The 72,089-nt window shown below is 39.1% G+C and overlaps 2 protein-coding genes and 1 long non-coding RNA gene across 4 annotated transcripts; all 3 read left to right on the forward strand.

Moving 5' to 3' along the window:
• Positions 1-11,488: 11,488 nt before the first annotated feature.
• On the forward strand, positions 11,489-13,464 carry SMIM30 (small integral membrane protein 30). Its single transcript, XM_068189950.1, has one exon. It carries the CDS (start codon positions 11,565-11,567, stop codon positions 11,748-11,750), a length of 186 nt encoding a protein of 61 aa, XP_068046051.1. The 5' UTR covers positions 11,489-11,564; the 3' UTR covers positions 11,751-13,464.
• A 14,567-nt stretch (positions 13,465-28,031) lies between these two features.
• On the forward strand, positions 28,032-28,324 carry LOC137474969 (uncharacterized). The gene is made up of 2 exons (XR_010999593.1): positions 28,032-28,250; positions 28,282-28,324. It is a non-coding gene; the product is annotated as an uncharacterized lncRNA (long non-coding RNA).
• A 3,886-nt stretch (positions 28,325-32,210) lies between these two features.
• GPR85 (G protein-coupled receptor 85) lies at positions 32,211-35,915 on the forward strand. Of its 2 annotated transcripts, none has more exons than XM_068189951.1 (2): positions 32,211-32,349; positions 33,998-35,915. In XM_068189951.1, exon 2 carries the CDS (start codon positions 34,173-34,175, stop codon positions 35,283-35,285), a length of 1,113 nt encoding a protein of 370 aa, XP_068046052.1. In that variant the 5' UTR covers positions 32,211-32,349; positions 33,998-34,172; the 3' UTR covers positions 35,286-35,915. The 2 variants fall into 2 exon arrangements, with proteins under 2 accessions (XP_068046052.1, XP_068046053.1); XM_068189952.1 differs by lacking the exon at positions 32,211-32,349 and adding an exon at positions 32,771-32,862.
• The last annotated feature ends 36,174 nt before the right edge of the window (positions 35,916-72,089 follow it).

Here is a 72,089-nt window from a genome sequence, read left to right on the forward strand (position 1 = left end):
TGTTAAAATACCAGTCCATGTTCCTATCATCTCCCTCTTTGATTCACATAACCTTCTTTATGGCCTTCCCATGATTTGCATAGATCTTTTCTGATGCATTGAAAATAATAAAATAAGCATGAAACAAAAGGACACTATTCGTTAAGGAAAGCAATGTTTAAACCAATCTGCATACAGCTATTGTGTTCCAAAACACACAGCCTAATGGATATAGGCTTTCTCATTTCCTGCAATCAAGGCTAAATAAGAGGCTACATTACTACAAGCTAGGAAGAGAAAGTGTGACTTATTATCTCAAATTGGACTGCAAATCTTAAAAGAGTCAGAATAAATTTTGAATCTCTCAGTGCTTGACACTTCCAGAAGATGTCAGACACTGAAAAAATAAGACCCCAGAGACTACGAATATAAGCAATTAACATCACTTATTAAATACTTTCAAGATATTCTGCAATAAGAACAAATAGGCAATGGGTTTATAATTTAGGCAAAAGCATTAGAATGCAGATGCTCAGACAAAATTGGTTTCAAATTCAGTAATCTCCTGTCATCCCTTTTTTTAGGAGTTTACTCTCTACATCCTCAGGAAGAATTACATAACAGAACCCATTTTCAAATGGTCTTTATCAGAGATGTCTTTTCTACATATTTGCATGCAATCACAAAGTTTGTCTGAAAGGCCTCTGTTTGCAGGTATGCAATGGTACATAACACTGAGGCATAAAGCTCAGGCCCTATTCACTGAAAACGCAACCTTAACACCTAGAAAAGTATTATCAAAAAGCAGGATACTAGTTGAAGGGATTTAGTGCCTTCTCTATTTGCTGGGATACACATTTAGGGCTTGATCTGCCAAGGTCCTAAGTGTACTGCTCCTGACATTGTGAGTAATCAAGCATATGAGTAAATTTAAACAGCTGACTCATTTCTTTGACTCTCTGTGCTCCATGTACATGCATTGGGTGGTGTGTGACTGCTGAAGTGCTTCATGGGATGTCAGCCAAAATGTGCAGACTCTCATACTGCTCAGACTAAGGGAGAAATTAAACATCCTAAATACTTCAAGAGAATACCTGTGTTTATGCAGAAACATACATATACACATACACATACATATGTTTATATACATATAAACACAGTTTCCTGTATGTATTTCATACATTTATGTTTTCATGGTATTGCGTATTTTATCTAAGAAGAGTCAAAGTTTGAGCCGCATCCTGCTGATACTGATGAGCTTACAGCCACAGATAAAATCTTTGCAGACCATATTTCTAGACAGTTCTGAAGAGAAGTAACACATCCTTAATGCATAAACTGTAATTTTCCCTAGTACTGCTCTAGAGTTACACAAAACAGCAAATATCCCTCTAAGTGAAGTAGCCTTGATCCCATTTGAATTTGAGCATTAGTAAAATCAAATGTTTTGCAATTAAGGATGCTACAAATAAATTCTGAAATAGTGACAGAAGTATACAGCTGTATTACCTATATCTTTATAACTTCCATCACATCTTTGTGATCTTTGAAGCTTCACTGGAACACAAGGCCAATCAGCACAGAAAAGATTGAACTCTGTCATTGCAAAAGACATTTCCTCAGACATTCATGAGCAGTGTGGTTCTGGCAGGAAATTTCATGCATTCTGAGAGAGATGGTGCATTTTCACAAAAGGATTTTCCTTTTCTGTTTCCACATAAATCTGTGGAAGTTGCCACCAACTACAGAGGGAACAGAAGTGGGAAAAAAAGCAGGGACAGGATCCTTTCCTGACTTTGCTATTGAACTTCTTTAAGAATTCCAGAAATTAATTTCATCTTTCCATGTCTTGATTATCTCAGATGTAAACTGGGGATAATTGTCCCTGCTGTTCTTCATAACACACCACAAAATCTATGCAGGAAAACTAATATTTAAACAACACACAAACTGTACTAAATCTGTGGAAAAAAAAATATTTGATTACTTTGGCTAGTGAGTTTGGATTTAATGCCCTAATACTAATCTGGCTATTATTGCTGTTCATATATATATTATTACAAACATACACATCTATATAGCTTCTATATTTCATGTGTCTTGTGTTTTTACCACCATGGTCACTGAAGTAATTAAGGTGATATATGTCAGCTTTAATTATATGTATTTAGAACTGTATTTCTCAGTTTACACAATCCCCAGTGATATTTCTTATGGCATGAATTTTCAGACTGATAATAGAAGCTAAATAAATTTCCCTTAAAAGCTTGTGTAACATGTGAAATACAAAGGCATTAAGCAGTTATATTTTTCTGAATCACGGTGTTTTTTGTAAGAACTGCTGTGTATTTAGTTCAACAATGAAACTCAAACTGTTTTACTAATGAAAAAGGAGCAGGCTATTGAAAGCCTGCTCATTCAATGTGCACCTCATGAATGATGACACTTCCCTTTCAACTGGCATTGAAATAATCCAGACTTACTTTGCATTCTACAATGCATTTAAAGGACCTCCTATGATAAAGATATAGGAAATACATTCCACAAAGAAAATATAACTTCTTGGCTTGCAACAGCAAAACTTCAGCATTTACCAAACAATTTCATGTAGCTTCTAGGATAAATTACTTTTGGTGAAATTATTTCTAGGTTTTCCCATGGGCTTACCACTGCCATTGGACTGCTGCACATGCATCAGAAAATTTATGAAATTTTGGTTACATTGGGAAGAATAATTACTTGTTTTTCAGATACAGGTGGGTTCATTGGCATACTGAAGGCAATGAGAAACTCCAATATCAGACAATAAGACAATACTTTAGATAGAGAATTCACAAAACCTTAAATAAAAACATCCAGGGGAACACCCGTATTTTAATTAATTCTCAATAGAGTGATCTGCACCTATGACTTCTTTCTTTAAAGAGTAGTTATAGTTTCATACTACATGTCTCAGATATTTTTATTCTTTCCCATTTTCCTTCTTCAGGCTTTGTTAATTTTTAATTCTGTGTATAAAATTAATTACTTCTTGCCTTGGATATAATTCCATAAAAATCTGTGTATCAGGACTGTTCACTCTTCATGCATAACAGTTGAGCAGCCTGGTCCCTGACCAGGTTCTTGACAATGGACCATAACAAAAGGGTTCTGAAAGATTTGAGTCAGTCTTAAAAGATTGTTTAGAAAAAGTGCTGAGCTGATGACCAGAAATAGCGAGTTGCATTTTTAAAGACCCACTGCAAGAACTACACAAAAGAATGTTACAACTAGAGACCCAGAACGGTTGTGTCGTGTTATTTAAATTGTACTGTTCTGTTAAGTGGCTTAATCCTGTACCCCTATGTAAGTGCTCCTGCCCTCCCTTGCCTCCTCCTATCCCAATGTCAATCCTTTCCTTCCTCCACCCCTTGTCCCTAGAACATGCTGAGTCATTCCCTTAACCCCACCCCGGGTTCTGTCTGTCACTCGATAACCCTTCCCTTCCATCCAGAAAGTTCCATCAGGGGCATTGAGTAGTAGGTCAGATACCAGGGGTCCCCTCCTACCAATTTTCTTATTGGTGCCCATCCATGCCCATCTCCCTGGTTTCCACTCCCCACTGTCACCCCATTGGTCCATGGAAAGACCATCCCTTTGTTTACACCCCCTATTAAATACTGTTGCACGATGTAGTTCAGGGTTTCTGCAGCCTGTTCATCCCTGGGTCAGGAGGCTCCTCAGAGTCCCCTAATAAATCTGGATAGAGAACCCCTAGAGAAGTCGACTCCTTCTTCTGTTACCACCGCTCAAGTCTTGCCTACGGCTACGGGCAGACCCAAAGGCACCCTCCTAACCCCCTGGGGAACGGGAAGGCTTGCTGTGTCTAGGCAAGCCAGGCAAACGCCAAGCAATCGGTGGGGGAAGACACCGTGGCACTAGAACCACAGAGTATTTAATGTGTGGTAACTTTAAGTAGTCATCAAAGGGTGTATAAATTCCTCCCAAACCTCTCTACTCCTCAGACCAGTGTAGAATTTATAGGGCATAGCAACATTGTAAGGACATTGGTTTTGCCAACAGCATCCTCAGCTGTGTTAGGAAAAGCATTGCCAGCAGTTAAAGGGAGATCATTCTGCCACTCAGCACTTTGAGACACAGCGGGGGCTTAAAGAAGAGAGAGCCAGTCTCTTTTCAGTGATGTCCAGAGACAGGATAAGAGACAATGGGTTCAAACTGAAATAAAGAAAATTCCATTTAAACATATGATAAAACTTCTTTACCATGACAGCAGATGAAACACCAACAGGTTGCCCAGAGAGGGTGTAGAGTATCCATCCCTGGAGCTATTCAAAACCAGGTGGTAGGACTAAGTGATCTCCAGAGATGCCTTTCACAGTCAGCAGTTCTGTGATTCTCCTTCCCTAGGTAAGGAACTTTGGCATGTAGCACAGCTCCTCCTTCTGCGTTTTGTCCCTTCATCTGACATAGATACACCACCTTCAGCATAACCGCAATTTCTTGTTTTTCCAAACTACCTTCTAATTTCAGCAAACATTTCTTGGGGCACCAATCTTGAATAAAACATATTTTAGGCATGCAAATATGAGGGACAACTTGTATAATATCATATTTTTTCACTTATAACTAACATGCTTAGATTTAGATGGCTCAAACTCCATAAGGTAAACTTTATTTCTAATAATACCCAAAGATTGGGAAAAAAAAAACAACACTGTTCATATTTTCTTCTAAACAGGTATCCAAATGTCAATTAGATCTATATTTGAAACATATGATTACACAAGTTTATGACGTTAAAATCAATTTTAATTTTCAAGAAAATTCTCCTACTTGTAACAACCATATGCACAGAAGTCAAGAAAACATCTGACAGCATAGCTTGGAAAAAAAAAAGCTGCACCATAGAAAAAAATGTTTAGATGACAGCTGCTATTCACCCTTTAACGCTTATTCAACATCTCTTATGTTAAATAGTATTTTCTTTTATTTACCATTCAATACGAACAAAGTTGTCATCACCAGGCCCTCTGAAATTGAACAGTTTCTGCTGTATACATTTTCCTGGCTAATACTGTAAAATACATTTTTCTCAAAAAGAAACAGGCAAACAATACAAAATACTCAAACTACTTGTGGAAGCACTCTTGAAGAATGTGAGAACATCTCAATAGCTTACATGAGTATAAACACTGAAATCAGGAAGACTAGATTCATATTTTACTTTGTCAAGGCTGGAGGTAGTTTGGATGCATCATTCCAGTTGACGTCTACCTCTACTTTTGTTATGCTTCTACAAAAACCCAAGAAACTTGCTTCTTATAATCCACAAAAAGCATGACAGTGTTCACAATAATCACAGGGAATCCCCAGATTTGCCACTATTGATAAGTAGCTCTCACATTCCCCTGTGGAGTTCAGTGGGGAAGTCAATCAATGGGTGTTTAACTCTGGCTGGCATCCTCTGCGCTCTCTCCTGCAGTCTGGCTGCTCCTGCCTCCTGCCAGCACCAACTCCAGAGCTTTTTTTGTTGCAGGGCTGGCAGCTGTCTGCATGTCTCTCTGCTCCAGCCAAGCGCTGCAAAGAGACATCTCTCAAGTGCTGGCAAGAGAGCTCAAAGGGATTCCAGCAGGCAGAGGAGATCCCCTGCCAGGCTAAAGGACTGAGGGAAAAGGAATTGCTGGGCTATTTAATCCTTTTTTTTCATGTCTATATAAAGGACAGCAGGAAGTACGTGACCCCAAAGGAAAGAATTTTCTATCAAAAAATAGCACCATTCTTTCTGTAAGCCTTTCTGTGCTCTCAGAAAGAAGTAACTTTTGCTTCTTGAAGGGATCAGAAGGAGTCTGCCAGGGTGACAAAAGAAAAGGAGAAGTTAACCTCCTGACAGTGATAATAGGTTAAGCCAGTATGAAGGAAGCTTATACTGCAAAGATCTTCTAGGACTGAGAAGAAAATTGTCTTTGGTTCAACAAAAGAGGAAATGCAACACCAGAGGATTAAGAAGAGAAGGAACACAGTAAAAATGAGAATCCAGAGAGACGCCCCTTTACAGCAGCATTTTGAATAAACAAAGCTGCAGGGGTCACAGCGAGAGACAGGACATGACTAAGTCATACAGGCAGAGAGAACTGTTAGTAGGCCTGTGCTACAAGCAGTAAGACTTCAACACAATCGAGTGGAAATAAAAAGAGAGGGAACATGAAAACATGAGTCATGGATGATATTCAAGACTATTTGTCAATAGAAGCATCCAGGGCACAATATCTAGACAGTCAAAAACTGAAAAAAACACAGATGGAAGCCTAGCACATTCCCAGCAGCACAAGAAAGAGGAGCCAGCACTAAAGATTCAAAAAGCAAAAGTGAAGAAGAAATGGGAAAGGGCGATTTTTTTGGAAGTGCACTGGGCTTTTTTTAAGTGTTTACTGGATTTGGGAAGAAGAATGAAACTTTCTAAAGCAGTCCATCAGTCAGAGCCAATGATGAAACACAGGCCTTTATGTCTAAGTTGTTAAGTGGAGATATGCATGTGATATCTGGCTGATGGAGGCAGGATTGAGCCATACTGAAGGAGATGTAGGATGAGAGCAGTTTTGAACAGCATGTTTGGAGAGGATAGAGATGACAGGAATAAAACAGATGAAGTGATAGGTACAGGAAGGGAATCCAATGGGTGTTTTTATGACAGGGATGATTTCAACTACCTACCTTTATTTGAGAGGAAACTTAAGGACTTTGAGAAATAGAAAGGAAAAAAGGCAGGATGCAGTAGACACATGGGATAGGAGGGGAAGGGATAACAAGAGAGGAAGAGAAACAATGAAATCAACAGTTGTGTGACAGCAGACCAAGAAGAAAATATGGAAAAGGTCAATGATACAAGTAATTAATTCTGTATTTTAACTTTGGAGTTTTTTTCTGTAGAAAAAAAATGCGGTAGTTGCAGTAGAGCCTGTTTTTTCAAAGGAGAAAGACACAGTGAAGTCCAAATGAAGAAAGTAATGTTTTCTGTAGGAGAAAAACTGGATGTAGATCTATGACTGAAGTAAAAAGATGAGGACATAGTGATAGTCAGCTAAAATGTCAGATTAAGTATCATCAGAGAAAAGTAGCTCAAGGGTGAACATGTGCATGCAGAAGTGATAATCACTGCCCCATAGTCAGCATCTTATCTATAACCAGTTAGCCTTTTTCATAACAGCAGTGCAACTGATGTCCAAAAATTATTCAGAAAGCTTCTTAGACATGCTCATTTCAGCCAGGGTAGAGTTAATTTTCTTCACTGGCTAGTATGGGGCTGTGTTTTGGATTTGTGCTGTACACAGTGCTGATAATGCAGGAATGTTTTTGTTGTTTCTGAGCAGGGCTTACAGAGAGCCAAGGCCTCCTCTGCTTTTCCTACTGCCACACTGGCAAGGGGGCTCAGGGTCCATGGGACTTTGGGAGGTGACACAGCCAGAGCAGTTGACCCCAACTGACTGAGGGGACATTCCAGACCATTTGACATCATGTATGTAAAGTGGGGGGAAGAAAGAGGAAGGAGGTGACATATTGGAGTGATGGCATTTGTCTTCCCAAATGTAGTGGGTTGAGCTTGGCTGGGTGCCAGAGCCCCCCAAGCCACTCTATCACTCACTCTAGCAGCTTCTCACAGAAGTCACCCCTGTAGCCCCTCTGCTAACAAAGCTTGGCCATGCAAACGCAATGCACCAGGTAGCTGTTATGTGTGAAAGGGTCCTTCTCTCCTGGGATGGCTGAAAACCTGCCTGCCCATGGGAAGCAGTGAATTAACTCCTTGTTTTGCTTTGTCTGTGAGCGCAGCTTTTGCTTTCCCTATTAAACTGTCTTTATCTCAACCCATGAGTTTTCTAGCTTTTACCCTTCTGATTCTCTCTCCCAAGCCTGCTGTTGGAGCAGGGAGCCAGCGGCCACGTGGGGCTAGGTTGCTGGCTGGGGTGAAAGTATGACATCAGATCAGTGTGGTCATGCAATAAACAAACAGCTCTCAAAAAACTAGATGAACCAAGAAAGAGGAAGAAAAAAACAACCCAAAAACCCCACAACTACCCCCCCTCAGGGTGTAGCTGATTATAACTTTTTCCACTCCAGAAAGTACATTTTATTTTCAATTTCCAGTCTCACAATATACCTACCTCCTTCCTTGTGCTCAAAATTTACAAAGCTTTAGCTTGTCAGCTCTGGGAATTCTCTGACTTTTCTCTGAATATTAGTTACATAATAGCTTGAGCTAAGCAATCAAAGCAGTGATAGGTCAAAAGGAAGATTTGCCTCAGGTGATGCAGGAAGTTGATGGCAGAGCTTGAAGCTGAATACACATTTCTCTGCTATTCCGACAGCACAAAAACCAATAGAGCCTCCTTGACTGTTTGGATTTTGTTGTCTTCTTTCCAAAGAAGCACTGTTTCTGAAGCCAAAGCCACAAAATCCAATGGCATTGAAAGAGCTAATAAGCCAAAGAAGTATCCCCAAATGGCACTGTTTTCTAGCTCTCAATGGCACTTCCATGATGTTACTAATAAATTATATATCTTACAATCAATATTTTCTACATGCATACTGTACTTTGTGTCACTTCAGCTGTCTGTGAATGTGTACAGTTCTTGAGATACTAAGAGGAGCGTGTTAAGCCTTGGATTTTACACTCCTCATCTTCAAAATAGTTAGTTCCAAAAATGCCACAGCTTTTTGGTACTGACATTTCTAGTTACAAAAGACAGACTTGAAAGTCATTGTTCAATCCCTTTGTTTTGTCGGACTAAAAGACAGCTACTGGAAATTTTAGGTGGTAAGAGGTGGCAACAACAAATACAGCACTGAATTTTAGAGGGATGAATTCAACTTTTTTTGACATTGCAGAACAGTGTAACATTTACTTGTCAACAGTGCAGAATGCAGTAAATAGACTAAGCAAGGAACTAAGAGGGCCGGGACTCCAAGGCCCACTCTTCTGAGGTGACAGCAGTGATTGAGATGACACATCCTACACTTCAAATTGCATTCTTCAGGTTCTTTAGGGGTTATGATTTATCTGTGACTGATTAGGGAATGGGCTAGGCATCATGGCATTACTCTTCTCCATGCCATGATATTCTCAGAAATGTCCAGATTTTTCTCCTGTGAGTTTATCTGGTATCAGCTCATTGAGAAAATGCCTTCAGAACTGAACATGAAGAATCAAGCATTTAAGATCTGAAAAACTGTGAAATAGGCATTTAATTAATAAAAAGGATGGTTATGAGTTATACTGATATTCATTATTATTTGCATTATCAGAGTCTAGGCAATGCTGCTTATAAAGATGATGCTTTCATGGTACTTGTAATAAAGGAGCAAAAAGATGTTTCTATCCCTGGAAATTTATCGTTTATGACAATTGATAGCTGATGGATCCTGACTGACAGAGAAAAGAAAGGCATTAATAAAAGAATTATGATTAGCACAAGAGTAACATCCCATCTCAGCTGTGTGAAGTTCCTATAGCCATGAGGAATGACTGCTCAAAAGCAATTACAGTGAAATTTTATAAGCCAGAGGCAAAGCTGTATGTATGTTGAATGCCCATTTCTCTTTAAAGAAGCTCATCAGAAACTGCTTTGCTAAAGAAAAATGTTTATTAAAGTTGCTTTTCATACAGAAGTCATGGGGAACACTGTGAGGACATGGGTCTGTCATGAGTTAAGGCTCGTCATAATGAATTACAAATTATATTCTGATTTTGACATTAAATTAGCACAGTTTCTTTGGATTATTTCTCTGAGCGCTCCAAAGAGACATATTACGAACTTATAATAATTGCTCACTGGTCTTTTATCAAAACTTAGGCACACACCTTTGCCACTGAAAAATTAGACTGGGCTCTGCTTAGGAACTACCTGGTGCAACAAAATAGCCTAATATGCAATTTCTATAAGCAGCCTTAACCAAAGCATAAATAAGATAAAAATTGTGACGAGTTAAGATCTTGGGGACTGCTCTCAATTTCCTGTCAACACTTCCTTTAGGTTTTGTTTGTTTGTTTGTTTGTTTTTTGCAAGGCCACAGGCTGCTCTCCTCCATATAAAACTGCTTTAACTGCTTTCCTCAGGGTAGGAATTGGTTATGATGGCACATATTAGTACACATGTTAGTTCCCACAAGGGCCTAGATCTGAAATGATGCAAACTCATGGTGACTTCTTCTACTCGTTTATTTCTAGAAGAAAGGTCAGACGACCAGCCCAAATCGGTGTTTCTACACTTTCACTCCAACGGAGCCGCAGTGAGGGCACGTGGCCGCTGCTCTCACGGCTGACATTCTCACGGTCCCGTTCATCGGACCTCGGGCACCCCGGGGCTCCGGCTGGGAGCCGCTCCGGGGAGCAGTCGGCACCCCCGGCCGGGGCTCCCGGGAGGCGCCCGGCCCCGCCGCATCTCTCTAGGCCCAGGCCGGCCTGGCGAGCACCGCTCCCGGGGCCACCGGCGGCGCCTGCACCCCCGAGCCGCCCCAGGGAATCACGGTGGGCGCGGCGGGGAGAAGCGAGCGGGCTCCACAGCGGGAGTGGAACGGAGCCGAGCGGAGATGGCCCGGCCGGGTCCCGCCCGCCCCCGGCCGCGCCACCGCCTCTTCCTGTCATGGCCGCGGCCGGGCAGCGGGAGCGCGGCGGGGCGGCGCGGGCCAGCGCCTTCGGCTGCTGAGCGCCCCGCGGGCGGCGCGGAGCGGAACGGGCCCAGCCCGGAGCCGGAGGCAGGAGGTGACTGAGGGGCATCGTGCGGGCAGGGCCTGCCGGGGGCTGCCCCAAGGAGCGGCAGCCCCGCGGCGGCGGGACGGGAAGTGCGGGCGCTCGGGGCTGGCGGGGTCCGGTACCGGCAGCCGCTTATTTGGGTGTCCCGGCGCGGGTTTTCGTCGTGTGCACCCCGGGAACGAGCCATCCCCGTGGGAAGAACTATTGCGGACAGGGCTGGTCCCGGCGTGCTCCTTGGCAGCACCTTTCTAAGTTGTAGGAACCACGACAGGCGTTTGTCCCGCAGCGAGGGTGAGCACGGTAGCACTGCCCGGGAGGGTAAATTCACGCCCTCCCCAGTGTACCGCAGTCTGTCCATGCTCTCGCATCCCGAGGATGCCCAGTGCTGGGAAGTGTGGGTGAGTGATGTGCAGCACCCATCAGGCCCTAAACACCTGGTGAAACAGGTGCCCGCGTAAACATCAGGCCCGCGTAGCAAGGCACCAGATAAGCAGGCTCTGGTGGCTGCAGGCAGGAGAGCCTGTTCTGACTTTACCTCACGGTAAGTCTTCAAAAGATTAGTTTCCACGGAGTTACGTAACAAAATAGCAAATCCACCGTGGCTGTCTCATGATAACAAGTCGTTTGCTTTTGTGACTGGGAAGATAAAACCTAAATTTCATGAGCCCCACAGAGATACCTGTAATGCATCAATCAATTGGCTTTTGGCAAGACAAATCCAGGGGAGGAGGAAGGAAAATCATGTAACGTTCCTTTTGTTTTCCTTGTAGATACCAGTGAAGTACCTGCTGTCCACCACTTTCTTCATTTAACTTCCCCTTGGGGTCAGCTGCTTGTCAGCATGCCTTCAACCAAGAGCACCTCAAAACTTTTCCTGGTCCTCGTGTCACTGCTGCTGGTGCTGCCAGTTGTTGAAGCCCTGGACACAGGAGATACCATTGCCTTCCTCCTAGGCCTCGCTGTCAGTGTTGTCGGATTCTGCGCCTGCCTTGGCTTGTACGCAAGGAGAAGGAATGGGCAGCAGTGACTTCAAGAAAATGCTCAGATGAAGTGAATTTCCGAGCACAGCTTGGGGCTGGGTGTAAGACTGAGCTTTGGTTCTGGATAACTTCTAAAAAATATGTAGCAGATATTTTTGCAAACCCCTCTTACTGTTCAGTACAACAGAGTCAAGACTGTACAAGAATGTGCTAATAAAAGGGATTTGTACAATCTGTCCTCATTACAAAAAGATAATTTTATATTGTTTGTGATTAAATATTGCCTTAGAGAAGGGTAAAAACTTTTTGAATGGGGAAGTAAAACTATAAAGTGGCTCACAGTAAAAGTTTATAAATTTAGCATGTGAGGGAGGCCATCAGCAAGTTCCATAATTTTGGTTTCAATGTTTAATCAGGAGGAACCAGCTATTAATCTTCCAGTCAAGATAACAAGAGTTTTGAAATTAGTCTTAACTAGCTAGCTAGTGGGCAGAATGCTCTAACTTGTGTGCTTGCGCTCACGTTCTCTGTAATGACAGTTAGCACCTAACAGCTCACTTCTGCTGTCACATGGATGAAACTTAGGAAAACTAAGGAAACATTAAAGGCTTTTTTTTTCTTTTAGAATATTTTTAGACTATTTTTTTTTAGAATATGCCACTCCTGTAGCAAATTATTACCAAGTAGGTACACCTAAGAATGAGATCACCATTTTTACTTAACATATATTTCACAGAAAAGTACATGTAAGGCTATGTAAATCAGATTATGGATATGGGCTTTGTCTCTTGTTTATTTTTTGTACTCAGCTTTTTTCTAGGCACACCAGGTTTAAAGCTTAGTTCATTTGGTGTTTGCACTTTTTTCTCCAAAACTGGAGACTTAGTTATTAGAACTATCAGAAGACCATTGTGCACATGTTTATTTTACAATGTAGAAAGGACTTGCTAAAATCCTGGGTTTAGTCAATTAGTCCATTGTTCTTGCGTATTCCTTGTGACAAACCTGTGTTGCTAGCTAAACATTTAGGCTTCTCTAACTGATGCATGTGACTTCCACAGAAGATTAGGACCAAAACCAAAGTAAAAAATCCTGGTGCAAAATGGGAGATGTAAATAGTCTTATTCTATTCATGTTCAGTCAGATTGTGTGGTATATGGTTGAAAGACAGTAGTATATCTAGGACCTGTTTCTTTTAAGTATCAAAGGTAAAATGGCTCAGCCAAGAATGTCTGCCACAAGTCTCTCTGACTTGTTAGGGTGTTCTAGCTTGAGCCAAGGAGCACAATCTGTAACAGCAGCAGAATAAGGAGCATAGGAAGATGAGCTCTCCGCAGCTCAAAGAATTTCCTTCTGATCTTGTGCTGTGGACACTGCCACACTCTGCTAGAAATCTTTGCTTTTATCTTTCAGAGTTATGTGTTTTGATACTATTCTTCCACTTCCTCTGTGCCTCTGTTCAGTAGAGCACAAAGCAATGGCTATGGGCAGGTCTTATGTAAGTAATTGGGTGGGCAGAACATGTTCTCCAGATCCTGATTTCTGCATGCCATTTTTGGAAGAAAGGGACAGAATGCACAATTACTATGTAGAAATGAAATTTACAGCCCTAAGAGGAGCTTCAGACAGAAGTATCACTTTTGAAAGCTGCCTAGCAGCAGTAGATGATCCTGTTCGTGATAATTCAACTAGATGGGTGCAAGCACAGATTGAAGTGTGATCTGTGATGTTCCAGCTTAGCTAAACAAAAAAAAGCAAAAAGCAAACTAAACAAAAATACCCAATAAAACCCCCCACAAAATTGCCACTCAATTTACTTTATAGCTATGTTTTAAAATGTTGCCAATTTTTCAGTAAAATATTAAGTATTGTTCTTTCAATAGAATACATTTTAACACAAGCAGATTTTACAGACTCCTTTATCTATACCTTAAAAAAGATTCCTGGCAATAGTTTCGCATACTTGGGCAACAGTTTCACTGCAGGAGAACAAAATTCTAACAGAGTTAATTATCTTCAGGCAATAGGGATAGGAGAAATTGCATTATTTTCCCAAAGCTGTATGTACTTCATGGAAAGGGGTTTGCACAGCATAATGGCTTTGTTTCCTGGGTTCTGATAGAAGCTTTATTGTTAAAGACTTGCATTTGTCAATTACTTGAGTGTAAAATCAGATACCCCTGTTATTCCTCTGTCTTAATAAACTTCAACATATGATTTGTCAACAGCTTGATGGAGTAATTCTTATGAAAAGGAAAATTGAGATGACACAGGTGACTGAAGCTGTTGGAATTTCTTCTGTTGACTATTATTTTCTTACCTACTTTTGCTTATGTTAGATAACTTTATTAACTAATGTATCATAAGGTAGAATTTCAGTTAACATTTGTGCAGTGATTGTACTTCTCATGGTCCTATTATTTGTTTATCCCATTTCAGTAACTGTTACTTTAAAGCACTTCAGGGCACTTACCTTACTTTGATACAGTCAGCTTGTAGTTGCAAAGAATCCTGTTTGTCTGGTAGAAGGAAAACTTGAGGTATTTCTTTTTCCTTTTGACTATGAATTTTCAGCATATCTTACGTAGTTGCCTTTATAACAGAAAAGCTATTTATGTCGGTTTTGTAGCTGGAGACACAAGGATATAAAAGACCATTTTCTGTTGGTTTGGGGTTTTTTTTGTTTTTCTTTTAATGAAGCATTATGTTCTATTGCTTTAGTTATTTGAAGGTTTTTAAGAGCTAGTTTTATCCCAGCATTTTGTGAAAACGGGGTTCTAGCTCTTTACGGATTTCAACTACTGCATAAATCTGTAAGCTAGTACTAGTAGTAGCTATTTTCAGAGCAGAAAATAGAAGCAGCCTGACTATGTCCACCTCTTAACAAACACAACCTACCCTCTGATAAAAAAAACCTGCAGGACAAGAAAGAGTAGCTTTTGACTGCTATGATTTCCATATGTTTTAACAATAGTGTAGCTATAAAAACAGCCATCCTAAAACATTTAACAGTCCATGTACAGTCTCTTTGTGAATGGACAGATGGCCTTCACTTCTCCTGACGTACCTCCAAGTGCTTCACACTAGCTAGGCCTTACCATTCTGTTGTGTACAGCAGTACCTGGGGCTAGAATACAAAGGTTTCACTCAGTTCCTAATGCACTTGCTTCTCTAGGTGTGTGAGCACTGGTAAACCACTATCTTCTACTCAGATAAATCCTGCTGCTGCTGGTGATGCTGCTTTAAAACTGTTGTACAGGCCTGGCAGTTATATGACATCTTCCATTTGAGGACCTTTATATGTTTACAGGTATTAATGCTTGCATCCCAATTGTATCCTTGGAGCAAAGTAGGAGGAGAATCACTGTCTTACGATGGAGTCGCAGGAAGCAGTTGGTATCTCCAGGATACTCACTGAGTTTTCTGGAGTGTGTTGTGCTTGTGGTTTTCAGCCACTACGCCTTTCCATGGAAGCTGTCCCTGGACTAGCCCAGACTCTTGTGAACTGACTAGACAAAGTAAAACATGGTCAGAAGCCCTGGTTCTTCTCTGCATAATGTTCTTTACATAAGCTATGTGAGAAGGGGAGTTCACTATTTATAACAAGATAAACATGGCTAAATGGATGAACCAATTTACACAAAATGGTTAATTATTATGTGGCTACAGAAGTAACCTTTCTATTCATTTCTACACTTGATGAAAGGTTTGGCAGATATCAACTGGTGTAATGATAAGATTGTTAGGAGTGATGAAAAGGAGACCTTGTGTCTGGTTGTCCTCCCAATTTACACTTGAACAAATAGTAAATGATCTGAAGTCAACAGGAAGTATGTGTTGTTCATCAGATAAAGAAAGTGAGACTACTAATTCAGAACCAAATGCAGCAAAACATATTGGGCAAGATCTGATGTGACTACTGATGCATGGGACCCAAATTACTTAATTCCTGCTGAAATCAATGTTCAGAACTTTCAAGTGACAAGTTTTTAATACAGTAGACACTGACTATATTGCTAAATGTTCAATTCTTAAAGAACATAATCAGTTTTTAAATTACAAAATTTTCAGCTCACATGAATACACAGTAACACCAAATATTACATTTGGAAAACAAGTTTTCCAGCAAGCAGCCTGAATTTACATACGAGGTATGATATGGTAAATGACATAAAAGTACATCATTCTTTGAACTAAAATTAAAAGAACAATAAAATTATATAGGCATTCAAAACATTTCCAAACCTTGTACTGTTTCCTCAGCTCAGTTTCTCTGTAATGGAACTTGAAAATGTGTGGGAAGCTCTGTCACATTAAGGTACAGATATACTAGACATTTAGCAGAGTCTTTTGTTTCTGGATCATTCACCTGATCAGATCAAAACAGATTTTCATGAGAAAAATAAAATAAAACATCCCTTTAGTGTGCATAGAAAAGAGACCCATAGAATCATAGAATCATAGAATCATAGAGTGTTAAGGGGTTGGAATGGCCCTTAAAGACCATCTAGTTCCAACCCTCCCTGCCATATGGGCAGGGACACCTCTCACTAAACCAGGTTGCTCAAGGCCTTATCCAGCCTGGCCTTGAACACTGCCAGGGTTGGAGCATCCACATCCTCCCTGGGCAACCTGTTTCAGCATCTCACTACCATCACAGTTAAAATTTCTTCCTAATATCCAACCTAAATTTCCCCTCTTTCAATTTGTACCCATTACTCACTGTCCTGTCACTACAATTCTTGGTGAAATGTCCATCTCTGGCTTCCCTTTAGGCTCCCCTCAGATATTGGAAGGTTGCTATGTGGTATCTGTGCAACCTTCTCTTCTCCAGACTGGACAGCCCCAACTTTTTCAGCCTTTCTTTTAGGGGTAATGCTTCAGTCATTAGTTTCATGGCCAAGAGTTGGCCATTGAATTGGTCCAAGAGTTCCATGCCCTTCTTCTGTTTGGAGCACCAGGACTGTACCCAGTGGTCCAGGTGGAGTCTCACAAGAGCAGAGTAGAACAGGAGAATCACCTCCTTCGACCTGCTGGCCACATTCCTCTTGATACAGTCCAGAACACAGCTGGTTTTATGGGCTGCAAGTGCACACTGTTGGCTCATGTTGAGTTTTTCATCAACCATTACCTCCAAGTCTTTCTCTGTGGGGCTGCTCTCAATCACCTGTCCACTCAGCCTGTAGATGTGTCTGGGATTGCCTTAACCCAGGTATAGGACCTTGCACTTGGCCTTGTTGAACTTCATGAGATGAGATTCACATGGGACTACTACTCTAGCCTGTCAAGGTCCCTCTGGAAGGCGTCCCTTTCCTCTGGTGGGCCATCTGCATGACACGGCTTGGTGTCATCAGCAGATTTGCTGAAGGTGCATTACACAACATAAGTGAAGACCTGAAAGCAGAGTGCCCTCCATCAGACCTAGGAGCTGCAAACATCAGAGGCAGGCAAGAGAGAATTGTGTCCACAAGCACACTGATGCAGAAAACTAGATGTTGCTGCTGGGTTGGGTTAAAGTTCGTGTTCTGCTTCAGTCTTCCTGTATTGGCCTGGTTCCTCCTCACTAGTCATTGTCTTAGAAATTTCAACTGGAACCAACAGTACTGGCTTCTTTCTCAGCTGCCATTCATTCAAGGCAGTAAAATTTTACTTACATCTTCATACTGCTACACTCTACTTGGCAAGTATCAAAGCATGAAAATTACCTTCTTTTCCTGAATGGAGCTAAAACACTGCAGAGCAACACAGTTCTGTAAAACTTAGAAGAGAAGGGTCTGTCTTTTTCTTCTGTTTTTCCATTCTTCTGTTTGTGCAGCTGATTGCACACACTGTGATAGTGCTAATAATAAATAACTCCATGTCATTCACTACAATCTCACAGAAAAGCAACCATCCTAAAACATGGCCAATTTTAATCTCAGCAGAATTAAAGTGAAGAAAATGGTCACTTTATCAAAATCTATTCACTTTCCATTTCCTGAGTTACCTGTGAAATAAGAATGTCTTTAATTCTAGAAGTTTTCAAGGACATTTTCTGCCAACATATTTCTGAACTGATATGGTACATGCTCAATATCTGCACTTATTTCTCAGTCTTTAACCTGACATGATTTTTCATGAGTCCCATGCTAGCAGTTTTAAATTTTATTTTTTATCTTATCAAATGACCTGGAAGATCAGCAGAAGCCATATTGACTCATTTTTCCTCAACAGCACATATTTATTTCAGCATCTGTGTGAAAAGCAAGGAACATTTAAGCTTTTCAAAACTGTGATCTTTGCAGAAATGCCATTTGTGATCAAATTCCAAAAGTCTATCCAGTATTTGCAGACAGTATATAATCTATGAAGTGGTATATATCTACTGAAAAAAAGAAGCCCTTTTTCATAAAAAGTAATTATAAAAAAAATAAAATTAAGGATGTTGATTGTCTATGTGGAGCAGTAGCCAATAAGAAACCACTATTTAGCACTAAATGTCACACAGCCATGTCATTCATCCTATCATATTTGCAAAATACAATACAGTATTGCAGAAAAAAACCCCATAAATCACAAAAATATATTTTATATTAAAAATCAACAAAAAGTACTTTTCAGAGAACAAATACATATTATTTGTAATAATTATGTCTCTAGTGTGAATCTCAATGAAGTCAGCTCAAAAAATTTTATTGTCTTAAACTGAAATCAAACTCTTCTAAAGGGATGACCATACTGCCTTCTGAATCCCATAAAACTTTGCCACAACCATCCCTCATGCCAGGGATGGCAGCAGGCTGTCCTGATGCACAGGATGCTGGCTAACCTCAAATCCTGCCTAGGAAGCAGCAGACAGCTGTGTCTCCCTGGGTGCCAAATGCATGCCCAGGCCACTGCTACCCTCTTGCTGCATAGATTCATCTCCTACTTAGAAAAAAGCCAAATAGGTGATGAGGTATTTGTTTAAACATTCAGGAATAGCTGTGTGGCTGATATATCTTTAACCTTCCATGCGAGATTTCACATTCCAAAATTTAATATTGTTGGCACACCTAATTTTTAAAAACCCAGTATATAATCTTTTAAAATACAGCATCCATGTGAGCTGAGGTGAGTACATCTAGGAGAAGTAGAAAAGCAGAGGACACGGTCAGATGAAAGGATATTCTAAATTGTCCATCAAAAAAAAGGGAAAACAGAAATCATCTTTGGGAAGAGTCTGAGCCAAGAAATATACAAGGTGACCTCCAGAGGTCCTTTCCAACCTAATTTACTGTATGATTCTATGAAATCCTAGTTGTAAATGGGATGCATAAATAGAAGCTCAATTCATTTGTATCTTCATTGTAAACAAGGATATATTTGTGGTGAACAAATCTAATCACAGTGTGAGCCCATAGGGAACCTGACTGGAAAAGCTGTGAGGCTGTTCAGTCATCATGTAAGACCACAGAGAAACCAGATGTACCAGGATTCTCCCACTGTGTCTAGTGAAACTCAATCCCTGAGGCATTAAAAGGTTATGGAAAAAAGGGAGCGAATGCAACACATGTACACTAATCCTCTTTTCGGAGTGGGATTTTTAGAGATGGGTTTATGGGGCTAGTACTGTACTCCAAATGGAATTCAGCTGCTTCAGAGTAAAGCCCCAAATGTGAATTATGTCAACTCCTGCCCAAGTCAACATTTTGAAAATATTAAGATTTGACTGTCAGAATAAAAGACCTTGTTGCACATGGAGTTCCCATTGGCATGAGTGGGAGTTTAGGACAAGGTCAAATACAAAATACAGGTTTGGATGCAGCAGATACATTGACAGGTTGGAGGGTCCCTGCATTTGACTAGTAGTGTACCTTGCACCAGGTGGTGCTTATTTGGAACTGCAGCCATGTTAGTCTTCATCTACATCTCTTTCCTTAGAAAAGTATTAGCTGAATTATTTATTGTGATAACTGAATGCCAAATTTTCATGTGGTTTAAAAACAGCCTGAAGTTGCTTAAATCAGTGCCGTCATCCTGATTTAAATTCATTTTGAACAGAAAACACAAGAGGCTTCATTCTGACCTTGCACCAGCCCTTATACTTCTGTGTAATGCAGTAGAATTATTCTTGATTTCCATTTATGTGAAAATCTAATTGGTTCTTAAAATAGATTCTGTCTTTTTTTCTCTCAGTCTGCTACCAGTAAATTATTTGACCTACATCATCATAAATATTAGAAAAAAATTATTCTCCCCACTCTTATTCCACAAATACACTTTAGAACTTGTGTATTCAACTTAGACTCTACTTTTTTGCCCCCCTAAGATTTATCAAGAAAGGCAAAAGAAAATCCACAAGTCAGCCTGCTCTCAGGGACACCATATTAATATAAAGTGCCTCTTTGCACACTTTCAATGTATGTGTGCCATACATGACTGATGTACATCTGCTTACCTTGCTGCCTTGTTGTTCTTATTATTTCAGTAATAAAAGCAATCTTTGTGGCAAACTGTTCCTTAGGAACTCCTTTCACCTAGTCTACATGAGGTTCTATGTATTAAATAAGAACTTCATAGATTTTCTTTTCCTGTCCAAAAGTAACACTGAAATCCCAGTAAAAAGGATTACATGCTCTCAATTTCAGAAGGGCCAGCAGGGAAATTATTAGAGCTATAGATAGAAATGTAAAGGACTAGAAATCTGAAATTTCATGAGTTTTGCCAGAGGTTTCTCTGCTTAACTCCCAATAGATTTAATGGGAATTAAGAATTAAAATCCCTTCTACTTCCAAAGGGATACTGACCTTCCAGTAGTGAATGTAAAGCATGTGATCACTTTATGTACACTACCAAACTAATCTGGAATTGACTGTACATGATAATTGACAGTGTGCTGCCTTAGTATATTCTAATGTCAACTGTTGTAACTCAGGACAATGAAAGTTGCCTAATTCAGTGTAAAATACAGGCTTTGGGAAATAAATGTCCTAGAAACAGGGCAGAGGCACTGACAGACATACCTTAAATGTACTCTTTCATGCAGTAGTAGCTAAGCAATTTGGTCAGTAAGAATTCTACGTCCTCTAACAGCACTGGGTTTTTGTTTTTTCATTATCTGGTGTTGCAGCCCTACCTTCCTTTTGTCCTGTGCTTCAAAAGTTGCAACCTGGTCTCACAAGAAATATATTCTAAATAAATAAACCTTATGAGTGAAAAAAATGTGTTTTTCATTTTTTAAACAGTTAATCACTGTCACCTGTTTACAGGAACTATTTCTGATCTTATTTCAAAGGCAGAGAAAGATGTAGCTTTTATGAAACTGGGACATTTGTAAAGAGTGTTATAAGTATATATGTTTCTTTAAACTTACTACCAAAGTAATAGAAACCCATAAACTACACTGGTTCCAAAAGTTCCTTCTAGGATACTAACACTGAACAGACCGGAACAAATCTTTCACCGTCCCCTGGTAGAGAGGCTTAAGTAATCCTTTCTCAAAACTGCTATATAATGCACTTTTTTTCACATCACAGCATACCTAAGGCTTAAACCATAATGCTGAGTCAAAGTCTGCTAGACTTGTATCTCTTTCTTCATTTTAGCACTTGGAAGTTCAGTGTTAAAGTCTCAACATATTCTTAGTACAAGCAATTATTCATCCTCTTACTCTTCTTGTATTTTTCAATTTCAGAAGCCCCCAGGCATGAATTACCATGTAGGCTTTTTACATTAAAAAGAAGCATTTTGCTTTCTGCTTTGAAAATGTATCTGTTCACTAGAAACCATACTTGAATATCCATACCCCCAATTTACAGATTTTTAAGTAAAAGTTAAAGAGTATAAGGGTTGAAAACCTACCTCACCTTAATATGGTTTTGGTTTAAGTATGTTCATAATTGTATTTCAAGACTGCCAAGTATACCAGAAGCCTGAAAGTTTCATAATTAAAGCCTTTACTTTTGCTCTCTCCAACTTCTCACTGAATCCACCGAAGGTTATCCCAACTGCATTTACTGTCTAACTAGATTTGCCTAAATTGGTCAAAAATTAATTTGAATATAGCCTTGTAATTCCACTAATTTTATGTTTTCAACTGTCTCTCTCTGGCTTTGACAACAGAAAATAACTTCTTACATTCTTGCTACAAGTTTTTCTTCTGATTTCTTACGTCTTACGCCAGAATGGCCATTAAGTTACCTTCCCTTTTTTAACTTTTCCTTCTCTTCCCAAGATGTGATCCATGTTTTGGTAACTAACCTATATGGGAATATAAATCATTCAGAGCAATAGCCAGCTCTTTATGTCTGAAGGTCTTCCATCTGATTTCAGCTTGCCAGCACTTCATTATGTTCCATGGTTGGCCTTGTGGCAATGTCCTTTGAAAATTCAGTACACTAAAAAGGCTAAGAAAAAAGAAAGAACTTTCTTTTCATCAATATAGAGCATGCAGGTTGAAATGGATATATCTTGAGGACCCATAATTTCAAAGAGAATTCATAAGTTTTACATAAATTCTTCAAATTGCCACAGTTTTGTTATGCATGCATATCTATGAAGAGATATTATACATAATAGAGAGATACAGTATATCAACTAAATGTTCTTTTAGCTTTTGAAGCATTACATTAATACCAAATTTACGATGCAGCACAGAATTACACAACAGGTATGTTTTACTTGGTTACTGCTGGTACTGTACTCTGAGGAGCTAGTGTGCTGACTCATTAAAAGAGTACTTTTTTGTCTACATACATATCTCAGATTAGGAAAAACAGATTATTTGGATCTCTTTTTTCCGCATTTTGTTTTAATAATGTAGAACAAATAAATATAGAGAGACTTAATAAAATTATGCAGTGAGGAACTGTAAGAGCTTGAGAGGTAGTTTAATTATCTAAAACATGACTTAAGCAGAACCCTTCACAAAAGGACTCCGAAATCCCTCACTGCAGCAACAGAAAGACTTACCAGTGCTAACTTTTCGATTTACATTTGACATTTGCCCTTTAGACTTGAGGTTGCAAGCTTTCCTTTCACGCGCAGAACTGACTAAGAGTGTGCAGTGTAGAATCCCAGTGGTCCACATGTGACACAGAGCATAACCTAAATGTCTTGTTCCCAGCAATGTCCCTACAAGAGTCTGATCTGAGTGCTGTGTTCAGGTAAGGTGCATCTGCAGTAGTGCTGAGTCCAGTGAATGCCCCAATGCTGCAGGAAATCCAGATTTTTTCCACCTAGTACTTACTGACATTGCACAAAAGAGAAGTTCTGGAATTCAAACCCAGTTTCCCACCTCCAAAAAAAAAAAAATCCCTGAAGTACTAGATAGTACAGTCCTGGAAAGCATGGTCTCCTGTTTATCCTGGACTCTCCAGCTAAAAATGCAAGAGCAATGGGAGAGGGAGAGTGGGATATGGGCAGAAGAGACTGACTTCCATGTTTGCTGCTTAGGATTCCTGCCCCTTAAGGCAAGATTTGGGTCCTAGTCTCGGCTCCATAGCCTGACATTATGTAATCCATGAGAAGACAAAGCAAAACCAGCACTAAACTATCTATGTAGCTGTGACCAGATCCCATGCATTTCTCCTGCCAGCAGACTGTCTTATCTAGTACAGTGCAACATCCTGATTCTGCTCAATGTTTCACTCTTTTTTTTAAATACCACACCCAAACATTGCCTGACCACATGCAAATACTAGTCCAATTTAGCAAAAGATACTACCATTTGCTACAATTAGGCTGGACTAGTTTTGCAGGTGACATTTCAAATAAAACATTAATTCTTTCATACCTCCATGAAACAGGCAATGCAGTAGTAAATTAATATTTACAGTTTTAGAGTTACATCAGAGATGCATTCATGCAGTTCCTCCTACCATGCCCTCAGTGCTGTTTTGATAGTATCTGCAGAATTCAAGCTGTTGTGTTTCTTAAAAAGATGACCTTACCTTTATTGACAGACTCTTCCCTGCATCCTCACAAGTATAAAAAATTAAAATTATTTCTCCTTATTCTACATATAAATGAGAATATTTCATGCTTAATATCCAACAAACTTACAAAATGGAACCATGGCATGAGGTTCTAGATATCAAATTATTTGCTGTGAACAGTTAACAGCTGATCTTAACAACATGATCTGACATGAATATCCAAAACTATTTCCACTTTCTAGATCCTAAGACCTAAAGCTTGGTAGTACAACATATATTCATGGCAACTGCTTGCAAAACCAATGTTCACCCTCCACCTCAGACATTACAGATTTGACTCTTCATTGTCTCAATCTTGTGCATTCAAAGCAATTTTCATTATGCAGTATAATGAAAACTTTTTAAAACAATTTATATTTTCTTTACAGAGCTTTACATCAATCCAGAGTCATTACACAATACTATATAATACACATATATATACCTGTATATATCATATCTATACATAAATATATCAAATGTATATGCTGTATGTGTTATCTTAAAACTTGAACAATAGATTTGTAGGAAGGCTAATGCCTGATATGAACTGCTCATATCAGCAAAAAATAAATATTTCTTACATTGACACTGTTAATTTTTGTCTCTAAGCACGGCCTAAAAGACAGCTTTGAAAGATGCCAGTGACAGTTATCCTATTTTATCCTATTATTTTTAAATCCCCCCTCAGTATATTGCTAGAAATAGAAAATTCTTTTGTCAAATAGTCTCTCTAATCCTACAACATACTGTCCATGGTTCACCTCTAACCTACCTTAAAGATAGCAAAAAATAGAAGTATTTATATATCTCAGCTCTACAAAAATGATTGATTTGACATATATCCTTATGCACTGATAATAGTCATGCAAATAATTCCACAAGCACGGGAAGAAATAGTGCAGTAACTGCAGCAGAGGCAAGAGGAGCTCAGCAGTATACACTGCACAGAATCACTGTATACTGAAGCCTCAGTTACAGACCAGGGTCCCTAGGGAGGTGTGGCCAGTCTGAAACTGGAGGCCAGCCAAGGGAAAAAGGTAAACTCTAGGACAAGCAGCCAACACCTACATTCACAAAATTTATAGGTACCTCACCTGCCTCTGAGACCTTTCTGCTCATGTATCAGACTTCACTAAAATCAGCCTTCAGGTTTAAAAAAGAAGGAAGGGAAGAAATATAAGTAAATTCACTTAGGCATTATATAGCTTTATGACAGAATGTATATGAAAAATAATGAACCATAATCACTCCTTTCATTAAGCCCCAACTACATGCTAATAATCTCTAGTGAACCAACAGCACTAGAAGGGATGGGAGAAAAACCTGCTAACCCAGCAGTCCCTCCAGCCAAAGAATATTCTGTATATATCCATATATGCTGGAAAACTATGAAAGAGCTTGGGATAGACTAGGTTTACATAACAGGTAAAGTATTGTGCATCTCACATGACTCTCTCTTTGCTTTATATAGGATGCATAAAAATATTGGACGCAGCTCAGCTGGAAGAATTCATCTTTCCCCTGTCTCTCAAATATTTTCAAGTTTGTCTTTCAAGGCAAGCATTCTGTTCTGTAATGTCACTAACCCCATTCATTTTGCTCCAGAGTGTTCCACTGGTGCCTATAATGGTGATAGGAAAAATGTATTCCTGAATGCTGTGATTGGCACTGTTAATGACCATGACGCTGCAGAGCTGCTCTGTGCTTCAGCAGGGTTAGCTGATTTCAAGACCTGAATTTCCATTTAGCAAGGTAAACCAGAAGTATTGTATGGCTGTGGGAAAGCATTTTACTGAAAATCAAATGTTAAAATCACATAGACAAAAAGACTATAAAACATAATACCTGAGAAGAGGTGAGGTGCACAAAAAACACAAACCACTTTGTTTAGGAAAGAAAATCTACAAAACTTTCTAAAGCTAAAAGACAACGCTTCTGAAATCACTGTAACACTGTAGTAAATTAAAAGAGCTTTCCGTGTTAGTGGTCCTGAGGTGCTGGCTTGCATTGACAGGAAACCTTTTCTTGTATGGCATGCTTCTACTTCTACCCAAAGGTCACTGATACAGCATCATATGGTAAGATAGGGGAACAGTCACTGAAGAGGCCAAGGTTGCTTAGCCATGCATCAGAAACAAAACATCATTAGCATGGGTCAGTGCTCCCAATTCAACTTCTAAATTCTGGGATACTTTCTACCTGTTTCTCGCCAGATTTTTTTCATATTATTTATCAGATAAGCCTCACGTAAAAATCATGCTTTTCACCCATGGTGATTTAGTCATGAATTCCTAATGTGTTCAGCTGCTTTCAAATATTTTGGTTGTTGAATTGTACCACTGTGATGCATTCGCATTACCGTATGTCATGCAGAGAAAAACAAATAGTGAATGGAATGTATTTACAGTGGTTGAAAGACATATTTTATTGTAGATTTTACTAAAAGATCTACAATTAATTGGATTAATTAAACAGCAGATGAAAATACATTAAGTAAATGAATCATTATTTCTGTAAGACCATGCCGTGTGTCTATGCATATGCTTCAACAAATCCCATCTACAAGATATGTAAGGAGTGGTTTTTTTGGGGTTTTTTTTGGGTTTTTTTTGTATAGAGAAATAAGACAGTATTCTCCCTCCTATTCCACATTCAATTACCAAAACACCAACAGGTTTTCTGGCATAGAAAGAGAGTGGAGAGACTGGATATAGCAGGAACTTTACTAAGTTTGGTTCACATTCTCTTGATGTTCTGGCAAGAGGTCCTTTCTCCTACCTAAGTGTGCAGGTAAAAATAGTGTTCCTGAGGTCTGCAGCTGAGGGTCCTGCTGTAGACACTGTTACTGAGGCATCTTTACAGTGCTGCCCATATTAACTAAAAACTGTTGACGGAATAAGAATTTCAATGCTCCCCACTAGCAAAACTGCAAGTTCAGAATAATTCACATTAAAAGACTTGTTATTCAGACACATAAGATAGTGCTTACCCTCCAGTATGAAAAAAATCTAACCAAACAACCCAAAACTTGAACTAAACAAATTGCATAAAGATTACATTTTGAATATTACATTATTTATATATTTGCATGGAGAGATCCAAGATGAAAGTATTAGAAAAATACTCTTGAGTATTCTCAACCGTTCAAAAATACTATCTCAACAAATGTATCATCTTGAAACTACTTCTTCAGCTAGTATAAAGTTCCTTTTTTTCCTTCTATGGAGCTCCATCATCGTTCTGTATCACTGTGGATGTGACTGCTTTATCTTTTTTAAGTCACTTGTTATTACTTATCCTTGGCCACGAAAACAAGCATTTCAGTAATTATTCAGCACAGTACAATATATACATGCTGCACAAACAACAGAGATAATAGATGAACCTCTCTTTGACTCACTAACTCTCTCTTTTCTTTCCTCTAATCATATATGTAAAACCACCATTTCTGAAGTCCAGCATTTTAAAAATGCACCTTATCTTTCTGCAGGCACAAGTAATTAGCAGTGCAATTTAACATTGTTAATTTCCCATGGCCACCGTTAAGTTCATTTGCATTTTTAGCTACCTGATAGGCAAGTGAAGTCAAGTAATTCCACGTCCATACTACCTAGATTGCACAATAACTGAATTTAACACAGCAACACTGATGTAGCAATTTATCTACAAAACCTATATGCAGTCTTTCAAATGCAGTCCTAGTGAACAAACTGGTAAAAGGTATTTAGAAGCCTAAGGATACAGGTAAGTATCTAAAGGGATTTTTAGAAGCGTATAGGTGCCTCACTCCCATTAGAGTCACGCAGAGCAGTTTCCCTCTGCAGGGCAAAGCACTTTTCAGATATTTGGCAGATAAGTGTATTTGTATTTAAACATTCATTTATTCCTATGTAAAAGTGCAGCATAGATCTACTTTTAAGAACCAAAACTAATTTTCAAAGGCAAGTATGAAATATTTTTTATAATAATGAATTAAATATTTTTGAGAAATATTTATAAAACATCAGAGGGTCTGGCTAAACGTCAACATTAGAAAATAAAATTATTATCCATAAGAATTGTTACAGTCACATGAATGCAATTTTGTTTTAGGTGAAAACAAGCATCATTGAGGCAAAGACCACTAAAGAGATTTGCAGTGTGGGGTGAAATTTATGTTTGTGTTGAGAGCCAACCCAAGAGCCAGACACTGCCAAAAATGTCTTTACTCTGAAAATGCTTTACTAAGGATAAGAACCAAATATATTGCAGGTGACATTCTCTATTGTGCAGGGGTCCTACACAGGTCTCTGTATTATATAAGTTCTACTTAAATACTGCTCCAAAGTTGCACAAATCTACTGCACAGGCAAGAAAGTTCCCTTGAAAAAAATTCTTGAGCCTTTTGAAAAGGATGCACTTTAGTAGCATCTATCACAGTTTTTCAAGCAAAACATAAATCTTGCGCTGGCCTCTGCACAGGGGTGGACCCACCTTGTAGATTATCTCTTGTGTATTGTAGAAATATTGGAAAATCCTATAGTGCTTAAATTTACATTATGCAGAATGGGTTGACATTGCATATATAGAAATTTCAAGACAGTCAGTAAACACATTAATTACTGAAATGTTCAAGACAAAAGGGACTTGAGTACTTTAGATTTTAGCTATTGATAGCTTCTGGCCCCATGCTGAAATCCTCATTCCACTGAAATAATTGAGAGACATTACTGACCTTAGTGAGGACACTATCTCAACCCATCTTTTCAACTATAATCATTAGCCTTTCTTCCAATGCAATCTCTACCTCAGACTACATTAGTGAGATTTCTCAGTGTCAGACTTCTCAAAACCCTTTCCCATTCTGAGGAAAAGGTTCAAAACAATGGGAATCACCTGGTTCCCAACTGTGAATTTCAGGGCACATATCCTCAAAAGAAACAGATGGCAACTACCCCAAATGCTGCTTACACACCAGCAAATTCCTCTGCAATAGTATTTAACTATGCCCCATCTCTGCACTCAAGTTCCTGGCTCCTTGGCCATGTGCACCCAAGCATCGCCTCACAGGAGAGAACTGCCCAGACCTGCAGATGATATCAAAGACTGAGAATATCAAAGTAGGATTATCCAAAACTATGATCTTGATCTGGGAATGGACTTAGTGGATCCAATTCACTAAACAGTGTTCCTTGATCATTCCTGAATAGTACCTAATTTGGAAAAAAACCTAAAGACTTGGAATACAGAATCCTCAGTCACCACCAACAAAGCTTAGTATTTTACCAGTTATTTTCTTGGCCATAATACTTAAATAACTCAAACAGGAGAAAATTAAAGAGCTCTGTGCCATAACTCTCAAGAACTTCATAGCAGAGTTGTCCAAACCTGGAGATGGTTCTCATCTTTGATCTAAATCAGAAATTGTTTTGCCTCTTTAATTTTCTAGTGAAAGTTCTAGTCAGACTGCTGCTAACTCTAATAAGGTGCATGAACCCTCTTGTGCTTGTACTTCACTTACACTCTCTTTTTCTACCCTTCCTTCATGGGGCACAGCAGTACATAAGTATGAAAAGAAAAAATGTCAAGGAAAGATATTTATTTCCCTATGAGTAATCACTTCTTCTGATATGCTTGTCTGGGACCACAGGCTCTCTGTGTTTTGAAGCCTCCTTTGTGTTGTCCTTCGTGTTACCCCCCCTTATATCATGTGGTGGACAATTTATTCAAAATTCAGGATACTTACTTGTGCCAAAACCCCAATAAATTCTTCTTGGCTACCCCTAATCCACTCACTATGCATCTTGGGCTGCCTCACACTTTTTTTTTCTGAACCTTTCATATCTCTAGTCCAGCTGATTTGAAGAGCTAGTTAGCACAGACCTCATCACCTGTCCTTATATATCTCTTCTCCCTGCCTTCCAATTGTTCTTGCTTTCTGGAGCCATCTTTGTCTGACATTTGCCTTCACCTTCCAGATTCTCAGCCCCATGACTCTTGGATTTTTTTCCCCTACATGGAGGACGTGACCTGCTACCTATGCAACAGTTTAACACAGCATCGTGTCACTCCACTGTCTTGCTTTGCAACAAAAGTTTCTCTTGACTGACTCTACCCTTACAATAAACAGAATGGAGTTCAAGCCATATGATGGACTTTAGATTTGTGACTCCGAATGAGATAATCTGCTCCCTAAAGCACCTCTTTCTCAGTGATTTCTCTTATAGGAACCTAACTTTGTTATGTGGCACTTCAATCTAGATGTCTAAATTTTGTTGAACAAAATTAACACACTTGTTCTCAGGTTACACCTGTGATGACAAATGGATTTATGCTGAGCTGGTGGTTGAACACTGAATGAGTTCTGAAGTTCACAGATTACTTCTAAGTGGTTTGTTACAGGTCTAAAAGGAGAGCAAATTTTAAAATATTATATAGCAATATAATTTTCTAACATCTCTAAAAGAAAGCCAAGACAAAAAAAAGTTAAAACCTGCGACACTGAATCTATCTTGGACAAGGATAATTGTATTGTATTGTTTACTCCTAATAAAAAATCATCATTCTTACACATACCAGAGTGTAAGAATAGGCCCTGATTATGACCATAACTATAGTCATTCAGCATTATAAATCTTCCAGATCTTGCATTGCAAATATTTCATTTCCATGCATGGCATTTGGAGAACTCTGTGCTGTATTAGAGAGACCATTAAAGCTACTGCCTTACTCTTCACATTTTAAGAATGACTTCAAAGGTCATTGTTCATGTCACTGTGGATACATATATTTAACAACAAAGAGAGGAGGGGGGTCTGCACAGCTCAGGTGATTGTGACATGAGAAGTGCAACTTGAAGTAGTAACTTTAACAACCACCCAATTTTTAAAAGTGGAGCTAACCCCTTCCGACCCAAAGATGAGTACAATCATGTCCTCCTAATTATGTTTGCAGAAAAGAATAAAATATTGTGTGGTACCTGAGTTTTGTGTCAGTTTTCTGCCTAAGAATAAATTTTATGTGAAACAAGTCACATGGTTGAAATAGTGTGATGTTGGTTTTAGACACATGTATTTTCCAGTGGCGGCAGACCTCTAGGCTTGGTCAGGCTGCTACTGAAGCTAATTTTGTGGTTTGGCAACCAATTCCAATGCCTTTTAGTGAGTGTCAAAAAAAAAGAACCCAAACCTGACAACAGCCTTAAAAAATGTGTGTAGTCTACTAACGGTCTCACAGATGTGACACACATTATGAATCAACCCTATAAATCTGTCCCACAGAAGGATTTATGCTGGCTTGAATGGAAGCTCTCAGCGAAGAAGTTCCTCAGGATCCAAATCTCTCGACCCAAAACAAGCTGTTCCTCAAATGCCTTGCAGCCAAAGCGAATTACTCTTGGGGCATAGCTTTCATGTTCCCACTTCTCCCGGGTAAACTTCCACACAAATCGAAGAGGCGGGAGGGCGGAGGGATTCCAATCCTTCCCGCTTCCTCCTGGTTTTGCCACGGTGGCACCAGCGAGGGTCAGTCAGTGCCAGCGGGTGCGGGGGCCGGCGGGAGGCCCCTGCGGCGGCCCAGGCTACAGCCCGCCGCCTCCCGGCGCCGCCGCCCCGGCCCACCGGCCCGCATGACATCATCGGGACGGCTCGGGATCGATCCCCGCCGGCCGCCGGCTCGGGCGGCGCTCCTCCGCGGCGGCCGCCGCTGCCGCCCTGCGCGCCGAGGGGGAACGCGGGCCCTGCCGCGGACGGAACAGGCTGACACCAGATTCATCCCTGCCGCCATGCAGCGAGCGCGCTGACAGCTCTGCGCCGGCTTCGGGCTGCGCGTCGGGAAGCTGCTCCACGGGCTGCCGGGGGGAAAGGTGCGGTGTCCTCACGGCCCCGCGGCGAATGCGCCCTCCGCGAACAACGGCACTCCTTAAGGAGCCCTCCCTGGCTCGAGGGTCAAGAAGAAGGAATTCACCGGGTGGGAATCGGGAGGAAGGAAAACGAGTTACGAGCGGGAGGATCAAGCGGCGGCAGCTGAAGAAACCGCCCGGTCCCTCTCCTGACAGGCTGCGACGCGCAGCGCGGCGGGCGCTTCCAGACCCCCGTCGTAAGAGAATGGGGCGGGAGGGGGAGCCCAGAGGCATAAACAAGGAACGCAGGACCTAATTCCTTCCCCTCCCTTTCCTCACTGGCTTGCCCAGGCTCGCCAATAGATCCAGCTCGGCTATACATCGCGATGGGAACGTGCTGCCAAGGAGGCTGCCTTCCCGTCACTGAGGATGCTGCCTTCCCCTCACTGAGGAGGCTGCTGCCGCCGGGGCTGCCTGCGCACCACTGAGGACGCTGCTGCTGCCGCGGAGGTTGCTGTGCCCTCTCTGAGACAGCAGCAGCTGCTGCTGCCGAGCCTGCCGTGCCCTCATTGAGGCGGCCGCCGCCGCTGCGTTACAGGGAGAGATTGTGGCGCTGCGACAGGGGAGGACGGGGCTCGGCGCGCAGGGGGGAGGCGCGGCGAGCATGCGCCGCCCGAGCCACTGACTGGATCCTCAGCCAAGGTACCGAGGCAAAAAAAAAAAAAAAAAAAAAAAAAAAAAAAGGAAATAAAAAAAAAAAAAGGAAAAGATTGAGAGAAAGAAGAATGAATGACGATAGAGGAGAATAGAAAAGACCGCCAGGGTAAAGCAGCCCCCGGTCGGCGGGAAGGAGCAGCTCTGGCATGTGGGGATCTTTGGCACCAACAGGTAGGAGGAGAAGGGCTGGGGGCGCCGAGGGCTGCCGCCGCTGCAGGTGTGTGCTGAGAGGGCTCTCCCGCTCAGGGGTGCGGGGCTTATTTCCAAAGAAGTGGCATGATGGAAGCCCTCACAGACAATGCCTCTTCCGCTCTCCCCAGCTCCCCGCCGCGGGGGGCTCTCGCACGGCTCCGGCAGATGCGGCTGATGCCAGGCAGCGGCACCCGGGCTGCCTCGCAGCGCGGCGCAGTCCAGCCCTGCATGGCCGGGCGTGGGGGAGCGGCTGTGGCCGTGAGTGCGTGTGTCAGCGGCGGTGTGAGTGTGCCAGCAGTGCCGGTGCGTGTGAGCGTGCGGGCTGTGTGTGCGGAGGCAGGGCCGGCCGCCGCGGGGACAGCTCCACGGAGGAGGGGGAGCGGCGGGGCTGGCGGGAGGGGGGAGGGGGAGCCTGATTTCATGGTTTTAAAACGATGCCATGATCTGATCAGCCTCTGTTTACACAGCAGCAATCAGGCTCTTTTGTGGACGGTAAGAATGGAAGGATTTTGCTGGGATTCAGTGGGAATATCCTTTGTACACCCGAGGTGGCATAGGAAACACTTCGTGTGAATAACGAAGGAGCCTGATCATGCCTGCTGTGGCTCCTGTCCCTGGCTCTGGAGGGAGAAAAAAGAAAAACAAAACAACACCAAAAAAAAAAAAAAAAAAAAGCAGCAACAGACAGCTCTTTATTTTATTTTCTTGCATGAAATGTATTCCGGTACGATCCACTGGGAGGATTAATGGGAATCACGGAGCCCTAATTAACAAAAAAAAGAAAAGAAAAACAATTTAAAAAAAACCCCAACAATTCATATGCTTATTTAAGCATTACCAAAACTAGCCCTCCCGAAAGGGTGGGCATTATATCTTGGCTGTGCTGCCTGTTTTTGCTCAGTATTTACACTGGCCGTTGCTTACTATGAATTATGTCGAGGCTTTAATGATTTGCATTAAAGCACGGGGGAAGGGGGGGAGGCCCGGGGGGACGACACCCTAAAGCATACTGCTATCGACTGTCTAGATACCTGTTTCTCTAAAAGCCTAAATGATAAAATTATTGTTTATAGCAGGAAGGGAGGGGGATAGTGGGTAGTGCTTCTCTTACAAAATGCATAAACTAACACTGTGTGATTAATGTGCTTTGGTGACTTGGGTTAAAAAACATAAATTCTGCAGGGTTTCTTTGGGTGTGATCCATATCAACACAGCAGTTGCCTCTTAAAACATTGACAAATACTGTAGCCATAAAATAAATGTAGGTAATGTCAAAATATCAGCAGTCTCTGGGGATTCTTTAAAAACTATGTCAGTGATTAACTCTTGGGCTTGCAAACTGGGAATCTTTTGATTCATAAAATCTCTGAGGCTTTAACTGTGAAATTATATGTGCTACCAAATATAAGGGGCACTGGTCAGTCATGAAACTGTAACAAGCCAAATCTGCCAACAGTCAATTATACTAAATAGTTGGTAAAAAATAAAAGCCTCATGTTTTCTAAAACCCAACAATAGTATTCAAATTTACAACTTCATTTGGTTCTCCATAAATTAACATCTTTGCTAGCACTTTCTGACATCATTTTGTGTTAACTTAAGAACTGATAGCTCAATTTTTTTTCAGATATTTTGATGGCATGACAAATCAGAAAGAAGAGGATGTACTGTATGACTAGACACAAGATCAGTTCTGTTTGTGGATTACATTTTCAGTAAGATGTATGGATCTATTTTTTCCTTGTTCTTAAATATAGATCATGAGACTTGACTGAGGCAATATACATATCATCCATCCATCTATGGCGAACTACAGCCATGCAGCTGACAACATTTTGCAAAATCTCTCTCCTTTAACAGCTTTTCTGAAACTGACTTCACTGGGTTTCATAATAGGAGTCAGTGTGGTGGGTAACCTTCTGATCTCCATTTTGCTAGTCAAAGATAAGACCTTGCATAGAGCTCCTTACTACTTCCTGTTGGATCTTTGCTGCTCAGATATCCTCAGATCTGCGATTTGTTTCCCTTTTGTTTTCACCTCGGTAAAAAATGGCTCTACGTGGACGTATGGGACTCTTACTTGCAAAGTGATTGCCTTTTTGGGGGTTTTGTCCTGCTTTCACACTGCTTTCATGTTATTCTGCATAAGCGTCACGAGATACTTAGCTATTGCCCACCACCGTTTTTATACGAAAAGACTGACCTTCTGGACTTGTTTGGCTGTTATCTGTATGGTGTGGACTCTCTCTGTAGCCATGGCTTTCCCCCCAGTTTTAGATGTGGGCACCTACTCATTCATTAGGGAGGAAGACCAATGCACTTTCCAGCATCGTTCCTTCAGGGCTAATGATTCATTGGGATTTATGCTTCTTCTTGCCCTTATCCTCCTAGCCACACAGCTTGTCTACCTCAAGCTGATATTTTTTGTCCACGATCGCAGGAAAATGAAGCCAGTCCAGTTTGTTGCAGCAGTGAGCCAGAACTGGACTTTTCATGGTCCTGGAGCGAGTGGTCAAGCAGCTGCTAATTGGCTGGCTGGATTCGGAAGGGGTCCCACACCTCCAACCTTGCTGGGAATCAGGCAAAACGCGAACACCACAGGCAGGAGGAGGCTACTGGTTTTAGATGAATTCAAAATGGAGAAGAGAATCAGCAGAATGTTCTACATCATGACATTCCTCTTTCTGACCTTGTGGGGTCCCTATTTGGTAGCCTGTTACTGGAGAGTTTTTGCAAGAGGGCCTGTAGTACCTGGGGGATTTCTAACGGCCGCTGTCTGGATGAGTTTTGCCCAAGCTGGAATCAATCCTTTTGTCTGCATTTTCTCCAACAGGGAGCTGAGGCGCTGTTTCAGCACAACCCTTCTTTACTGCAGAAAATCCAGGTTACCAAGGGAACCTTACTGTGTTATATGAGGGAGCATCTGTAAATCTTTAGCCTTGTGAAACACTACCATTCTCTGCTAAGCAATTGTGGCCTGTAGCCATGTCTTGAGGAGAAAATCAAGAATGGGACGTCAGCAGCTGTAAGGATTTGGGCAACATTCTGCAGTCTCTGCAATAGCTCACCTCTAATCCTGTTTTAAACCTAAACATGTTCCTGCTGACCGCTGCTGAAGGTTTGTAATTAAGAACAAAGGACTGAACTACTGCCCTGAATTCCTTTATGTGGTTGAAATCTAGATTATGAAAGTAGCAGGTGCTAAGTATCAGTGCTAAATGCTGTGTATATCACTACATAAAATAAGAACATCAAAAAGATTAGCATTGGACATCTTAATAAATTAAGTTGATATGAGGTTAATGTGTTGATAAAACTAATTTTAGACATCTCAAGACCTTTAAAACATTTCATACAATTATTATTTTGCAAAGACTGAAAACTGGGGACTCAAGTACTGTAACTGATTAAAGATGTGCCATGCATTATCGGATTATCACACTTACAAATCTGTTTGCCTTGTGAGTAAGTTTTGGGGAGCATTCCAAAGCAGTAATTTTGTTCAGATTTTGACTTTAATTTTTTTTCTCCAAATATATTACTCTTTCTAATTACCATTTTCCTTAACAGTGATATTACTAACATTTAACTGTATTCTGTGTTTTTTGCTGATTTGGTATAAAGTTTAATAGACTCTTATTTATATTTTTTAAAAAGCTAGATATCAGTCTGTTAGGCAACGTTAATGGTAATATCCAGTCATAATTGAACAGTTATAATTATACAGAATAAACACATGTTGCCTTAAAGGGTTATCTAGTATCTTCCATTTTGTTTAGCATTGAAGCAAATAAGCAAGGAAAATTGAATCAATAACTCTGGTCAGTCATTTGGGAGTGCATGAAAGATCACTTAGTCCTCTTTTTTCCTTTTTACTCCAATGGTTCCCAAAATCAATATGCACATCACTGGGATGATATGATTTTTTCTAGGTGTGCCGCCCTTTCTAGTTTGTTCTGAGAAACACAGGCAGTTGATGTATGTTTATATTTTAAGACAGCTGTCATGGGGAGACCGCAGCCTTAGTATGATATCTTGCACAATTTGTGAAGCATTTATTCTACTGAAGGCACAGTCTTGTTTATATTTTCTGCACATTTTGGTGTATTGGTTGTTTTAAATTATTTAAGTTTTAACTTGTGAAAGCATATAATATGATTTCTTAGTATTTTAGAAATACATTAGAGTCTGTGAGTCTTTCCTTCTTTAAGATACAGATGTGTGGATTTCAATATAAAGTTGCATTTGCCAAAATTTACCTGTGTAGCTTGTTAATTTTCTTGGAATAAAATTTTACATTTTTCCAGTTATACAATTAACCTTTTTTATTTTGACTAGTGAGCTAGCATGAAATACTGAGAATGTAGCCATTATGAATTATTATCCTTTGCAGTCACTGTATTCCCAAACTGTAAATGCATGAATGATGGGGACCACAGGATTGATAAATGATATTATCTGCAGTAGCACTATTGTGTAGTTTATCATAATTACCCATCTATCTGTTCTAATATGTCAGTTATATTTAAAGTTACAACACAGTATTTGACATTAACTTCACAGTTTAATTTTAGAAAATGTGTATAACTCAAGCACAAAATCATGAGTTGATCAGTCATAAAGAACACAGATTTTTCTTAATTTTGGGAGAGACAAGACTAGAGGTCTGAATTCAGTATTGGTATATCTTGTCCTTTGTAGTTTTATGACCAGCAAGTTAACATATGCATACACGACCAGCAGTCAATAATGCAAATGCTTAAATTTGTATGATAACATTATATAACATATGCAACAATTCAGACAGTTGTGTCTATATGTGATCAGACAACTTGATCAAAGATTTGCTGAGCAATCTGTTTGACCTCACACTTTTATACTGAGGTTGATTGGTTGAGAGGCATGGCTTTATATACTGTGTTGAAACAGAAAAATTGCCAAAATAATGAGTCCTCATCAGTATAGAAATGTTTCAGAACATAATTTGAAATGGGACCAATAAACTTCTACCAAAAGGACACTTTTATTACACTGAAAAAGGCTTTGAAATTAAGGTAGTTAAGCAATTGTCAAAGACAGGAGGAGTGAATAGAAACGGAATCATATGTTGAGAAAAATTCTGAAAGTCATCCCACTTAAGTTTATTAAAAGGTTGATTGGCAATAACTTCAGTCTAATTTCTTTAAAATAGTAACCTTTACAAGGAACATTGATATTACATATTGTAATAAAGAAGTACATATAAATAAAGCTGTAAATAGTATATAGTTGTAGAAGTAGTCAGTTCTGAGGATTAGCCAGAAAATTTTCAACTATGAAATTTCAAAAGCTGCAAATCTGGGGCCTGACCTAACTCTTAATAAAGTCAGTTGGTGTTTTCCCATTAACTTCATTTGGAGCAGAAGTAGGCCCTAGCATTTCTATAATACTATACTTCTGAAATACTAAGAAGGCTGTATTTACTATGCAGTGGGAAAGAAAAAAAAATTTTAATCATTTCCCTGGAAGTTTTGCAAGGAGCAACTGATGTAAATTAAAATAATAAACAGTAAACAAGCCTGAAAGCAAATATTTTGATAAATGTTTTTCTTTTGATATGAATATAATTCCTTTGGCTATATGACAATACTGTATTGCTACCCGAAAAGGGGCAGGTATTTTTATTAAGTGGATTTTTAAGAATTGTGCCAGTAAGAAATCTTGTGACAGAAGTATTTAGTTTTATTTTTCTCCAGTGTTAAAAGGACAAGGTGATGGTCAGTGAAATTAAAAGCCAACATATAAAGTAACATTTTATGCAATGCTATTACTCGGTGGAGCACTCTGATACAGGATGTCAAGTAGTTTAGAGAGATTCCTCAAAGAACTGAATGTATACATGAATTAAAGCAGTGCTTGCACTTTTTGCCATCAATGTCATTTTGGTCCTAGTCAGCATATCAAAACTAATGTATTAAGGTATAAATTCAAAGGAGTAAGAAGGCTCATTCCAATTCAGTACACTGTTGTGTCACTGTATGAAGAGCCTTTTGCTTTCATATTAGTACAGGAGTTAAGCTGTTGCCAAAGGTAGAATACAGGGCTGGTAGATTAGTCCTTTCTTTTCAGAATAGCAAAGAATATCATGCTATTTTATATCTGCATTGATCTTTAATGTTCATGGGTAATGTTAAGTCAATAGTTTCAATTTTCTGATGAGAGAGGAAAAAAAAGAACAGATTTCCTGAAGAAAAGGCTGTCTACCCCTGTTCCTTTCCCGCCCTCTGTTGCCCCACTGGCCCTTCATCAGCCTCTTCATGAATCCTTCTACAAGAGCAAATGTTTCATACACTGAGTATTGTCATTCTCCTGCTCCTTGTGAAGTGTCTCAGCCATTCCTCCTTCCCAGCAGATAAACTGCCGCAGCTTCCCAGGGTTTGTCAGTGTCTGGGTTCCCTTCCTGAGGATGGAGAGGGACTGCCAGTTCCTTCCAGCTGCCTTTGGAGTTCATGGATCTCAGGGCACTTGGCTAGCATGTTGGGTATCTCTCTTTTGGCTTTGCTCATGAAGTAGATGCTGTTTATATTATGCAAACAAAAATGAGAATGGGGAGGGGGCAGCAGGAAACAACTTTCCCTCTCACAAATTATTCACAAGGAAACCACTGCTTTTGTTGCATTGCCCAAGAGCACATTGTATTTTAAAAGCATAATTGGTGTTAATTACCCTCTAAAAGAATAAAGTGTAGTTAGCCAATTAAGTCAAGGTTTTTGGTACAAGTACAAAGTCTTATTATAAAATGGCTTTTTGTCAGTCTCAAGGCCTTGAGGGCAGAGGAGTCCACTCTGTCTGTCTGCTTTTAAGTGCCTTGTGTTTGTTCACTTTTTTTGCTTTTGCTTTTACTTTCAAGCATCTCAACATTTTATTTACATTAATAGGAATCCAGTAATACAGCAGGTTTTTATCACTAATGGGTTTAAAAAAATAATATTAAAGGGAACTCTGATGATTTTTGAGGTGAGTTAGGGAGGTATTTTGGCAAGTAATTGTTTTTTAGCAGATGTTAAATAAACCTGTAGGCTGCTGGGCTCTTCCATAGTTGCGCAGTTGCCCAGTCAGTTCTTAATTATTGAAACTAGCAATGGAATAGACTAACCCACAGGTAATACAAAGCATGTCCACAGTAGATAAGAACTTCCTATGGATTTTGCATTTATTAAGGAACGGAGTTAAACTCACGTAAAAGTGAGATCAGAAATCCAAAGAAGAATGGTGGGTGGTTTTCCTTTTTTTTCTGCTTTGTTTTAGCATAGCACTGCTAATCTGCAACCTGGGTTACACACCCACATACAACTGAGTGTTGCCTGTACAATTCTGCATAGCACATAGGCAACTTCCTTCTAGTTTATATTCATTGAGAGTTCTGTGAGTGCACACTACTAATCTGATTGACTTTTCAGAGAAAAGAGAAGGCTCAGTCTGAGCTATTGTTTTTCAAAATTAAAATTCAATAGAACTTCTCTGCTTTTATATACTTCAGTGATTTTGAGTGCGAAGAAATCAGTGACTTAAATCAGCCATGATCATAAGTGTACTCTGGCCATGGCCATTAGAAACAGGACAAGATGACATTTTGCAACGCATATGCAACAAATCAAAGAGTTGGACATTATACCATGACATTGTGTGAGTAGGCTGAAAATAGTTCATATTTTTCTTTAAAAAAAAAAGTATGATGAAGCTATCTGTTGAAATGGATAAAATCTTTAACTAGCCATTGTGGAAAAAGAAGAGGAACTTTAAAAGTTACTCATTATAAACAGTAAGCAGTTTCGGTGGTGTTTTTGTTCAGCTGAACTGTGTAATTATATAACTATATGATGTTCAAAGGAGTGTCACAATAAATAAGCTAGATTTTTTTAGTAATCTAGAAAGGAAATAAGTAACAACTATCTTCAGATATTTGAAATGAAGTAATTACAGTCATCTATATGTTTTATAAAATGCAGATAGCAAAATAATTATTTAAATTTTCTATACTTACTGCTTTATGTAGTTAAAGTACAATGTCTTTAGACAGTGAGTTGGCTTTTGCAGCCCAATGAGAGACTTCTTTGTATCACAGGTTTTGTACTATGCTTTGTATGTAATAAGCACAAGAGATATAAAACCAGAATTCATCTGATATCAACTTCAAACTCTGCATTAGGTACAGAACTTCTCCAAATGGTAGGCATATTACTGTCTCCAGAGATTATTCAAAACTATTCTCTGTTGCTTCCCAAGAATTCTACTTCACCTTTGTTAAAGAGCAGTCCGGTTAAAGATGTGTATTTATTTTCATTCTGTAACCCTCAAGTTCAGGCATGCTCACAGCCTTATGCAAATTGAAGAAATTGCTAAAACTAGGAAGTTTTGCCCTATAATAATCTTGGTGAATCAGGTTCTTGAGATAGTATAAAAGGGTAGCACAGATATTCAATGGCTACTCTAGGCAGGAGGTGGAAGGATGCAAAAACGTATTCATCCCTGTTTAGGAGCCGTTTAAAATTCTGCTGTTTGGTGTCCGATAGTGAGACCATCTTCTGTGGAACTGGCCCACCACAGGCCTGCAACCCACTCTATGTTGAGTTTTAGCAGGACTTTGGTTGCATGTTCTCTGAGTACTGATGGGAGACATTCAGCATTAGCAGACATCAGAAATTCCTAGACAATATTCATAGGCTACAGAAAAGTGATAGTTGCTTATCTCCTCAAAACAGAAGTCACAGAATAAACAGAGGCCTAGACATAAATGCTTATTGTAAGCTGCTTGTGATTTCATGCCCTCTTGGACCCTCAGAGATGACTGAGAAGACCTGTTTCATTCTTGACTTTGTTTGGGTTTTGTTTGTTTGTTTGTTTTGAAAATGCATTCCATCTCAGTTGCTCTATTCCATCCCACCCATAGCCAGTTGAACATATGATGTCATGCCTAATCAAGTCTGTATATTCTTTAAAATACATATCTAATAGTAAAATGTATTTGTAGCTTTGCACTGATTATGCTGATATGTATCACTGTTTGTTCTCGCTTGTTTCCATAAGCATCTCTTGTGTTTCAAACACTCAAATCCTATTTTATAAATTAAGACATTCCATAATTGTGTTTCCTGATTTTTCTGTGAAGGCCTTTTAAGTTTTGGATGTTTCTCCTGTTTGTGCTAAATGCAGATTCTTAGGACACATCACAGGGAACATTTAATTTCTTTGACTGAAGGACTGTTTGGACATCCTGATACTGGAAATGTATATTTAGGTCCTGTGTAATAATTTATGGTAATGACTGGGCTACAGAATCAATAGTGGTGGGACTGCTGGAATAGGATATTTTGGTAACTGTTGCTTTAAATTACATCGTAAGACATCTAGCACAAAGGAGAAATGCTCCTTTTGTAAGATAATTATGTAAATGAAAAGTAAATGCACACACAAATGAGTACAGTTCTATAGAATTTTGATTAACATATTCAGTCATAGCTGTAGCAAGATGGGCATAAAGTAAAAAAAACAAAAAGAGAAAGTATCTTGCCATTCAAAACCTAATCTTTGTAAGTTTGGCTTGATTCCTACAATCCCTACTCTACGAAAATTTTCTGTCTCTTTTGTGGAAACTCATCTCAATAAAGACTGCAAGATCTTGGTAATTTATATCAATGTTTATGTTTTGTACTAGACTAGTTCTCTGTGCGAGCATGACACAGCAGGACTGTAAATGTAATCTCTGTCATAGTGTATATGCAAAAGCAATCTTTCAATGGGTTTCGAGAGGGAGTCTACAGGCACATAGATATATTTCTCAGACTCTCCAAAATAATGTGGTATAGTTGATGCCAAGTAGGGATAGCTTAAGCCCTGGAAGGGCACGAAATATCACACTTGAGTACGATAAGTGAGTTTAAAATCAGATGCAAGGAAGGTGAGGGACATTTAGTAATAACTTCCCATGTTGTAAATAAAGTTTTTGGCCTAATTTGTAAACCTCTGTCTAAGTTCCTAAGTAGTGGTAAGGGATCTGCAGTAGGTGGGGTGTAATGCTGCAGCTGAGTTCTTATGCCCACCTATTTTAGATAAGGGGTGGACTGGAAGCAGTGTACATTATAGCCTGGTTCCTCCACCAACCACCTCGCATGGCAGTAACATGCACTAAGCTCCTGAGCCTAGAGATCTGCTCCAGATGGATCGTTTGGTCACAGTCACATTTTTGAAACTTTTCTTCCAGTGTTTTCTGTGAGTAGTTCCTGTTCGTAAAAGGTGGAAAGAAATGTATGTAAAGGAATTGTGTGTGTTGAGCAAGTCCTTTTCAGCCCAGCCTTGGAGTGAGGACTTCTTGTAAGAGTGCAGATAGGTGTGGAAGCCCCTCACAGTTTTACCACATCTGTCAGACACTCCTGTTCCTTGGCATAGTTAGCATACATGCATACAAGGGTCTCACACAGTGCCCTTCTGTCAGCATTCAGTCTCTCTTTCCCCTGTACACCAGAAGCAAGACAGACACCATTGTTTGTGGAGGCATTCTATAGAAATGTCCTTTCTCCATGAGACATATTGTCACAAAAGCTGAGATTTTCTGTATCCTTTTGTATTAGAGAAAGCAAATCAAATTCATATGTTTTGTATTAACGCTTCGTGTTGAATTTTCTTCTTGGCATATTAACTGAAAGGCAGTATCACAAAAAGGCAATTGTTCCCCCCAAACCAGGAAGGCCACCAGTCTTACTGGCAAACACATTTTCAGTGGGAATATTATGATCTTTCTTTTCAGTTAAATATTTATTTGATATGATAATAATTATTGCAATATTTGATTATACTAAAGCCCTGAAAGGGTTAATTTTCAGCTTTGGCATTTTCCTTATGTAAATACCTTCATTCCATTTCATGCAAGACAGGTTTGGCAAATGTGGATGTTTTGGGTGGTTTTAACATCTGAGTTATGCCATCTAAGGACAAGTGCTGGCTGATGAATAATTTATTCACTTAAATTTCAGAAGAGACCATGTAAAACTAGCTACCACAAAAAAACCAATGTTTTCTTAAGTCATGCATGTGATCCTTTAAATATTTGCTTTGGAACCTGGGTATTGTCAAACTTAGCATTCAAACCCCATACAGAATTAGAAACCAAGCTGTAAAGATAATTTCTAGTCACTGACTATAACTAAAAAATGTTATTGTTATATATATTCTGCCTGTCTTCTCCTTTGCAAATATTGAAAATATATGTGTGATGAGATTCAGATGGAAAGTCCTTGACCCTACTGAAATTAGTAATAAAATGTCTATAGCCAACAGTGAAGATAGGATTCTATGTATACACCTCTATTTCTAAAGACAATGGATGTATGCCACACAATTGATGTATTTATTACATTCATGTATGGCCAGCATGTCTGAGAAATTAGTTTTTAAGGCCTAATTCACATTCTTAAGCTTTGTAATTCTGTTTTCTTTATACCAAGGTCTTCATACTATGCTCTTACAGCACTGAAATCTAAAGTCCTGTTGTAATTTGTACTTAAATAACCACGGTGCTTGATGGCCTCTTTATAGGAAATTACCCCTTTATCTGAGGTTCTGTGAAAAAGCAGTCTCTGTATAAAAGTAAATAATTAAAAGATAACACAAGAAGGATATAGACAAGTGGGATTTGAAGAAATTATGAGGCAGTGCTGTTAAGTTTGTTTTGAGGCAGTGTTGGTAAATATAATGAGCAAGGCAATCCCAGCATATTCCCGCTCTTTTTTTTTTCTTTTTCTTTCCTTTTTTTTTTTTTTTTTTTTTTTTTTTTTTGAGAGCAAGAAAGATGATTGAAAAGTAAAGTTTCAAGAGAATTGAAAAATAACAAGGGGGTGGATTCTCAGAAGAGAAGAGCAGCTTGGGAGAAAGTAGAGAAAGTACAAAGGCTGCTCCCAGAAAATGTAATTGTCAGTGGTAATTGTCTGAGGTAGTCTGCCAACATGAGCAGATTGGAATCTCTTGATAAAGAGAAAAAGATGATAGGCCAAGAAGAGCAGAATGAAGTCACATTCAGAATGAAGCTGAGGAAGAAGCTGCAAATGACTACTGATTCACAGCATTAGTTAGGAAGAGGTAATTAGAGATCATGTTGAAAGTAAGGTTCAATGAAAACAGTTGGTGAAAGCCAAGAACATTGACTCCAGGTAGTGATTGCAGTCTGTGAGCTTAAAAGGGGGAGGTGGAATAAAATGGCAGAATGGTTACCAAAATAAGGGGATACAGACCACCATCCCCATTCTTTTTCTTTAGAAATTAAGGAATAGACTGCATGATGTCAGAATGGTTAGGTGAGCAGAGAGAGGACAGTAGAAGGTGATAAACCATAAAGGATGTGTTGAGAGTCAGAACTACTTACTGGAAAGTGTGATGGGAGGTGACAATAGCTGACAGAAAGAACAAATTTGGATGAATGTCCCTGGAGTAATATGGGAAGATGTAGATTGACATTCCAGAAGATGGAGGACTCTGGGAAAAATGGAGAGGATGACAACAACAAGAAATGGGAATGATATCAGTCAGGGATGGGGAGCTACAAAGAAGCACTGAGCAGCTGTCTTGCCAGGAGGATGACAAGAGCCAGCAGTGAGGGTCACCAGACAAGAACAGGTTGTCTATTAGAGGTTCTGCTTATCAATGATGTTGTGCTAACCCATGCCAAAAGGAAGGGAAGGGATACCAAGGGATTCCAACACTTGTGAGGTCTGGACAACTGTTCCCCCATAGCTGAAGTGTTGGACTAGATGGCCTTAAAAGGGTCCCCACCAATTCCCAACTATGAACTTTCCTCTCAAGGTTCTGAGTCTCAGTGTTCTCAGTGTTCAAAGTCTTGCTGCTAGTATTACATCTGAGTTCAGTAGGAGCTTGAAGAATGACTAAATAGTTTCCATTACTTACTATTCTTTCATTTTTAACATTTTAACAGGGTTTTCTGCTCTCTTTCCATATTCTTTCTCTTGCTCTTTTTGCAATATTACTCTACTAAGAAAAACTATGTTCTTTGTGACATTATATATTTAGAGCATGTTGGCCCAGCAATTTTGTTAACTTTCAGACTGAATTATAGCTTTTCAGAGCAGTGAAAGTGCAGTTTTGGTGCAATTTGAGAGCTCTGCTGTGATTTATTATCATTGTTTCCCATAAAGGTGGTGTCTTGGTTTGGTGAAGTGACTATTAGGATGAAAGCCAGTAACTTACAGGTTATCATTGCAGCTTTGCCACTAAAATCAGTGCATAAGTGACCTTGGGTGATTCCTATAAACCAACTTTTCTGCTATCCACTACTTTTACGAAACTCAAGGACATTTGGGGCTTCCAATTTAAGACACTAGTGAATCAATTCCCAGGGGAATGTAGCACCCTTAAGTGTAGATCCTTTTAATGTTGTTGGTGCATAGGTGGTAAAATTGATCAGAAATGTTCTATTTGACATGTTTTGCCAACTTTTGGACTTCTGTAGGAAATTTCAACTTACATGTCTCAGACTTTTCCTTCCTGAGAAACGGAAAATATTCATTAAATTTCTGTTTCCAGACCACTCTAAGATTAGAGCCAACAGTACTTGCAGGTAGTCTTTTGAAATGAGGTAGCCAGATTAAACATCAGCTTGAAAATGTGTGCTAAAAACTTTTTTTCTGCATAGTTTGCCAGTTAAGTTAAATGGCTAACAAAATAATTTACTTGAAGGGTGAGAGATTTAGTTATGTAAAATTTCTAGATTTCTGAAACTCATTATAAATCAGGATTTACCCCCTTTACTTGACAAAACCATTGTAAGATGCTGCGCTAGAAAGCAAATAATTGTTTCAGTTAAAGATCATTGAGGCAGTGTGGGGGTCAGCTTTCATTGCTGACTGTAGACTACAGCCCAAATGTTTGGAGACAAATGTGACAGATGATTTGGGACGTTCAGATAACCTCATCTTGCCAAGAGATATGTTCATTAAGTTGTCAAAGAACTGAAATGTATGCATTGCCCATCCATTTGGCATATAATTTAAATGCAGCTGAATTCCTGACCTCAGATATGATATAAGCATTTCTGAGTACACATGACGGATAAATGTACATAAACAGAGACTCTTAGAATAAAATTGTGTTTTAAAAGCAGGGTAAAAAACTCTTCTGAGATCTAGAGACTCATGACAACATTGATAGATGATAACATTCTCATATAAAAAATTAACTGAGTGCTAAATAATATTTTAAAAATATTTGCACATGATTTTTAGTACAATTAATAATCTCTCTGTAGCCTGAAGAAAGGTGTCAGAAGTTGAAGTGCCTGAAACTGAGATACTGAATTAGTCACAATGAGTTTTCTGAGGGCTGAATAGATAATCTGCATGATTTTAAATATTAAAAACCTTTGTCAGGGTAGATGTGCCTGCAAAAATGCAAGCTGGCAGTTGCACATGATTAAGTCACAGTTGTCTAGGCAATTCTATATCTGGGTTACCACAAATTATTATAAACACAAACAGGTATTGATACCTGAGGTTTTTTTTATTTACCTCTGCCAGGTAGAAATGTCATCATTCAGGTGAATTTTAGCAATGTAATTTTAAAACCTTTATATTTGAAATTTTATCATACCAATATAATGTTAGAACTCAAACCTGCCAAACCTGGGTGACCCATAATGACCCTGTGGAAAGAGTAGCACTGTGGAGATTCGGTGTGTCCCTTGAGGGTTCACATGAGCAACCCAGCTTCCCTTGAGTGTCAGTGCAGCTTCAGCAAATAGGATGATGGTTTGATTGATATTTTTGGAGAGAGGTTCTGTGATTTCTGGGGGCTTTCAATGTAGGCATCTGAATCAGAGGCTGGTAGGCTTGATGGTGAACACCCTTTCAGTCTATATTCAGGTCTCCCTATATGAACACTGCCTCAACTCTCAAGACTGTAAGAAAAAGAGAAGACTCATCTTTCACAGTGCAGGAGATCTGGTGCATGAATTTAAACTTCTATACAAACAGATGGCAACATTTTCTTTTCCACTCCCTTTTGTCAGCACGGAGCATCACTGTCTTCAAGTCACAAATCCCGAGATATCGACAGAGCTAATAGCAAAGCCTGCTTGTGCTGTATGAGCAGTTTTAAAGAGTGATATATTTCTCAGTCTCATGAGGATGTTGAAAACCTACTTCACTTGTGAGCAGTTCCAAGCACCTTGTCAATAGTTGTTCATGTCAATGAGGCTATTGTAGATACCCACGGGGCACCCATGTCACCTGTGTGGTGCAAGTGACACCTCCTAGTAGATGCTTAAAATCCAAATAGAATTTAATAGTATCATAGAGCAGAGACTTCTGCCAGCATCCAACACAAAAAATATAAAAGCAGACTTGTAACATTTTGCTGCTGGAGATACAGGGTTGAAGTATTTCTATGGCAACTGTCCTGTCAGCGCTTGATCTGCCCAAGTATTGCCCAACTCTTTATTTTATCCTTCCTCCTTTTCCATTTGATACAGCCTTAAGACAATGTGTTCTGGAGGACAGCAACTGAAGAACTGAATCATATTTGTCCCTATTCAACAAAAAATAAACAAAAAACTAATTCATGTCCTGAGCTCTCTGTGCATGATGCCCCCATGTTTCCTGCCAAGTGTCTCACTGCAGAAAGACAGAGTTCATGCCCCAGTGATTTACCGCCAGTGATTTACCCTGCCAGGACCACTTAAATTTGTAAAGATTTGCAGCACCCACACTTTAGTCTGTCTTCAATGTTCAGTAATGTGGAGGCTCAAGAGCAACCTAAAGTGCAAAATGTTCTATGTCTCTTGTCACAGGTCCTCATTTCAGCTCTCAACGGCCATCCCATAGTACCTTCCCATACATATAATCTGCGAAGGATCCAGACTGGTATTCTGGGATGTCTGGTGGGTTCAAGCCGTGCTGCGGGGGTTATGCCTGTTCAATTGCTACTGCTTGAAGGGCATGCTTAAAAAAGGTGGCGTGCCAGCGCTTGGAAGTGTCCTCCTGAATGCAGGCTTGCATCCAAACAGTTCAAGCTATGGCTGTGAGCCACACACAGCTCACAAGGTGATTTCTACAGTCTGAGGGGGTAAACAAGTGGTTCTACACTTGAGAGCTGTAGTGGCATAGGATGTCCTTAGGCAACTGGTTGATGAGTTAGAACATTCCTAGCTTTGTTGTCATTGCTTATGCCAGAAACCCAAGTAGCACCCTGAGCAGAGTTTTCTCTGAGGACCAAAGAATAAACCATGGTCACTGCAAGGAGGTCAAAGGGAAGAACTGCAGCAGGAGAAAGGTAGTGGACATTGGACTTTAATCTGAAAGAGGAGGACATACAGATGACAGGAATTAGAGTGTCAGAAGGCAGAGTACCTGGGGGCAGTGTGGGTGGTCAGTAAAGAGAAGTGATGTGGACAGATGACAAGAAACATGGGGGTTTAGGGGCAAGGAGTCGAAGAAATGCATGGACAGATAGACATGTGGATCTGAGTGGGAGAGTGTGGTAGTTTGAAAGGCTGCTGGAATGTAACCCTTTGGTAGTAGCCATTCCGTGCATCACACAATCAGTTAAGATGCATATGAAATGTCCATGTGAAACATGCCTGAAAAATGAGAAAAAATGAGAAAAAAATTTCAAGAAGTCTGGAGGGCAGTGGCAATTGGATCTGGTGATCCTAGCTTTTTCCAGATCTGTAGCAATTCTGGTGTACAACTCATTGAGGCAGGAAAAGTAGGAGAGAAGGTATGAGAGAGACAAAACTTGAAGGAGGTGTGTAGTTTGATGCTTTCCCTGCAGGCTTTCTCACAGCGTGCTCCTGAGAGTCCTTAACTGGAACTGAAAACTGCTCTTTTGCAGAACTCCTGAGGGAGAAGGGAAACAGCATTGCCTTGCACCCTCATGGGGATGATTTCCCTCCTCCTTTCCTTGCAACGTGATACAAGGAGGGAAATTAATATTCCAGCCTATTGAACTTTCATGGTGGATCTGGCATAGCATTATTTAAGATTACTGATATTTTTACCTCTAGTTTTTTAATTGATTTCATCTAACAGCATTTGAAAAACCATGAAGATCAGCTAATTTGTTTGTTGCAAGGATCCCAACCATAAAGTGTGTATATCCAAGGCAATTGTGAATTAAGACTTAAGCCATTCAAACAAGTCTGTAAATAACATTCAGTAAATAACATTCAGCCTCCTGGTTCCCAAAAAATACCCAGGCAGAGCCAAGAGAATCAATGCTTTCAGCACAACACTGCCCTCTGGAGCTCTCAGAGAGAGAGTCCAAACAAAGAAAAAATAGAGGGGAAAAATAGGAAAAGGCCAATGTAAAAATGTATAGCACAGTGTACACAGTGTAGTGCATAATGAAAGCAGGTATACTGCAAAAACAATGGAAAAACAAAGAAATTCATCCCCATATCAAATGCCAGGAAATATTTTCAAGTGTTGAATGGAAGGCAGAAAGAAATTGAGAATTTTAAACAGACCTGGAAAGAGTGACCTACTGCAACAAAAATTCTTTTAAATTTTGCTTAAAGGCATTTGGCAGAATTCTAACAACAACAAAAAAATCTAAATATTGGGAAGGAAAAAATCATTTGCTCTCTCAAAAATCTATTTTTGATGCAGTTCTTTTTTCTGCTGTACATCCTTTCATATTTTGATAGTGTTTGTGTCAACGCAAGGATGATATGTTACCTTGTGCTGTCAAAAGCTTACCAAAATAAACCTCATCAACAAGGCATTAAATAATAATATCACCTTTTTTGAACTTTTTATATTCTCTGTGATGTACTTATGCATATTTTTAAAAGAACCTAAATTATTGATTCCCACCTTCCATCAAACCTGTCTAAGCAGTGAAGTGTATATAGAATGTTGTGTTGTACTAAGCCATGTTAAAGAACAGCCCACAACACTTAATTCAAAGTATGGACTTGTTAGAAGTGAATTTCTTGAGTTTATGAAAGGCTGAGTCTTGTAAATACAGTAACAACCAGTAACAACCCATCATTGCTATTTCTGATGGCAAATATTATTCTCAGTAATATGCATGCATGGAATTGGATTCAATAAGAATCATTCCAATACCTTCCCCACAAAGTATTTTTCTATTAAAGTAAATGATTAAAAATATGAGGTTAGAAGCAACCTCTGGAGATTATATAGTGCAAGCCCCTGCTCCACAAAGGGTCAGTTATAGAAGGCTGCTCAGAGCCACGTTCAGTCAGGTTTTGAGTGTTTCCAAGGATGGAGGTTCCACAACCTGCTTGGGCAAATTGTTCCTTGCTTTGACAACCCTTACAACAAGAACATTTCTTCTTATTTTTAAGTTGTATTTCCTGATTTTCAGTTTATGCCTATTGATCTTCATCCTGACACAGTGAAGAGTCTGACTCTGACTTCTTTACTCCCCCATGCCTGAGGCATTTATACACATTGATAAGATCCCCCCTTAAGCAGTTCCATCTCTCTCAGCCTCTCCCTATATGTCAGGTGTTCCAAACCTTTAATTGTCTTTGTGGCTCTTTGCTGAACTGTCTGCAGTATGTTTGTGTCTCTTGTAATGAGGAGTCCAATGCTGGACCCAGCATGCCAGATGTATCTCTCCAGTTCTGGGTAGACAGGAAGGATCACTTCCTTTATCCTGCTGGCAAGGATTCTCCTAGAGCAGTTCTGGATGCTGTTTTCTGCAGGAGCTTATTGCTGGCCCATGTTCAATTTGGGGTCCACAAGGATCCCAAGGGCCCTTTCTGCAAAGTAGCTTTCCAGCCAGTCAGCCCTCAGCCAGTGCTGGTGCTGGGGCTCTTCCTCCTGAGAAGAACTCTTAGTGCAATTCAGTGTTATCAGGATAGTAGCTGCCAGTTTTGAAAAGAACTGAAATGATGACTTGAGAATAAATAACTTGTATTGCTGTAGATGAAAGAGAGGTTATTTGAATACCAGCAGACTAAGGGGAATGGATCAAAACAAACAAAAATGGCAGCAAAAGGGAAGCAGTGATCCTCCCGTGAGTGAATGTCTGATCATAGAAACAGAACTCCTGAATTATTCCCTCATGGTTTGAGCCAGTATATATCTAAGCCTGTGAAAGCTTCTCTATGGTTTTGGGGGCATTAAATGAAGCCAAAATGTACTATGAAGAAAGGGGAAAAGTTTCCATAACATTTTTTTTCTATCTTGCTAATAATAAGCAGCAGCTAAGCAAGCATCTAGAAATAGTGGGAAATTCTGAAAATATTTCATAAATTGAATTTAGGTTATGGAAAATATAAAAATTGTTTATCTGCATAAATGTTTGCAGGACTGATACATATATGGGAAAGGAGATCCAAAACAAATAATAACACAGAAGATCTACTGTCCTCTCTTCATTGATCGGGGAAAAAAATTTAGCTTGGCACTACAAGATTCAAATTCTTGTAAGTATCCTGGGCAGTTGACTGCTGTGCAAGTAGGAAGAAAAAGAAATTATTATACATTTTACTCTCAGGCTAGTTATGAAATACTGATGCCAACACTGCAGTATATGATAGAGCTAATAGTAATTGGCAGGTTCCCTTGGCATGCTTAGTGCAGATGGCCAAGTTTAATAGCATGTTTTAATTTCATTTCCGATCCAAATGGATAGCATAGGTCAGCTTGGCTGATCTGCATATATGTGTAGCAAGATCATTCTTAGAAGCTGCTTTTCCCTTAACAAACTGAATTTCCCCAATATTTTATTTTGTAAAATTTATAAAACAGCAGCTGTAATTCAAATACCTTTTCTTCACAGAATACAAGCTGGAATAAAATTGGAATACAATGTTTCCAGCACATGTCCTGGTTGGGTAAGTGATAGGATCTGATTTTAGGACCATGGATTAAGGCTGCTTTTGAAAGATAATTTATGAAGAAGATACGGCCCTTCATCTATGTCCTAAAGTAAAAATAGATCAGAGACCTAAGTTTCTTGGTTTTATTTCAGTGTTTTGTTTGATAATCTAAATCTAATCTATACAGCATTCCAAAGTTTACTTATTTTACTCTTTCTTTAAAAATTGATCTAAAAACTCTACATGGGAGCTCTTCTCTTTGCAAGGTGAAGATTTCTTCACTTTCTCACTGTGTATTATACACATTCTCACTGTGTATTATATATTCACTGTACAAATACACTGAGGAACAGTTAAAATTATTTCTTAGAGTCCTTTCAGATAGGATTGCCAAAGATGAGAAATCACTGCAGGAGTTACTTCTTTTCTTCCCAATGTTTATGCAATTATCTCTATCATCCAGCCACATTTTGGTGGATGGTAGCATTATCACTTGAGATCTTTAGGATTTTTTTCTAGCTGAATACCTGCAGACACAAAGTCTTTACAATATTCCTTTCCAGGCTTGGATAGTCAAATTTGTCTTAACTAATTTCTCACCAATAGCACTGTTATCACTGTTTAATCACTAAAGGAGTTGAAGGTCTTGTCCTCGAGAACATCCATTTAAGTCCAGCTCTATGTGTGCATTTAGCTAACTCAAAGGACATGATGTGGCTCATAGTGATTAATAACTATGTTCTCCAGAAGCTGGCATCTTCATGGAGGTCTGCAGTATATCTAATTGAATTGGCCTTACTGAATTTAATCTTGAGATCCTCAACACACCAAAATTAAGTACAATTTTAAGTATAGTTAATAAATTAAACTTTCATTTTGCTAGAAAATATGGGCATCTAACACTTTAGGGATACATGAGGTGAAAGATTAATAATAAATCTATTAAATTTAGAACAATTTACAGCTTTTCTTTAGAAATAGAATGGCATTACTTTTAAAAAAAAAGAAAGAAGAAAAAAATTATTTGGATGTTTACCCATTATAGGCTAAGTATTTGCCATAGGTCCTCTGATATTAGGAGTTAGACTGAATGATTCTGATGGGTACCTCTCAACTCACCATATTATATCATTCTATGATAGTAGTGAAATCAATATACAATTGAGGATGTGGAGTATCATCTGGGCACACTGCCAGCAAAGTCAATGACTCTTTACTCTTGACATAGCCAAAATGACCATCAAAACTACCATAATTTAGGCATTGGAATGGCTAAAGATGAGGCAACTGTTTCATACTTGTTGATTCAGAGGAGTGTCAACATATCATTAGGGAGTATATCAAAATAACAGGCCTACACAGAGGGCAACCAGGAATGCCTAGAAACTGAGCAAAGTGAGAGCTCATTGATAAGCAGGGCCAGAAACACTCTGCTGACTTTCTGCCCTGTTCTATGAAGATCTATCAAGATCCACAAAATCCTCTCCTGGGGAAGGCTGAAAACCAAAGGGAGACCAAGCATTAAAGAATTTCTAAATTATAGTATCTTAGTGATTACAACTCCTTGCTAAGAGATGTCTGCACTGGATTGTAGCCTACCTGACAGTCTCTAAAATAATTGCTAATAATCTTGGCCCACAGTCTAAAAAGAGTTTATGCTGGGTGAATAATTCTAAGTGTTGTCTTAAGTTGCAACTGATTAGCCTGGTATCAATATCAGGGTAGATAAGGAACAGATAGAAAAGCCTAGACAATAATTAGTCCCAATGATGAGATTCATGATAGGATTAATGAATGATTAATTCAAATTTAAAAAAAATTAATTGACCCATGCTCCACAAAATTACAAATCGCAGGTGTGACATACTTGCACTTAGGTACATCACTTGACCTAGACTTGTACAACCTTGTGCTTAAGAAACAGGATACAAAAATACCTGATTAAAGCTATTGAAACTGCACTGACAGTGTGACACTGTAGAGTCTGAAATTTCATCAAATAGAAAAAATCACCACACCCTTCAAGGGTTCATTCTTGGTCTCAGATGAGTTCAATTTTTATCAGTGACGTGGAAGAAAAACAAATCATGATGCAGAAAGTGTGCAGGAATAGAGGGAGCAGTAAACCATGAGGGAGCAGTAAACAATGAGGCTGACATATCACTGATAGAATTTTGATTGTTTTTGAACAGGCACAAGCAAACAGTATGCATTTCTGTTCAGTTTATTGGCTCATACTTAAAGATCAGGAGCTTTGTACTAATGAATAATCACTCTAATGATGACTTACTGCCCAGGTAATCAGCAGACACCAGTTCTCAGAGCACAATTGTGGCTGAAGGGACTAAATGAAATCCTTCAGTATTTAAACAAAGCCATGTGGAAAAAGAGTAAAGAGACCATCTCACTTTCATATTCAGTATGGATGTGGCTGCTACCAGAATACTGTGACCAATTTCTGGCTGAGGAAGTGTGAAAAATTTATCAAGATTTAGAAAACCAGAGAGAAGCACTTAAAACAAATTTGTGCAAAGACTATTAAGCTTGAAAGACTGGAGAAACTTTTTTATTTGAGGCTATTGCTTAATCCCATCTAGGAAAAAAGGGATTCGTTTAGCTGAAAGATCAGTCTGGTATAGGTCAGCAGAAGGGCTGATCAAACAGCAACTCTAACAAAGTCCCTTACCGGGTTCATGTGTTCATAGAGAGGGTTAGAAAAGTATTGTTTTAATACTGGAGTCCTGTTGGGGCTGAGTGGTTCCGCAATAACAAAAGATTGTAAAGACAGTCTAACTTAAAGGATCCTATGACTTGGCCCCTCATTGCTATCACTGCTGTGCAATGCCAGGTGAACAAAAAAAACAGAGAAGGTCAGATTAGATAATCATCTTAGATCTTGGTACTTATCTGAACCATATATTTATCATATCCTACTTTAATAATTTGTATCAGCAGAATTATTTTCTAACCTTATTAGTACAAAATGTTCTAAAACATTTAATATTTCACATGTCTAGTCAAACTCTCCTTTTCAGGGAAAGTGTATTTTTCTATAATATCTCAGCATGAAGTCAGATGCGCACCAGCTTGCAAAAGTGAGGAATGGGGGGTAATCCTAATTAAATTTCTCCATTAAAATAACTTAGTCCCTAGCAAGGGCATTGTTGGGGTTTTTCAGCACATTATTCTAAGTAAAAGGGCAAAGCCATCAGCGTTTGTTAGTTTGGAAATGGCAAAAATGCAAAAGATAACATTTGCAATGCAGTAACCCGCTGCAAGCATCCCTGCATTTCCGAGGGCATTTCGCATGCAGGCTGCCTTCCAATTAGTGCAAGCCAGATGAAGTTTTGAGCACTAAATATAAGCTGGTGAAATGATTTTGCACAGTAATTGACCTCCCACCACATGTCACTGATACAGTGTCCTTTCCCCTTGCTGTAGCCTATAATAGAATTTTTTGAAGAATATTAACCTGGCTGTATATTATTTTCTGGTTCATTAAATATAATAGCAATTCTGGCAAAGCCTTTAGTTGATGAGAGAGATTTGTCCTCCACAAGAAAGCGTCACTATGCTAAATGCTGGATCCCTATCTAATTTGCTTACATTCAATACATTTTTGAATAAAGACATTAGATGGAAAACCCACAAAGGACAATTTATAATTCACATCCTACAAAACTCTTTGAGTTCTCAACTTTATCTTTACTGGCAAACACTCCCCATAGTCCTATGAGATCTTTAATGGGTTTTGATGCTTTGGCCATGAGGATTCTGAGGGAGGAACGAGCATATCACCCTCTCAGTGGTATCACTCCCATGCATAAGAAAGACCCTATAAAACAAAAGGGCTCAAGAGTCTGTTTTCAATACTTCATGCAACCTTAGAGCATCTTCTCTTGCCCTTAGAGCATGTCCTTCTTTCAGGTCATTTGTCACTGTCTCAGCTTGACTGGCAGTGATAGTTAACCTTTGCTTAGCACCCTGGAGGTATTTACTTTGTACTTAAATATATTTTATCTCTTGCACACTGATAAAATACCCACATTTACGGAAGATTTTTTTACCCCAAAAGATTTCAAAGAGCTCTGCAAGCTATAAATTCACAGCAGTACTGTACAGGTAGTGTAGCTTTTTGCTCAGTACAAAAACAGTAGACAAAGTCTGGGAACCCTGATGTCTTAACAAGCAACTGCTGACACAGAATTTAAGCAAAGGGATCTGAATTTTGCTGAATATTAGTCTAGGATGTAGAGCTAGGTTCCAGTTGCTGATGAACCCATGACCACAAAACTTGCCCAGGTGTCTTATGGCACTCATGGAGGAGCTAGTGCAGACCAACAAAGCATATGAACACATGACATTGGATGTCAGTGGAACTGAAGCACTTCATCCTAATGGTGCAGCCCTCAAAGCTATGCCTGGGTCCTTAGGCAATAGAAGATCTATCAACACTTTCATTTTCATGTTTCTGATGATAAAAAAACCAAAACAGCGATGCAATATTTTGCAAACACAATATTCAAACTACAATTATGCTGCTTAGACTAAAAAAACGGGTATGTCTCACATCCTTTCCCAGTTAAGACTCGCAGACAAGCTGTCCATGTCCTTCCCAGGCCTTCTCTATTATGCAGGTTTAGGTCAAGCTGAATGCAGAGTGGCAACAGTTTATTTCAGTGCTAAACACAGTATTACAACTGCAGCAAGAGAAATCCTAATTCAGATTCCTGGCCTTGGCAGTACCTGTCACAGATGGCTGAGAGGGAGAGAATGTGCTGCTTTCCATCCAGTCCTGGTTGAATATGAAATTGATAAAGAGCAGGAAAAATGAGGAATTTTCTCCAGCTCTGCCTTTGGTCTGTGTGGGGACTAGTATCACTGAGGCTGAAGAGAGCCTAAAACTTGAGGCTCCTTCTCCCTGAGCAGGCATGGTGACTGTTAGACTGGTTTTACAGAAGACAGTGCTTGGTTGAAAGGAAACCATGAGGCTAGCTCCACCATTAGAAGGCTATTAATGGGTGCTAAGCCTCAGAAATTTCTCGTCTATCTTGTGCCAAAGGCATAGATCTGAATTCAGAGGCTATAAGGAAACTACTGAGCAGCCTGTCAGATCCCTTGAGGCGAAGGATTAAGGGAGAGAGACCTTGAGTTCCAGTGCAAAGGATATCCACTTTCAGCCCAGACACAGATTTCATGTCTCATCCACCAAAAAAACCACGAAAAAACAACCCACAACAAAATCAGCTTTCCCTCTTCACACACTAGGAGACTGATATAGTAACATTTGCACTGATATAGTAACATTTGCAGTCAGGATTATTTCCAAGTTTAAAAATCTGACATATTCAGAACCTCACTCCCTTAAACTAAGCAGTCATTTTTTAATTTTTGGCCTCAATATCAAAAGTTGGTTTTGGATCACCCCAAGTTAGTAAAGATAAATGTTTATGTTGGATTTCTATCGTAAACCAAATGCAAATTTTTTACCTTTCCTCATTTTCAGTTACCTCTGCTTATTTAATACATCCTCCACTAATTCTGTTCTGCACAATTGGTCTGAAACTTAGTCTGCATCCTTTAGAATCCTTTAGTTGATAGCACTTTAAACTCATCTATAAAAAGCTTTTGATGACTAATATACATTTTTCTGTTCCTGCATTAAATTTGTTTCAAGCAAAAGGAGACTGTTTGGAAACAACACATAAAGTTCTCTGATAAATCAACTACTTAATATTTAATTTGAAATCATACTGGGAAAACAAATTAATTTTTTCTCAGGCTAACAACTGAAGGGAAAGATGTAAGATAGCTGCAGAAATATAGAATTAGCATCATTCTGATATGGATTATGTGTTCGTAAGCCATAAGGAGAATAATTTTATATGTGTACTTTATATTGTTCTATATTAAAAAAAAACCAGTCACTTTAGATTAATTTAATTTGAATTCCTATGTGGCAACTCCAAATAAAGAGGATGAATAACCAAATGGAAAATGCCTTTGCTTATTCCCTGCTCTGAAAGGGATTAATTATTTAAAATATTACCATTAAAAATGAACCATTTTCACAGATACGATGAAACAGATAATTATTTTACAGGCATCCTTACAATTCTGAAAAATGTGAATATGTGTTTATTGGCAAGCTTTTGAAAGGTATCCTTAGTGGTATAGGCACAAAGAGACATCACAGATGTCTTCTGTCCTACATTTTTTACGTCACTGTCACACTAAATGGCACTAGACTTTATCATACTTTTCTCGTGGATTCTTCTTTTTGAGCTATGTGCAGTCCCTGCTTGCATTTGCAGCTAAAACCAAACTAGCTCCCACATTTCATGATTGCACCTCCTGTTCTGTGTTATAAGACATCACTACTGCTACTTAATGATACTTGATTACACAGCTGCCTCATCCTGCCCAAGGAGAGAGTGTGTAAGTGCCCTGTTCAGCCTTGAAAAAAGCAACCCAGCCCACAGAGGATGCACATGCACTGAGCATGTTGTGTGTTACTGTCAGTGGCTCTGGTACAGTCTTACGTGGCTGCCTGCAGTTTAACCAAGGAAAGCAATTTCATGGAGTAACAAATATGATCTGGACCATAATCTCAAGGATGAATTCCTGTCAAACCAAAATATATTTTATCACCTGTCTACAAACATAAAATGTGTGATTAGAGAGGATTCCTGATGCAAGTGTGATGCAAGTAGGCACACATGCAGCAGTGGTAATGGGGAGATCATGCAAGTATAAATGGCATCCAGGAGGAGCAGCAGACCCAAACCCCACCATTTAGGTAATTTGGCTGATCATGTGCAATTCTGAGTTTTCTCATAATTCTTCGGACCTCTGTTTTAGCAAAAGCAAACAGCAGAGAACTGCATTACCTAAAATAGTTCTTGAAGGAAACAGGAAACAAACAAACTGAAGACTGAGAGCCTGACATTAATATTTTCGAGAGGTAACAGCTAATTCAGTCTTTTCACAATTCTGTTGCAAACTCAGATTTTCATAGTTGTTTCTGCTGACTCCACACAAAGGATTTTGCTACTAATATGCAATTGTATTTTGCGATGCAGGTCCTTACTTCATGCCAGTTAAGCCTCTATGCCAGTGGAATTACAGGATTGTCTATGCTATTCTGAGTACATTAGGAGACGTACGAGACATTTTTTCCACAAAAACTCACCAGATCAGCCCAAAATGACCTCTAGCTAAAGGTTGAGATACAGGTAATATTTTTAGCTTTCAGGCCAACTCATAGAGTCTTATTCATTCTAAGAGGTGGTTCATGCTCTTCAACATGAATGTGTGATTCATGGGTTTAGTCTTCTCAGGCTCCTTTACTATAATATCTACCATACAGGAGCATCATTTCTTGGTGTCATGAATTTCACCCTCTTCAATACTCAAATTTGGTTGGTATAATTTGGCTGACGTGGCTGCTTTCTTTTTAGCCAAATAGAAGTACAGATATACATTTTAGTAATTCAGAGCATTTTGAAATAACTCCAATATGGACTCTTTTGAGAAGCACTAAAACAGTTATTATTGAGGTAAATAATACATGGGGGAAAAAAGTAATGTTTTTAGATTAAAAGCTGAAACTGATGGGAAGGTGGAATTTTTCAGCTTATTTGAAGAGCTGCACTGAATTCAGAATTCAATCAGACAAACCATCCACATTCCTACAACAGTGTTCCTATTCTCAGTCGTAATTTTGCCCTGCCCTCTCTTGATGAATTAAGACAGTCCTAATGGGCTCTTTTATCAACAGAACTTCTGTTTTAATCAAGAAAGGGGCATTTTCACTCGTCCAAGCAATCATTTTCCCTCTTGCATTCTAAAAGTTGTATTTTTCCTTATTATTCAACAATAAAAGGAAGTGTCACCATTATTTCTTTCAGCAATTTTGAAAAATTTGTTTCTTTGTGCAAAATAGCTGGCGCCATCATAATCTATGATACTCTGGGCCATATCCAAAACACCTGACAGGTTAGTTCCATTCAGGAGCTTACCCTTTCATAGTATTTTCTCCTTGCTTTTGTGAAAGTAACTCAAGACTGTTCCCTGAAGCTTTTTTTCTTTACAGTGAATAAAACTGTATGATGGTCAGGGAGTACGGAATATTTATGTGACATCTCTGAATATTTAATTGTCCCGTAGTTCTTCAGTAGGTCCCAATCAAGGCATGAACACTTTGCCTGGTTATCAAACAACAGGAGATAATCTATGAAAATGTCCTTCTTAGTTGCTGCTACACTTCAGTGATACAGTTGTTAAGATTGTTTCAGAAGGAAAACTTTCTCTGGGGATTTCAGAGTCAGCCAGCTGCCAGTCATGTGTTACAGTAATTTAAGACATAGAGTTAGTTTTAAAGGTTTATATTTCATACTGATGTTTCTTTCAATTAGATATATCCATTCAAAACAAATAGTTGTCAGTTATTTAAATGCTGAAAAGTAAGTGTAATGAAGATCATATTTCTGTTCAAATTAACACAGCTCAGTATTTGCAATATTTTGTGATCAGATTATAGAGACAGCTGGAGGAGCTTATACCAGAATGCCTTCAGCTTTAGTTCTCCAGAATAGTTTCTTCAATCACATAATTTCAATTTATTTTAGCTAGTAATAACATTGCACCATATGATACTGTGTTAAATGTTGGTCTCGATCTTTATCTTTAAAAATGCATTAAACATAAAACACATAAAACATCAGAAAAATGTAAAAGAGCATGATAGTTCACAAATTAGCAAGGTTTTGTAGTTAAGGCTATCTGGTTAGCTGTTTTACTATGCAGCCTACTCATCCCCAGCACAAAGCTCCTAAGTAGCATGTGCTTTTTGGCACAACTTAAAGATATTGGCCTAAGTTATGCAAAGACAGCCTATGTGTGGGTATGCAGCAAGCATGAAATGACATCTGAAATACTGTTATCATTAAGCTGCATATTTTCTTTATTGTATTGCTTTTTATATTAATAGTGGAGATTTTTTTGCATCCCCACCTCACCTTCACCGCATGGGTTGACAAAGCAGCTTCTGGGCAGACAGGCAGTTGGGCATCACTCTTGAGCCAAGATTTTTCCTGGTAATGTGCATTTCCACTACACCCTTCTAACCAGAAAGCTCTGAAATACTGCAACCTTATTTAGTATGCAGAAGGCTAGTCTAAGGTATCATTAACTTAATCAGTTACAGTAAAAGTTTTGTGTCTTCTGTTCCCCAACCCTATTTTCTGTCTCTGTGAAGAAGGCAACAGCAGCAATAGGAGGCTGTCAGCCAGACTCTGCCTTTGGGGCAGAACCAGCCCTCTGTGTACCCCATAGATGCTGAATTCTGCTCCTCACAAGAGAACACATTTTGTAGCCTTTGTTTCTCCTTGCCTTGTCTAAAGCAAAAAATTGTATGAGGATTTCTTTTCACAAACAAAATGTTTGCTTATGTTCAAAAGGACTGAAACAATTCCTCCATGATTCTTCTAGCTTCTGCCATTGAATTCAGCCTTGTTTCCCAGCAGTGCCTATACTATGCCAGTATTACATATAACCCCACGAACTCATTAAGGGAACATCTTGTTGAACGAGCCAGGATGTTTCTTTCATTCTCCACTACAAGTCATGCAGAATAAATCCTATTAAAATAATGCAAATTGCTGTCATTAAGAAGATAATCCTGTTTGGCCTATATAGAGCTCACATTTTTCTCCAGCAAAACATTAGAAATTATTGGTTTGTTCATCAATCATATAGGCTATGCCACTGGAGCTGAAAAATAACACAATATCCACTTTTCTTTTTTTTTACCCACCCTCAAGTTATCGTTGTTTTATGCAAAACAACTGTAAACCCTGGATTTAACCTAGCAGAGTTTATGGTGAGAGTTACCTGAAGCAGGGATCACTATTGGTCTGACACTGACCTGGACAAACTTGTGCATATTCATTATATCTCACAGTACTTAACACTAATATGCTAATTCTGGTAATATATTATACTACACATCATACAGTTATCAGTCATTCATAATGAGATTTTGTTGCTGGGGAAAAGACAGCAGATCCTATGACAAAAGAATTTTAGCTTGTAGGACTTTTATGGAAGATAGCACAGTATGTCCAAATTAAATCCAAAAGACTGGCACCCCATAAGCTTAATTCACAGTCCTAAAAATATCATGCTGTCCTTTCTGAAACTAATGTAAACCATCACATTAACTCACTTCGAAGATTCCAGTGACGGGTTTGGCTTGAAGATGGAATAGATTAAGCAGGCAAATTGACTGCAAGTACTTCAAACATCAGTTTTATTTAGAAACAGGGGTTTTCAGCTGATGCTCAATGCATATTATTAAATGAAAAGTTGAAAGAATACTTTAAATGACCTGCTTGTGACTCAAGATATCTTTGTACATATTCTTCATTCAGAGTACCAAGTGTACCAAATACCTTCTCAGAGCTTCTGGAAATTTGACTTATATAGAATTAGTAAAAAATGTATGTAAAAAGAGCTTATTGGATTAAAAATTATATAATGTATTTATATATATGGATGGTAGCATAATGCCTTTCTAATTGTTTATTAATTCCTTAAAATCTGTCCAATACAGCAATGTTAATAGTAACTATCAAATTTGTTTACTAATTCTTTCATTTTCTTCAGGCTACAGCAGCTCTCTTCTTAGGAAAGTGCCTGAGCTACTGGCCATAGGCATTTTTAGAATAAAGGGATTATTAAAATTCCCTGTCATAACAGTGCATGAAGAACTGCAAAAGAGAGCACATAGGCAAAGCCAAAGATAGATTCACAAATGGGAGGTAAAGCTTGAATAACATTATGTCCTTCTATGAAATAGATTGTCTTGGTAGATAAGGGGAGAGCAGGTGATATTTTTCACCTGGACTTCAATAGAGCTGTCTCCCATGGGCTGGATGAAGAATCAGTCAGATGGATTTCTGTGCTACAGTCATTGTGGAGGCCAGCAGCTAGCAGTGTATCTAAGGGGGTGATACTGTGCACAATTCTGTTCAATATGATCGGGATGGCAGAGCAGAGCATAACCTCAGCAGGTTTGCTGGTTAGACAAAACTGATGGGAGTGGCTGATACACCAGAGGGATCTTGACTGGAGAAATGGGCTAACAGGGACATCCTGAAGTTCAACAAGGGGAAGTGCAAAGTCTTGTATCTGGAGTAGAACAAGCCCAGCACCAGTACTTGCTGGGGACTGATAGGGTGGAAAGTAGAAAAGGATTTGGGTGTTCTGGTGGAGACCACATCAACCATGGGTCAACAATAGTCACTGTGGCAAAGACTAATCATATATCCTGTGCTGCATTAGGAGGAATGTTGCCAGCAGGTTGAGGGACATACTCAGCACAGGAAGGGCCACAACTGAAGTACTGAGTCCAGTTCTGGTCTCTTCAGTATAAGAGACACATGGACATGCTGGAAAGAGTCCAATGAAGGGCTGTGAGCATGATTAGGGAACTGCAGTATCTGTCCCATGAGAAAAGGCTGGTAGTGCTAGGAATGTTAAGCCTAGGGAAAGGATGGCTCCAGGGGATCTTATCAATGTATATATATAGGTGAAAGGAGGATGCAAAAACAGAGCCAGACTCTGTTTAGTAGCATCCAGTGACAGAATGAGAGTCAATGGGCACAAACTGAAACACAGGAGCTGCAGACTTGTGTGATGGTGACTGAAGCTCAGCAGAGGTTGTGCAGGGAGACTAAGGGATGTTCATATTCAAAGACCATCTGGACACAGTAGTGAGCAACATACTCTACGTGGCCCCGCTTGTGGAGGGAGGTTGGACTTAAAGTGAACTCCAGAGGTCCCTTTGAACATCAGCCCTTCTGTGGTTCTGTGATTCTGTGAACCAGAACTCTATTGTTATGGTCAAAGATTGTCAAGGGAAGAGTTGTCATGTCTTCTGCAAAAACTATTTTACCCAGTGATGGTGATGCTGACAAAATTATACTTCTTATTGGCTATACTGAGGCAGTCCCAAAAGCAGTGGGAAGTTCAGACTTTGGTGTTCAGCCTCCTGATAAATCCCACCCTGTCCAGACCTCAGTACAGACCTCAGACAAAAGGCCAAGTAAAGGTTTTACTTGAAAGTTATTTATTTATAGAACTGTGATAAACATCTGAGGATAATAGACACGGATTCATTAGCTTTCCGTGCCATGATATGTGTGTTTCTCAAATGGTGTCAATTGTTACAAATGTTTTTCTTGTTTTCCTCACATTTATTTAACAGCTAATCACACCTTAGACATCTGATCCTAAATGTTCCCTCATCACAGTATTTCAGTCTGTTTTCAAACTCAGGATCTCTTCTTATCAGATATTGCATATTTTTATTATGTTTTAGAAAAAGAGAAAAAATATGGTTTTTCACAGTTGGTAAGAATTAGTCAGTAAGTCAGATTTCAATGCAGCCTGCAAGTTTTCTACAGATTTCGAGTGCTAGGGGAGTAACTCCCCATAAAAAGATCTTTGACATTATTCCATATCCAAAGCATTAATGTAGTATTTATTTCCATCAAGGAATAATTCTATTTCCAATGAGTAAATAAACTATATTTTTCTTTGAAAACACTGATGTTATAAATACTATGTCTTGATGTTCTTCTAAGTTCTAAAGTATGCTTTTTTGCACGCAATTTTTCTGGAATATTTGTTACTTCAAATCTTCTAAATTTGACACAACTTTATAAACAAGGATGATTATTCTGAAAAATAATAATTCTACATTTTTAGTTGATTTCTATTATATTTTCTGGAGGCTCCAAAAGTTCTCCCCAGAGAGTTGCAAATTAAACATATTACTATTCCAGAAATACTGGAATATTGATGTAGGTAAAATGAGGCCAGGAGAAAAAAAGTCTGCTGTTTCCTAAAGTGTTTCTTGTTCATGTCAAATAGTTGCCTGTGGTGCTGGATACAAGCATATTTGACAAGTGATTTATGGCAAAGTCCCAGAGAAAAAAACTTATTAGAAGAAAAAGGTCTAGATATACTGAATCTCAATTCTGTTTCAACCTTAAAATGATTATTTGACTTTATTGATGGAATTGGAACAGCTATAATATATTACAACAAAATATTGCATATAAAGGAAAGATATTACCATTTCTTGAAACCAAATTCTCAGTGAAATTAAATTCAGGAAAGCACTTCAGTGCACATTTGAACCCATTCTTTTTTACAGAATTGATTTGCAAAAATGAAGTTTCCTGGTTCAGTACACAATTCCCCTCTGTTGCAGTAGCTTTCAAGTGAAGATATAAATGGAACTAAAGGAAAGAGAATCTTTCCAAGAAACAAGAAGACTGAAGAAGGGGATAAGCACAATCTGAAAAATTAATCACAGTTTATTTTAAAATAAAACATCTTTTAAAGTAAGCCATCCAATAAAAACATTCATTTTCATGCTTTCTACTGAAATAAACACATTGAAAGAAAAAAAATTTCGTTAAGTTTTAAACTTCAACAGTGTGCCTAGGTGAGGCACTGAGTAAACAGACCAGCAGAGTCAAAGCATAATACAGGTAGGGAATTGCTTTTGCAGGAAGTAGGGCTTAGTTGGAAGAACACAAAGACAAGCAATGTGCTCTGAGCTGGACAGAAATATTAATCTAAATGAGATATCTGACTTAATACTTTTATTTATTATTCTCTTTTAAGTCAGCCAAACAAACATTTTCATATTGGATGTAGCTTGCAAATCCAGTAAGATGCATTCCTCATGTGAGGCACTTTGCCAACAATGGAGCACAAAATAGTGTCTCCTATATGCAAGAGGTAAAAGAGACACTCTACCAGATGACATCAATAGGAACCAATATCAAAGAAGGACATTAAAGAGTCAATCAGTGTAGAAAAAAAGATTTCCGACACCATAGAACACAAGCAGCATTTAAACACATTAGCCAGTGCATTCCCAGGACCAGAAACAGACCCCTAATTTAATGAGAGATGCTGTCATTTTTGCCACATGATAGAAGCACATCAGTCATGTGTTGATGAAGGGGCTGTGGAGGGAAGGAACGAAGTAAGCAGGGAACACATCAGGCTGGCGAAACCGTGATTTCAATCACCATCCCACTCCTTGCTCATGCCTTGTGGGTACTTGGAAAAGAGGCAGCAGGAACAGGCTGTGGGCTATGAAAACTGTTAGGCAGGCTGTATCCATATGATGGGTCATGCTTTAGGCTAAATTATTGAAGAGCTTTAAAGAAACAAAGAAGCCTACAGGTGCTGCTGAGAAGCTGAATTTTTTACATTGCTGCTTGTCAGAGAGAATATAGAAGCGCCTTCTTGCTCTAATAGAATAGACTGTATTGAAGCCATGTGTTCAAGACAGCACTAAAACAAATTGATAAAATAAAGGCAAACTAATCCCATAGTACAGAATGAATTTGCAGTGCAACTCAAAAAGAAGTTGCAATAGAGAGCTAGTCTTACCCATGCACTAGGATATGGAAATCAGAGTTCTTAGCCCTCACACTGGTCTCCTGGCTGATTTTGAGAAAGTCATTTCACCATCCCATTCTTCAGTTTCTACAGCTCCAAAACTATCATACAAATTAAGTGATTTTGAGATCTGATATTATTAATAAAAATTGAGATGAACATTTAAAAGGAGATGCAAGAAGAGTATATGATCTGTTGCTAAAATCTTTATTGGAGGTTTAAATTTAAAAAGTGTTTTACTGCTCTTTTAAGAAAAAATTCAAAGGATGAATGCCAACTTACTGATCAATAAGACTTAATCCAATTCAAGGTCATTCTAAAGGCAAGAACTAATTAAAACTAAAACAAAAATAACCCAACTATAGTTGTGACAACAGAGCTTCATAATTTAAATTAGAAACTAACAAAACATAAATAAACAAGATCATGTGTCTTAAATCCACTGGAATTGTTTTGTTTACAGAGAAAAAACAAAATAAAGGAGAAATTATTTATATTTATATATTTACTAGTTTTACTGTGGTTCTGACTACTGAACCTGTGAGAAAGAGCTGGTTTCTGAAAGTACAAGGCACTTTCAGCTGGAAAGGCACAGTGATGGATTCTAGTTTACCTGGAATGATACAAAAGAAATATCTGGGGTTTGGAAAGCTGGAAAAAATAATAATAGAAATCATTATTTTTTTAGTAAAGTTAGATTAAATTTTAAAAATCTTAGAAAATAACCAATAATACTTCTAATCCACATCCTTGACTAACCTTCAAAAAATACTAAGTGGAGATTAGGAGGATCAGACACATGATGACTGTTGGAGAGAGGGAATGACAGCAGCTCTGTTCAGAGGCTGCTGCAGAGAGAAAGGGTCTGGGCACAGGTCTTCTCCTGTGTGTTCATAAAACCCTTTACGAGCTGCTAAATTACAGACCTTTGCTTTAGATAGCCTGCAGACCCTACTAATGAACTACAGCATGGAGAGTGCTATAATGTCATCATAGGCATTAATGTAACAATTTCCCCTTCAACATTGTCACAGAGCTCAGGAGTAAAGCAGTTTAATTTCTAATATTTTTTGTGATCAGTCTGTAGTAAGAGGTACCTTTTTACACTCAAAATTTTATATTACCACAATAAATAGGCTACAATTTTCTTTCAAGAACTAATTTAATTATTTAGACTTGTACAATTACAAGCAGTGCTATGCCTATGAAATTTGGTAAGATACAGTTTTCATTTCTGGAAGAAATATTTTAGGAGACTTTGCAAATACATTTCTGGGAGCTGTGATTTGATTTGAAAGATATTTTACAGAGAGTGGGATGGGGGAGTGTGTTGGATGAGATGAATAATATGGAAAAAAAATTATATCACTGCACCAAAATGCAGTGGTTTCCAAAGAGGAAGGTGATCCTCTGTAATGTATTTTATAGGAATCCTGTATTCAACTAAAAGTTTTTCTGATGTCTAGGGTAGTGCAGCAAGTAAACAAAAGTGTAAATTTGATGTTTACTCAGCATTTATACGAGGGGTTGTGCACTGTGATGCAAAGCAAGGAAATATTGGATTTCTGATTTCATATTGGTAGATCATAAGTACATAGAGATCTTAGGACCAAGAAACCATGATGATTACCAGTTCCTAATGAATTAATGAATTTTCTTTGATGCACAGATTTTTATTTCCTTAATAAGAATGTTGTCAGACTAGGTTTCATTAACCATGTTTGCTTATTAGATATCTTTGCTCATTAAAAGCATGAGTTAATTAAATGAGCCCCAAATAGTGACAAAATATTCTGTCTAAAACAACAAAAAATGTCTGGCTGGAGGGCTCCTAATGAGACAAGATATTGACATTGGGAAAAAAACCCTTGCCCTCATGCAAGACTTTGAAAAGCATTTTTAAGGATAGATTAATATTGCATTAAATAAAAGAAAGAGAGCAGCCTGAAAGCTCTTTGCTATGGTATTTTTTTAATGGCAGAATTTGCCATAATTTTGAGACAGTCAAGTTTCCCAAATTCCAAAACTGACTCGAGTGTTTTCAGCCTAACCTTTTTGGAGTTCAAGACTCTGCCACAAAGCACAGGTCTGTATCATTAAGATAGCAGTTCTCAGCAAGTGACAGAAATATTTCATTAAGTACATCAGCAACAAAAGGAGGGCCAAGGAGAATCTCCAGCCTTTACTGGATTTGGGGGGAAACATAGTGACAAAGGATGAGCTACTTAATGCTCTCCTTGCTTCAGTTTTTAACGGTAAGACCATTAAAGTATCCACCCCTCTGAGCTGGAAGGCAGGAACAGAGCACAGTGAAGCCCCCGTGATCCAAGGGGAAATGGTCTGTGACCTGCTGTACCACTTAGAAACAAACAAATGCACGGAGCTGGATGAGATCCACCTAAGGATGCTGAGGGACCTGGCAGACCAAACTCACCAAACCACTTTAGCAGCAGCTCTAGATAACTGGGGAAGTCCAAGTTGGGCAGGAGTGTTGATCTGCTGGAGGGTAGGAAGGGTCTGCAGAGGGATCTGGACAGGCTGGAACAATTGGCCAAGGCCAGCTGTATGAGGTTCAACAAGGAGAAATGCTGGGTCCTGCCCTCGGGTCACAACAACCCCAGGCAGTGCTTCAGGCTGGCAGCAGAGCGGCTGGAATTTGCTCAGTGGAAAAGGACCTGGGGCTCCTGATTGACAGCCAGCTGAGCAGGAGCCAGCATGTGCCCAGTCCTGGCCTGTATCAGCAATAGTGTGGCCAGCAGGGCCAGGGCAGTGACCGTCACCCTGTACCCAGCACTGTTGAGGCTGCACCTCAAGTGCTGTGTCCAGTCCTGGGCCCATCACTGCAAGAAAGGACAAGGAGCTGGTGAAGGGTCTGGAACACAAGTTGTGTGAGGGGCAGCTAAGGGAACTGGGGGTGTTCAGCCTGGAGAGGAGGAGGCTCGGGGAGGACCTTATTGCTCCCTACAACTACCTGAAAGGAAGTTTTTGCAAGGTGGGGCTTGGCCTCTTCTTCCAACTAACAAGTAACAGGACAGAAGGAAACGGCCTCAAGTTGTGCCAGGAGAGGTTTAGATTGCATATTAAGAACAATTTCTTTCCTGAAAGGGTGGTCAAACACTGGAATAAGTTGCCCAGGGAAGTGGTTGAGTGACCATCCCTAGAGGTATCTAAAAGACATGCAAATGTGGCACCCAGGAACAGGCTTTAGTGGTGGACGTGGCAGTGCTGGGTTAGCAGTTAAACTCCATGGTCTTAAAGGTCTGTTCCAACCTAAACAATTCTACAGTTCCATGATTCTGTGAAATAACACCTGACTTTCTCACAACAGAAGTTGCTGAAGGACAACCAGCATTTTCTCAACTCTTCTAAAATGCCTTTAAAATAAATATATATTCCTGTTTTTCCAACTATAAAAAAATGATGGCCATTTTCCCTTACATTTTTAGAAATAGTAGCATTCCAGCATGCCATGGCTAAAGCACACTGATGCTGTCAGAAATGATTAGATCAGTGAATTAAAGATGTCAAAAAGTATCTCTTAACTGAAGGGAAAGAAACTTAGTGTGAGACATTTTCAAGACACTAAATGACCACTTTCTCTTTAAGTGAAAAAATGCTGTTAACTTAGGAATCCTCAAATTAGAAGCTTATAGCAACACAGCAAAGAGATGGGCTACAGAGAGATACCTTTGTTAAATAGATTTTATCCATATACACTGTGTCATGTAGGAGAATGACACAAGGGAGATTTTTGTTAAGGTTTATTTAACATAACAGCAGTTTACTCATGAGATCAGTGCTTATATGAAAATCACATCCCCATGCCAGCCAGTCTCCTTGGTGGGGGATTAATTCTCCCAGCAAAGTCAGGCAGTGGCACTGTCACTACTCTCTGCAGACTTTCTCTGTGGGGCAAAAGCTGTATTTTATCCAGGTTATGTAGGAGCCCTGCCAATATCACAGAGCATCTCAGCCTCTGTTCCTCCTTGAATGGACAGTTCCCTGTAAAGGTAGGAAATGCAGACAATGCTCTCAGGGGCCAAGATTTGTAACTCATCAGTGATTTTTTTCACAGTAGACTTTTCTGTCTTTCTCTAGACCAATTTAGTTTTATATTATTTTATTCTGTCATCCTTATCTGAGAAAAATAGTAGAAGCTAGTCTTTTCCAAAAATCCACCTCAGACTCACACACAAGTGATATCTTACATTTCTTTCATTAAAACTGAGGCCTCTATTAAAAGAATGTTGATATTAAATTATAACAATGCTCCTAAGAAGGTACATACATTTATTTGAACACCCAAAAGACATGATTAATGTGATTTCAACCAATGACAAGGTAATGTAAAATGAATATCACCCTCACATATGTTATTTTTATATCTACACCAGTAGCAAAAACATCATGGGGAACTGGGCACAACTTTCACAAACACAGCATAAGATGTGAAACCTAAGAAGAATATATTAAGTTACTGGCATCTGTTTGTCTAGAAATAGAATCATCTTACAGTATGCTCTGTATAGACAAGGAAAACACACTTTTGAAAATGAATCAACGTTTAAAAAAACACACAGATTCTGAGTGTGTGATGTTCTGGTTTCTCAGTGTGGACACATGGATGCTGCTTTGCTCCTTGAATGTCCCTCCACATTTCCAGCCCAACATCCATGTGTTTTCTGTCACGTATAAAATGGAAAGCATGACCTCAATATACTTGGAGGTCCCAGACACTAGATCCCATCTATTTGTGTCCCTGCTTTGTATCTGCCTAGTGCTGAAATAAAATAACCATTTTGAAATATGTTGATTTTAACCATTCATTTCTCTTAAATGTTGGAACATTTATTTTACTCAATAAAACTCCTAGAAAGTGATACCTGAGATCTACAAAATTTCCCAGGTTGCTGAAAGGCAAGCTGCCTTACAGACCATAGTAAAAAATATTAGCATTGAAATTGCAACTACAGTAACACTATGAATAAGCATATAATTAGTTTTTTCAAGGTTCACTAAAATTTTCAAATGCAAAACTTGTATTATAGGGTAGGATACAGCTGGTAAAATCTCACGAAAATCCTGCTTTTTTTTTTTTTTTTTTCATTTTCAAGGTAAGTTAAGTTTCTACAGAAAAGTGTTTTGTCAGGATGTTAATGCCAACAACTTACCCAGCTCCTCAAGACATGACAGTATGAAGTTATATTTTCAAAAAAAGGTAAAGGCCATGTTTCATGATATTACCAAGGCTATAATTCTTTAATTCATGTTCCTGAGACTCTTTTGAAAAGTTCTGTGTGCACACATTACTGCTGCTGTTAACAATATTAAATTATTTGTATTTACACAGAAAAAGAATAAACTATGCATAATATAGGTTATGAAGGCTAGG

This window comes from Anomalospiza imberbis, chromosome 5 (genome assembly GCF_031753505.1).
Source record: "Anomalospiza imberbis isolate Cuckoo-Finch-1a 21T00152 chromosome 5, ASM3175350v1, whole genome shotgun sequence".
Taxonomy (NCBI): Eukaryota; Metazoa; Chordata; class Aves; order Passeriformes; family Viduidae; genus Anomalospiza; species Anomalospiza imberbis.

Coding starts and splice junctions, on each gene's coding strand:
- GPR85 (XM_068189951.1), top strand. CDS start 34,173: ATGGCGAACTACAGCCATGCAGCTGACAACATTTTGCAAAATCTCTCT.
- SMIM30 (XM_068189950.1), top strand. CDS start 11,565: ATGCCTTCAACCAAGAGCACCTCAAAACTTTTCCTGGTCCTCGTGTCA.